The following is a 64,959-nucleotide window of genomic DNA, read 5'->3' on the forward strand; positions in this document are numbered from 1 at the left end:
GCATGGGCCACCACCAGGTTCTTAGGTACGAACGGCAGGTTTGGTTTAAGCAGAAATCCTCCTGCCGTCGCCGGAGAACCTCATGCATTCCGAGCTCACCGAGAGCATGTGCATATCACTGACCCCTTTAGCCGTCGACAGGGCCACCAGGAGGATCGTTTTGAGACTGATGACCTTCAGATCCGCAGACTCAAAAGGCTTAAACGGAGGGCGGTAGAGTGCGTCCAGCAGCACTGCCAGGTCCCAGGCCCAACTGCACCCAAACTGCAAAATGTACTGTCAGTAAATTATAATTAATGGTGTGTGTGTGTGTGTGTGTGTGTGTGTGTGTGTGTGTGTGTGTGTGTGTGTGTGTGTGTGTGTGTGTGTGTGTGTGTGTGTGTGTGTGTGCATGCAGTTTTATGTCTGCTACACAGAAATGTCACACACCAACTACTCAGAAAGGCAGTGCCAGTTTGAGCCTGCCAAATGTAAAAAAATAAACAATTTTGTATCAAACATGCCATTTCTTTAGTGTAATTTAGCCTTTCCCTAGTTCTAACTAAATGATCAGACATGTAATGTTGTAATGGATAAATGAACAGCTTTATGCTGGTTTAATTCTTGACTTTAAGATACAGTTTCTCTCTTCAAGATATAAACCTGAGTGCTTTGTGGGTGGGCTGGGGAACAATAGTAGTGAGGGACTTGACACAACCTTGTGACTCGACTTGACAACCTTGTGACTCGACTTGTGACTCGCCTTGATTTGCCCACAACAGAATGACTTGGGACTCGACTTGGACTCGGACCGGAGGGTTGGATTGACTTGGGACTCGACTTGGCCTTGGGACCAAATGACTTGGGACTCGACTTGGGACTCGGACATGAGGGTTGGATTGACTTGGGACTCGACTTGGACTTGGGACCAAATGACTTGAGACTCGACTTGGACTTGGGACCAAACGACTTGGGACTCGACTTGGACTTGGGACCAAATGACTTGGGACTCGACTTGGACTCGGACCGGAGCGACTTGAACAATTGTCTGCCATGAAGTCTCACTCATTTAGAGTCGTTCGGTTTGGTATCGCAAACAAATCAGAGCTAAAAGCAGCAAGGACTCTCGGTACTGTCATAGTTGTGTTTCTATTATTCTTCTGTCCGTATTACTTTCCCCTTTTTGCAGGCGGGGATAATGACACTGCATTTGCTATGCCTGTTTTCCTTTGTGTGATGTATCTTAACTGCCTTTTTCTACCCCTGGTTTAGAAAAGCTATTAAACTCATTGTTACACTTCAGATACTGAAGCCAGGTTCCTGTGAGATCAACATACTGTCGAGTTAAACGATGGAGAGATTGAAATGATACAATATCTGGATCCATTTAAAACCTATATCTTGCTGTATTTTAAATAGTTGAAATAACCCATTTTAGACAAATGTTATATAGACCTTTTATGCCTATTTTGACCTGCCTAGAATACGGACACTGGGGTTGTGGTTAAATGGGCTATTGTACATTCACTTGATAATTATGACATTGTTTCAATATGCTAATTCCAATCAATGTAGCAAACCAAAGTTATATATATTGTTTTGTTATGACATTCCATAAACATACTCTGTATGTCCACTCATAGCTGCTAGATACGTCCATATTTACTGGTTACAGATTATACTTTATACGTATATGTATTCATATAATGTACATTATTTTAACTAAATGAGTATGCCAACCATCTGTAAACATCTCATGCATTTTTTAAATGGTATCTTACAAACAAATGACTTTAAAGATTTGCGCTATGGGTATTCATTTCTGCATTGTTTTATATTTGAGAAAAAGGTGCATGAAGTGCATTCTGTCATGTAATATACTGCAACATATTGTAGGTTTTCAACTTGCTTCACCATCAAATTGTACTGCATTTTACCATAAATAATCAAGTGGGAAAGGCCTGGATTATAACCTACCTTAACAACATTTCATCCCATCCAATCTTTGACTATAATTATGATCAGCTTTATGATTCTAAATGTTATAGTCTGTATATCCTCTATCCCAGGAAAGGTGCGACTTCTACCTAATAAGTTATTGTATATCCTAGTCTGTGGTCATTCACCACATTTAAACTTTAATACTTACCACTGGCATGACTCATAGTATTAACTAACCTGAATTATAACTTTTAAAATGTCCTCTTTTATTACTGTATATTTTATTTTGCATTATGTTGGACATTACTATTATCATTAGAATAAGGAGTCTTGAATACTACTAAGAGACTGGAGGTTTATTTAAGAATATATTGTATATTAGGATTGTACAATGCTGAGGTAACTGAAACTTGAAGTTGCTCTGATTTCCCTTTGCTAGAGTTTTGTCAAGTCAAAAAACATCTATGGATAATTAGTATTGTCTTTATTTGCCTGTGTCTGTGATCTTTGGGAATTTCTTTACTAGGTCTGATGCTTTGTTAAATGTGTGATGTGATTTCTGTTTCATGTGTTTGTATGTGAATGTGCATTTAACACGATTACATAATGGATGAATATGGAAATAAATGTCAAGTGCCCCAAAAAAAAAGAAGAGAATTATGCGTTGTATTTTTAATGTTGTTTATATGCACATAAGTGATGCATACTTTTCATTGGTTCAGTATGTATACAACCCACAGACAATTTTCACTTATTTTTTATTTTCTTTTAATAGCAAAAAATGCTACGTAGCCTGTAGATTTTCAATATTTGCTGCTTTTGCGTGACACTGTAGTATGGCGAAGTAGGGCATTAATTCACGAAAATACATACAAAGTTGAAATAATGGAGAAACAAGGTTTCTGCCCGAAAGCAATGAGGTTCTACAGTTCTGAGGCTCTACAGGGGTAAAGGAGCCAAGGGCTGGAGATTGTGAAAGTGAAAGAATAGGAGATTGTGAATGAGGGAACACCACCCTGACTAAGAATCAACCTCATAAAAAATGCAGGGGGGAAAAAGGAACTCAAGTTACAGCCGTTTCCCCACAGACACTAACCAAGGCTATGATAGAAGAAGGTACAGTCAGCCTATGGGCCGGGCAGACGCCATTGGGAGTGCATGGGAGTCAAAACTGGAACCGGAAGTTTATGGCAGCCGGCTGGACCAGTCTGTGAACAAACACTATTTCCAAACAACTGTGTCCTTTGTCAGATAATCGGTTCAGGAATTTAAAAGAAGACATACAGGTTTTTTTCTAAGCAATTTTTTCACTGTATAATTGTATTGAGGCATCTAAACAGTCGCATGTATCGTTTCTGGCAGTGTTGCCAGATTTTGTGAGAGAAATAAGCAACCAGGTCTAGGAAAGCAAGCCCAAAAGAAGCACTAGGCTACAGTATCCCCATTCCCTTCTTTTCTTCGATGGAAATAACAAAAACTAATTCGCCCCGTCCATTGAGTTCAATAGACAGGTGGCGCCATCTTTACTTTCAATGGTGTGACGTCAAGTTCTCTTTCTTTATAGGCACATGTATGCATGTTGTATACGGAATTACAGGGTCCCCCAGGGCTCTATACTTGGTCCACTCTTTTTTGCCCCTTTACACCAAATCTACACCAAAAATAGCCTGTTCACATAGCCTGTTCACAGAATATTCGCCCCAGAATAGGATGCTAGGGTTCATATGGTTAAATAATGGCTATTTTGCTATACACATCACTAGGTACCCTAGCACATACACTGAGCACAAAGCCACAATGTCCTGGGTTTGAATCATGTAACATGTGGATAGACCAACTCTCTAAACGTCCTGTCTCTCTCTACACTGTTCTACTGCTACATCATCACTGTTCATTTCTATTTTTACATTAAGCCTCAGGGTTTATGCTGTGACACTTACAGGCATACCTTAAAATAAGAGAAAATATAGCTGCAACCAGCGATAACACAGGGGCAGGGATTGCAGAGAGAAGAAACTATAAGTAATATACACAATAAGCCATAGAAACATAGAAGACTGAGCTTAACAAGGTCATGTTTTTTGCAATGCCACCTCTCACCCAACCTCACTAACCCTAACCTCAGTAAAACTATGCCTACCCCTCACCTCAAGAAACACAATGCATAAACCTAAGAATGCCAAATCACAACCACCTCAACACATCATCGGGGACAGGGATCGAATCAGCGACCTCCAGACTCACAGGCTAACTACTGAGCTAGAGATATGGTAGCCCTAGTGGTGTCTATTGATATATATACTGTAAGTCTTTCCGTCCTGATGAACCAAGCCTCTGTTTTGCTAACTACTCTAGATCACTGGTTCCCTAACCATCTACGGATAGAGAAATTGTACGTCTCCTTCGGAACAGAAACTAGTGAAAGTAGTCGATCTACAAGCTCACAAAACGTTGCTATCTGAAAAGTTGTGAGATTGTAGATCGGCTATTTTCACAATGAAGTACAGTATGTCATACATTGAAAAAACATGCTCTCAAATAAGCATTTCATGTTATCTTTAACAATTGCACATGCATTCATTGATACAGTCATGTTGTTTGGAATGCACTTTAAATGAAGTCTGCATGAAGTGAAGCTTGAACTGGCAACCTTGCGGTTGTAAAGCAGATGCTTTAGAGAGAAGCCATTGGACCAACAGACCTGATCTAGTGAAAAAGGAGGTCAGACAGATGATATTGTTTCACGGAAATAGCTAAAAAATCCTGGGTTTAAGTGTTCTTCAAACTGCTCCAAATTGTGGAAAATCTAAGGGCGGAGCTTACTGGTCAAAGTGATACATGTGTTCCTCATGTGTCAATGCACAAGTGTAAGCAAGTTTCATGGCTGTCGGCCAAACGAGGCATCACTTTTGCCTGTTTAAGGTTTGCATGTTCAAAATACTATAGCGCCCCCCTTTGGCCAATTGGAGTAAGATCGGTTTCAGTGATATTTGGAATGACCCTCTACATGACTGCAAAGTTTCAAAGAAATGTGAGCCTGCATTTGTGTGTTAGGGGCAGATGAATAATTTTCATAAAGCTGCAATAGTTAAAACGTATCTCCTCCTGGGATTTTTGAGTAATCTGCACGTTACTTTTTACACATGAACTTAGGACCTTTGCCGACAAAACGTTTGTGGCGGATTTTCCATAAGTGAAAAAATGAAGATTTTATGAGCCAATGAATGTTTTTCATATAATTCAAAATGGTGGGAGATCTAAAGGTCAGAGGTTAAAAGTCAGAGTGCGAAAGTTGTCAGGCATGAGGAGACGCATGTGTGTATTAAAGGTTCATGGCTGTAGGTCAAACAGGGCATGAGTTGTACCTGTTCAAAGTTGGCACTTTCAATTGAGTGCTATAGCGCCACCCTTTGACGAAAGATTGTGAGATTAATTTCTTGATAGTCCATCTACCATCAGCCAGAACTGCGAAAAACGGCAGAAGACTCGGAAGAATACTGCCAATATCAAAACGGAGCCCAGCTCAGTGCCTGAGCCTGGCCCCGTAATAAATCTCTGTGCCCGGACAAATCCTAGTATATCTGTAGATCCACAGTCAAACCCATATAGCGTTGCTCCCATGCCCCACTTCGCCATACAAGTGTCGCACACAAGTAGTGAAAACAGCAGATCTACAAGCTCACAACACATTGTGAGCTATGCACAAAAATTAATTTCACCCATAATCTTTTTACAACTGTATGCCTGTGATGTGACAATAAAGCTGATTCTGATATCAGAGGCAAATATTGTACTTTTTACTCCACTACAATTATTTGAAAACTAGAGGTTACGTATGTAACCCCGGTTCTTTTACTTCTGGAGTGAGATAGTCACTCTGGGATACAGCGCCCCCTGGCGATGCACAGAGCTATAAACGTACGAGCTACACACGTACACTCCCGTGACCATAATTGGTCGAGAGGGTATGTCGCACGCACTGGATGTCCCTCCCGCATCTGGAAGGGCATAAAGGTTCTCACGCGACGTGGCTACTTCCTCCAACACAGTTTCTCTGCCAAAGTTTCTCAAGGCCCTCACAGGACAGAGACAATGCAATCGTTCATCCTCTGCCAAGTCGAAAGGAGGTAGATGGAAAGCCACCAGTTTGACCAGGGCATGGGCCACCACCAGGTTCTTAGGTACGAACGGCAGGTTTGGTTTAAGCAGAAATCCTCCTGCCGTCGCCGGAGAACCTCATGCATTCCGAGCTCACCGAGAGCATGTGCATATCACTGACCCCTTTAGCCGTCGACAGGGCCACCAGGAGGATCGTTTTGAGACTGATGACCTTCAGATCCGCAGACTCAAAAGGCTTAAACGGAGGGCGGTAGAGTGCGTCCAGCAGCACTGCCAGGTCCCAGGCCGGGAACAAAGGTCTGGTACCCGGCCTAGCCCGCTTCGCGCCACCCATGAAACTACGCACCAGAGGATGCTTGCCAACCGTTTTGCCATCGAAACCCTTGTGACAAGTGGAAATGGCACCCAGCTACACTTTAACTGTCGAAAAGGTCAAAAGCCCCATTTAGCCTGTCCTGCAGGAAAATGAGGATAATGCGCACAGAGCCTGGAAAGCCACCACCGACGGCGACTGCTCCAAGCACCAAGACTCGAAAATGTTCCATTTCGAGTCGTACGCCGCTCTCGTGGAGCTGGCCCTGGCACCCTGGATGGTGGCCACCACATCGGGGGGCAGACCACACAAACTCAGAGTCGACCTCTCACGGGCCAAACCCACAGATCTAGGTCCTGAGGGCGGGGGTGGAAGATCTCGTTCCCTGCCTGCCGCAGCAGGTCCCTGATTGGGGGGAGGGGCCAGGGCTCGTCGTAGAGGAGAGGAGATATCCCCGACCTCCATGCGCCCCACGCCGGTGCCACCAGTAACATTTACAGTCCATAGAGTCTGACCCTCTCCAACGTTGGGAGGATTGGCTCCAGTGGCGGGAACGCGTAAAGCAATTTGTTCGGCCAGCAGTGCGCTCGGGCGTCCAAGCCCAGTGGGGAAGTCCCCTTCACCGAAAAGAACCGAGAACAAATCGACCTTCAGTCGGGCAAACCTGGTCCGGATCTGGCTCGCCACCGCCGGATGGAGAGACCAATCCGGGTACCAGAACCTGCCCCTGGACAACAGATCCGCTCAGTTGTTCAGTACACCCGGTACATGTAAGGCTCCAATCGACGCAAGGCGCGAGTCGCACCAACGCGTCAGATCGCACGCCAGCTTGTCCAACACCGGAGAGGCCAGGCCTCCCTGCTTGTTGACATAGTACATGGTCGTTGTGTTGAGTCGGTCCTGATCATGACATGACAGCCCCGAATATAAGCCTCGAAATGTCTGACCGCCAGAAAAACCACCCTCAGCTCCAGGTAGTTGATGTGGGCCGTCTGTAGACTGGGACCCCACAACCCCCTAGCCGAGCGGTCCTCGTGGACTGCTCCCCACCCCGTGAGGCTGGCGTCTGTGGTAATGACCCTCCGTGAGACCACAGCGCCCATTCTGACCCCTTTGGACAGAAAGGCTGCGTCTGACCACGGTCTGAGTGTGTCCACGCACTGTGGGGACACCAAGACCTTCCGAGAGCCACGGGTGGGTGGGACTCTGAGAGACCGCATCCACCTCTGAAAATGTGGTACAGTGGCCAGACGCTTGAAACAACGATGGGCCTTCAGTCCTGCCATTTTGGCACCGGCTGGGGCCTGTCGGCTCACCTTTTGAGCCTGTCACGGACGCGTGGCCTGTTTGCGGCTGCACCCTTCATCCTGGAGCCTCTCCCTGGAGGCTGCCGGGGCTGAAGAGGTGCGGGGGCGGTCAGCCCTGGTCTGGCCAGAGGAGGAGCACCCTCTGACGGTAGACCTGTCGGTGCGGGGCCTGAAGCTGGGAGGAAGCGTGGGCTCGAAAACGCCCGAGGCTGCCTCCCGCTTCCGTGGAGTCGCCCGGCCTTCCTGGACTCCGTGGAGTGGCGTAGGAACTCTGCGGCGCCCTGGGAGAGGTTCCCATGCACCAGCTTGAGGCCCAACAGGTGCTTCTTGGCCTCTTGGCAGGCATCGTGTGAGAGTTTTGCGAGGTCGAGCCACCTCGCTCTCTCCAGCCCGGCACAAACATCCATCGCCCTTCCCGTCCATTGTTTGGCGTGGCAGTTCAGTTGGATGATGTGCTGCACCAACCTCTCCACCTCATCTGCCTGCTCCCCCAGTCTGGGCGAGAACTCCCCCAGTCTGGGTGAGAACTCCCCCAGCCTGGGCGAGATCTCCCCCACTAGGACGCTGAGGGAGCCCTGGAGCAGCGTGGCCCCCTTCTATCATGGAGGTGGCCTTGTCCTTCGGGTTGGTGAACGCCGGCTTGGGGGTCAGGGCGATGGGGTTGCGGCCCTTAGAGGGCCACCGAACGGGGTCACTTGCTACTCATGGTGAGAAGGCTAACAAGCCGCTGTTGTTTTAGCGAGGCTAGCTAGACGCTAAGCTAAACAGCACTGCTAACAAGCCGGTGTTGCTTTAGCGAGGCTAGCTAGAAGCTAAGCTAACAACAACCGCCTGGACTGGGGCTATGTTAGCCTAGCAGCGGTGGGGCCTCATCGAGTCGCTGCGAGCGGTGGGTACTGCCACTCGTAGCTGCTGAGGCCGAAGATGGGGTGCTGCAGCGGTACACAGCGAGAACCGCTAGCACCGCTAGCACCGCTAGCATCGTAGGTCCCCACGTCTCCACGGTGTGTCTCGGGAGAAAGGCCGGGTTGGCCGGCGACGACATGAAAATCGCCGATACTCCCTGAGAAGGCTCTAACCACTTCTTAGCGGGATCTGAGAAACCTCTCAGAATAGCGAGAGCATGCGACGCAGTGGTTTGGGCCGTCGGGGTAATCCAGCGTGTTGAAAATGCGCTACCCCGCGGTAGGAGATGCAGACGGGGCGTGGGTCGTCGCCGGAGATCAGGGCCTTGTAGTCCGGGACGCTACACCGTCGTGGTGGTAGAGGGCCACCAAGCGTGGAGACGGGTCGCTTGCTGCTCATGGTCAGAAGGCTAAAAGCCGGTGTTGCTTTAGCGAGGCTAGCTAGGCGCTAAGCTAAACAACACTGCTAACCCAGTGTTGTTGTTAGCGAGGCTAGCTAGCCGTTAAGCTAAACAACAATAGCCTGTACTGGAGGCTACGCTAGCCTAGCAACTAACGTAGCTAGTCAAGGCTAACTCACCCATGAGCGAAGGAAAACATTGATTTTAGGAACAAAAGGGAGCTTGCTTAGAAGCAGTCTAAGAGGAGAAGCCCGTGGGCGATTCTTCAAAACGCCGCTTTGGGCTAGAGTTGAATTCTTTCTCAAAGATTTGCTTGAATTGTTTAATATAGCTGTGTAAGCACTGTTCATCTGCGAGGCGGAGAAACTGAAGAGGAAGTAGCCACGTCGTGCAAGAACCTTTATGCCCTTCCAGATGCGGGAGGGACATCCGGTGATACCCTCTACTTGTGTAGCTCTGTGCATCGCCAGGGGGCGCTGTATCCCATAGTCAGTGTCTCACGGGAGAAGGAAGAAAAACCTCAGTTACACGTTACTTTGTAGATTTAGATTGCATTAAGTGATAAATGATAGCATAACATGACTTTTATGTTTGGTAATGTATGTTTTGATGACAATACTTGTTACTCAAGTGAAATGTCACATTAACTAACTAGAAATGTGTGCCCAGTCGAGCGCACATCTCCACCATGCCGGGTAGAACTCCATAACTGATAAAAAATATATATATAATAAATATAATTAAATCAAATAAATAAGAAGAACTCATTTGTACTTATCTTTACTTAATACAAAATGAAAAATAGTGACTGTGTGTGTGTGTGTGTGTGTGTGTGTGTGTGTGTGTGTGTGTGTGTGTGTGTGTGTGTGTGTGTGTGCGTGCTGTTCATGTGGGTTGTTTGCAAGTTTATGCAGGGACTGCATCTATTCCCTATTTATTTTAAAGGTCTCTATGGGAACATCTAGACATGTCTAATATACCATTACCCAGGGAGCTAATGAGGTTTCTCATTAATTCAATGATCATAATATGTAATTAATAGAGGCTCCCCACTGTCATGGCTGTATGTGTTAGTCAATTACGGAGCAGGAGAATAATGAAGGCATCAAGATTAGAAAACTGATCAATCAATTCATGTTTTCTGTTAGTATATTTTCCCTGCGATACAGAGGTTGTCCAAGCTTGAAATCAATGTGTGTACGGTGCACAATGCACAACAGGTTTATAGGTAGTTAAGGTGGGCAGTCTGGCCAAATCCTCAGGTCTGAACAAGTAATATTTTGTATGTATAGCTCTGTACCCATGCGAAGCGATGCAAACACCTAAATAACCACCGATAAAGTGGTCCCGATAAAGTGGTCACCGATAAAGGGGGGGTCTGCACATTATGCAGACTTTGGGAAAACAACAGCGACTAGAACTGCACACTTTTGGAGAGGAGCACTGCTCATTTAATCCTCCAGGCAGCAACGATTGATTGGGCTAAACGTTGTGGGTGTCAATAAACGCTCTGTGCGGGCATGGCGCCAGGATGAAATGACTGAGGGGGCAGTTGAAAATGGCGAGGGGGCATATTTAATATAGTGAAACAATATCTCTCTCTCTCTCTCGTTGACCAAATCTTGTTTTCTTTCAGTGAGCCAACACTCAACACTCCACATGAGTCAAACAAACTATTATACACCGGAAAACTGACTCTGACACTGCCCTCAGCCCTGCAAGACAACATGGGAAACAGGCATGTCTGACGCCTCAGCATGCAAGGTGCAAGATGCAAGTGTTGGCTCGACACGTCTGAAGCGTGTGTGTGACCGGGCCCTCAAGCTCCTCCCAGGCTTGGATGCAGGCTGTCTGATTGCAAATGAGGCCTATGCAAGCCCCCAGAACCCAGTGGTTTCATTGAAGCCAAATGGACATGCTGGCCATTCATGGTACTGCAGCTTAGTACCGCAACATGAACGAGCGAAAACGGTTTCGACCAATGGGCTGAGCTCGACTCACGAGCATGCGCACGAGCTTGCGCACGGGGCTGCGCGCTTCTGTGACGCAAAACGCGTCACAGAAGTGACGCGTTTGGGGCCATAATAGGCCGCGCCCACCAAATTTCCAACCCGGAAGAAGGGGTGAATTAGGCCCATGCGCTGGGTGAGCAACTCAATGCAAGTGGATGGGAGGAGATTTCTGGTGCCCTCTCTATTATTTTTAACTCTATGGGCCTATGTCTCCCAAACTCTGCTGTCGCTCCACCCTCCAATCACCATTGAGAACTGAAAACAGAATGATACAAATAAAAAACTGCGGCCCTAACACCTATAGCGTCCCTATTCTGGGGATAACATAGTAGGCATACATTTGCCAAAAATAGCAGATCTACAATCTCACAGCTTGTAGCTTGTAGCTTGTAGATCTGCTATTTTGGTGAAGATATTTGTTGTAGAGGGAAACAATTAGTTAAGGATAGACCGCTGGGGTCAATAGGGTTTAAGTGGTTATGGTCCCTGTCCACATGTCCCATGGTATTGGTATTAGAAAAAAAGGAAAAGAAAAAAGAGAATCTCAGTTCATGTCAATTATTTTCCTCCCCCCAGTAGCTCTGGAAAATCACACAGACTCACAGACAGATTCACAGACAGACCCATTTCTATACGTCTCGCTGTCTAGAAATGAGAGGAAGTAAACTTAGAAGAGAGGAACCAAACAAGAAGAGAAGTAAGCAAGAGAGGAGTGAGGACAGGAGGAGGAGGGGTTGGTGAGTGATGAAACAGAGATAGGGACGCTGGGGAAGAAGAGAGACTCCAGAGAATGAGGGCGAAGGAGAAAGACAACAGTATGGGAAATAAAAAGCTGTGACAGAGACCTTTAGCCAGAGAGCTGTCAAGACCTTGGCAGCTTCTCTCCTCCTCGTCTCTCTGATGATGGAGATTCTGGAAGGAGACGCACTCTGCTTTCCGCAACTCCCCAACACCTCCTGCAGGAGGCTGGAACGACCCTACTATGAGGAAGTCTCCCTGTTCGTTCTGATGCAAACCCTCTCTCTGCTCACCGTGAATCTCAACCTACTGGTCATCATCTCCATCTCACACTTCAGGTGGGGTAATCATTCTCAGCACAGCCCATGTTATGCTTTTGACTTTGGTGACACAAATGCTTTAATGTACCTCTGCTTTATTGTATGTTAACCACACAGACCGTATTTATTTATTTACTTATTCTGGGGTGACTATTCTGCAAAAATAACCAATATTCAAGCTTATAGATCAGCTATATTTGGCAAAGAGATTTGGTGTGAAGGGGAAAATAGGATCAAGCCCTGTGGGACTCCAGTCAACTATTAAGTGGTTAATTAACAATATGAAACATACTTAAAAATATATTCTTATCCTTTTCCAGGCAGCTCCACACCCCGACCAACTTTCTCCTCCTCTCCCTGGCTGTCTCAGATTTTCTTATAGGCCTCGTGGTGATGCCAGTTGAAGAAATCCGTGTCATAACTGCCTGCTGGTTTCTTGGTGACTTCATGTGTGATCAGTTTGCCTTACTTGTCCTTATAATTATCTCCTCCTCAGTAGGAACCATGGTGCTCATAGCGGTCGACCGTTACGTGGCTATTTGTGAACCTTTGCAGTACACTAACAAAATCACTAAAAAAAGAGTTCAAATCACTGTGTGTCTCTGCTGGGTCTGCTCTATTTCCTACAACGTTGTGATAATGACAAAGGGGTTGAGTCATTCAAGCAGAGGCTGTTATGGAGAGTGTAATGTGGTCGTTATCTACGTTGCAGGAGTTATCGATGTTGTTATAACTTTCATTTGTCCAGTGACTGTCATCATAGTTCTGTATGGTAGAGTGTTTGTGGTGGCTGTGTCTCAGGCACGGGCCATGAAGTCTCACTCATTTAGAGTCGTTCGGTTTGGTATCGCAAACAAATCAGAGCTAAAAGCAGCAAGGACTCTCGGTACTGTCATAGTTGTGTTTCTATTATTCTTCTGTCCGTATTACTTTCCCCTTTTTGCAGGCGGGGATAATGACACTGCATTTGCTATGCCTGTTTTCCTTTGGGTGATGTATCTTAACTCCTGTGTGAATCCTCTCATCTATGCCTTTTTCTACCCCTGGTTTAGAAAAGCTATTAAACTCATTGTTACACTTCAGATACTGGAGCCTGGTTCCTGTGAGATCAACATACTGTCGAGTTAAACGATGGAGAGATTGAAATGATACAATATCTGTATCCATTTAAAACCTATATCTTGCTGTATTTCAAATAGTTGAAATAACCCATTTTAGACAAATGTTATATAGCCCTTTTACGCCTATTTTGACCTGCCTAGAATACGGACACTGGGGTTGTGGTTAAATGGGCTATTGTACATTCACTTGATAATTATGACATTGTTTCAATATGCTAATTCCAATCAATGTAGCAAACCAAAGTTATATATATTGTTTTGTTATGACATTCCATAAACATACTCTGTATGTCCACTCATAGCTGATAGATACGTCCATATTTACTGGTTACAGATTATACTTTATACATATATGTTCATATAATGTACATTATTTTAACTAAATGTGTATGCCAACCATCTGTAAACATCTCATGCATTTTTTAAATGGTATCTTACAAACAAATGACTTTAAAGATGTGCGCTATGGGTATTCATTTCTGCATTGTTTTATATTTGAGAAAAAGATGCATGAAGTGCATTCCGTCATGTAATATACTGCAACATATTGTAGGTTTTCAACTTGCTTCACCATCAAATTGTACTGCATTTTACCATAAATAATCAAGTGGGAAAGGCCTGGATTATAACCTACCTTAACAACATTTCATCCCAGCCAATCTGTGACTATAATTATGATCAGCTTTATGATTCTAAATGTTATAGTCTGTATATCCTCTATCCCAGGAAAGGTGCGACATTCTACCTAATATTGTATATCCTAGTCTGTGGTCATTCACCACATTTAAACTGTAATACTTACCACTGGCATTACTCATAGTATTACCTAACCTGAATTATAACTTTTAAAATGTCCTCTTTTATTACTGTATATTTTATTTTGCATTATGTTGGACATTACTATTATCATTAGAATAAGGAGTCTTGAATACTACTAAGAGACTGGAGGTTTATTTAAGAATATATTGTATATTAGGATTGTACAATGCTGAGGTAACTGAAACTTGAAGTTGCTCTGATTTCCCTTTGCTAGAGTTTCGTCAAGTCAAAAAACATCTATGGATAATTAGAATTGTCTTTATTTGCCTGTGTCTGTGATCTTTGGGCATTTCTTTACTAGGTCTGATGCTTTGTTAAATGTGTGATGTAATTTCTGTTTCATGTGTTTGTATGTGAATGTGCATTTAACACGATTACATAATGGATGAATATGGAAATAAAAGTCAAGTGCCCCAAAAAAAAAAAAGAGAATCATGCGTTGTATTTTTAATGTTGTTTATATGCACATAAGTGATGCATACTTTTCATTGGTTCAGTATTTATACAACCCACAGACAATTTTCACTTATTTTGTATTTTCTTTTAATAGCAAAAAATGCTACGTAGCCTGTCGATTTTCAATTTTTGCTGCTTTTGTGTGACACTGTAGTATGGCGAAGTAGGGCATTAATTCACGAAAATACATACAAAGTTGAAATAATGGAGAAACAAGGTTTCTGCCCGAAAGCAATGAGGTTCTACAGTTCTGAGGCTCTACAGGGGTAAAGGAGCCAAGGGCTCAGGCTAAGAGGCTGGAGATTGTGAAAGTGAAAGAATAGGAGATTGTGAATGAGGGACCACCCTGTAAGAATCAACCTCATAAAAAATGCAGGGGGGGAAAAGGAACTCAAGTTACAGCCGTTTCCCCACAGACACTGACCAAGGCTATGATAGAAGAAGGTACAGTCAGCCTATGGGCCGGGCAGACGCCATTGCAGTGCATGGGAGTCAAAACTGGAACCGGAAGTTTATGGCAGCCGGCTGGACCAGCCTTGTTCAGCAGCCTGACAACAGGCGGTACTGTCCAGCTGGTCGCAGACTTTTCTGGCTCTTCCTGAACACACCTGTGGATTATACCAGGGACAAATGACTTGGACTTAGCTCCCCCTCGGACATACCTGTGGACTACACCAGGTACAAATGACTTTTTGTTGCACTCCCTCATGGAGCTACTTGCGGATTATACTAGGGTCAGTCCACCCTAGGTGGACACGCACTGACCTTTTGCACCTTAATCCCATGTATAACGCATTGACTTTTTTTGTCTTTTTTTATTGTGCTCTTTTTTTCTCTAAGCACCTTAACGTCCATAAGTTATCATGCACAGTATAAGTATATCATGCACAGTATACATACATTGCTGCTATGCTCAGGCACCTTAGTTTTTTATTATCTCAGGTACTTTGTAAATATGTAGATAACTTGTCTGGCCTTCTGTTGTTCTCTTGTTTTGATCTCCTTCCCACTTGCCCCCCACCCCTCCTCTTCTTCCCCCCCCCCCTCTTCTTTCTATGAAAATTAAAGTTGCGATGGGAACGATGTACAAAAACGAATTTCACCCACTTTTTTACCTTGTAAACCTGTGATGTGACAATAAACCTGATTCTGATTCTGATTCTGATTCTGTGAACAAACACTATTTCCAAACAACTGTGTCCTTTGTCAGATAATCGGTTCAGGAATTTAAAAGAAGACATACAGGTTTTTTTCTAAGCAATTTTTTCACTGTATAATTGTATTGAGGCATCTAAACAGTGGCATGTATCGTTTCTGGCAGTGTTGCCAGATTTTGTGAGAGAAATAAGCAACCAGGTCTAGGAAAGCAAGCCCAAAAGAAGCACTAGGCTACAGTAACCCCATTCCCTTCTTTTCTTCGATGGAAATAACAAAAACTAATTTGCCCCGTCCATTGAGTTCAATAGACAGGTGGCGCCATCTTTACTTTCAATGGTGTGACGTCAAGTTCTCTTTCTTTATAGGCACATGTATGCATGTTGTATACGGAATTACAGGGTCCCCCAGGGCTCTATACTTGGTCCACTCTTTTTTGCCCCTTTACACCAAATCTACACCAAAAATAGCCTGTTCACATAGCCTGTTCACAGAATATTCGCCCCAGAATAGGATGCTAGGGTTCATATGGTTAAATAATGTCTATTTTGCTATACACATCACTAGGTACCCTAGCACATACACTGAGCACAAAGCCACAATGTCCTGGGTTTGAATCATGTAACATGTGGTTACACCAACTCTCTAAACTTCCTGTCTCTCTCTACACTGTTCTACTGCTACATCATCACTGTTCATTTCTATTTTTACATTAAGCCTCAGGGTTTATGCTGTGACACTTACAGGCATACCTTAAAATAAGAGAAAATATAGCTGCAACCAGCGATAACACAGGGCCAGGGATTGCAGAGAGAAGAAACTATAAGTATTATACACAATAAGCCATAGAAACATAGAAGACTGAGCTTAACAAGGTCATGTTTATTGCAATGCCACCTCTCACCCAACCTCACTAACCCTAACCTCAGTAAAACTATGCCTACCCCTAACCTCAAGAAACACAATGCATAAACCTAAGAATGCCAAATCACAACCACCTCAACACATCATCGGGGACAGGGATCGAATCAGCGACCTCCAGACTCACAGGCTAACTATTGAGCTAGAGATATGGTAGCCCTAGTGGTGTCTGTTGATATATATACTGTAAGTCTTTCCGTCCTGATGAACCAAGCCTCTGTTTTGCTAACTACTCTAGATCACTGGTTCCCTAACCATCTACGGATAGAGAAATTGTACGTCTCCTTCGGAACAGAAACTAGTGAAAGTAGTCAATCTACAAGCTCACAAAACGTTGCTATCTGAAAAGTTGTGAGATTGTAGATCGGCTATTTTCACAATGAAGTACAGTATGTCATACATTGAAAAAACATGCTCTCAAATAAGCATTTCATGTTATCTTTAACAATTGCACATGAATTCATTGATACAGTCATTTGTTTGGAATGCACTTTAAATAAAGTCTGCATGAAGTGAAGCTTGAACTGGCAACCTTGCGGTTGTAAAGCAGATGCTTTAGAGAGAAGCCATTGGACCAACAGACCTGATTTAGTGAAAAAGGAGGTCAGACAGATGATATTGTTTCACGGAAATAGCTAAAAAAATCTGGGTTTAAGTGTTCTTCAAACTGCTCAAAATTGTGGAAAATCTAAGGGCGGAGCTTACTGGTCAAAGTGATACATGTGTTCCTCATGTGTCAATGCACAAGTGTAAGCAAGTTTCATGGCTGTCGGCCAAACGAGGCATGACTTTTGCCTGTTTGCATGTTCAAAATGCTATAGCGCCCCCCTTTGGCCAATTGGAGTAAGATTGGTTTCAGTGATATTTGGAATGACCCTCTACATGACTGCAAAGTTTAAAACAAATGTGAGTCTGCATTTGTGTGTTAGGGGCAGATGAATAATTTTCATAAAGCTGCAATAGTTAAAACGTATCTCCTCCTGGGATTTTTGAGTAATCTGCACGTTACTTTTTACACATGAATTTAGAACCTTTGCCGACAAAACGTTTGTGGCGGATTTTCCATAAGTGAAAAAATGAAGATTTTATGAGCCAATGAATGTTTTTCATATAATTCAAAATGGTGGGAGATCTAAAGGTCAGAGGTTAAAAGTCAGAGTGCGAAAGTTGTCAGGCATGAGGAGACGCATGTGTGTATTAAAGGTTCATAGCTGTAGGTCAAACAGGGCATGAGTTGTACCTGTTCAAAGTTGGCACTTTCAATTGAGTGCTATAGCGCCACCCTTTGACGAAAGATTGTGAGATTAATTTCTTGATAGTTTTTCATGACCATCTACCATATGGCCAAGTTTTGTAAAAAGCGTATGCACGGTTCAGCCAGAACTGCGAAAAACGGCAGAAGACTCGGAAGAATACTGCCAATATCAAAACGGAGCCCAGCTCAGTGCCTGAGCTGGGCCCCGTAATAAATCTCTGTGCCCGGACAAATCCTAGTATATCTGTAGATCCACAGTCAAACCCATATAGCGTTGCTCCCATGCCCCACTTCGCCATACAAGTGTCGCACACAAGTAGTGAAAACAGCAGATCTACAAGCTCACAACACATTGTGAGCTATGCACAAAAATTAATTTCACCCATAATCTTTTTACAACTGTATGCCTGTGATGTGACAATAAAGCTGATTCTGATATCAGAGGCAAATATTGTACTTTTTACTCCACTACAATTATTTGAAAACTAGAGGTTACGTATGTAACCCCGGTTCTTTTACTTCTGGAGTGAGATACTCACTCTGGGATACAGCGCCCCCTGGTGATTCACAGAGCTATAAACGTACGAGCTACACACGTACACTCCCGCGACCATAATTGGTCGAGAGGGTATGTCGCACGCACAGGATGTCCCTCCCGCATCTGGAAGGGCATAAAGGTTCTCGCGCGACGTGGATACTTCCTCCAACACAGTTTCTCTGCCAAAGTTTCTCAAGGCCCTCACAGGACAGAGACAATGCAATCGTTCATCCTCTGCCGAGTCGAAAGGAGGTAGATGGAAAGCCACCAGTTTGACCAGGGCATGGGCCACCACCAGGTTCTTAGGTACGAACGGCAGGTTTGGTTTAAGCAGAAATCCTCCTGCTGTCGCCGGAGAACCTCATGCATTCCGAGCTCACCGAGAGCATGTGCATATCACTGACCCCTTTAGCCGTCGACAGGGCCACCAGGAGGATCGTTTTGAGACTGATGACCTTCAGATCCGCAGACTCAAAAGGCTTAAACGGAGGGAGGTAGAGTGCGTCCAGCAGCACTGCCAGGTCCCAGGCCGGGAACAAAGGTCTGGTACCCGGCCTAGCCCGCTTTGCGCCGCCCATGAAACTACGCACCAGAGGATGCTTGCCAACCGTTTTGCCATCAAAACCGTCGTGACAAGCGGAAATGGCACCCAGGTACACTTTAACTGTCGAAAAAGTCAAAAGCCTGATACCGCCATCAGCTCCAGGTAGTTGATGTGGGCCGTGTGTAGACTGGGACCCAACACCCCCCTTAGCCGAGCGGTACTCGAGGACGGCTCCCCACCCTGTGAGGCTGGCATCTGTGGTAATGACCCTCTGTGAGACCACAGCACCCATTCTGACCCTTTTTGACAGAAAGGCTGCGTCTGACCACGGTCTGAGTGTGTCCACGCACCGTGGGGACACCAAGACCTTCCGAGAGCCCCGGGTGGGTGGGACTCCGAGAGACCGCATCCACCTCTGAAAATGTGGTCCAGTGGCCAGACGCTTGAAACAACGATGGGCCTTCAGTTCTGCCATTTTGGCACCGGCTGGGGCCTGTTGGCTCTCCTCGTGAGCCTGTCACGGACGCGTGGCCTGTTTGCGGCTGCCCCTTCATCCTGGAGCCGGGGCTGAGGAGGTGCGGGGACGGTCAGCCCTGGTCTGGCCAGAGGAGGAGCGCCCTCTCACGGTAGACCTGTCGGTGCGGGGCCTGAAGCTGGAGGAGGCGTGGGCTCAAAAACGCCCGAGGCTGCCTCCCGCTGGGCCTTCCTGGACTCCATGGATTGGCGTAGGAACTCTGCGGCGCCCTGGGAGAGGTTCCCAGGCACCAGCTTGAGGCCCAACAGGTGCTTCTTGGCCTCTTGGCTGGCATTGTGTGAGAGTTTCACGAGGTCGAGCCACCTCGCTCTCTCCAGCTCGGCACAGACGTCCATCGCCCTTCCCGTCCATTGTGTGGCGTGGCAGTTCAGTTGGATGATGAGCTGCACCAACCTCTCCACCTCATCTGCCTGCTCGGACAGTCTGGGCGAGAGCTTCCCCAGTAGGACGCTGAGGGAGCCCTGGAGCAGTGTGGCCGCGTTAAGGGCGCGGGCAGTCATGGTGGAAGCCTTGTAGGCTCTCCCTGCTGCCATGGAGGTGGCCTTGTCCTTCGGGTCGGTGAACGCCGGCTTGGGTGTCAGGGCGATGGGGTTGTGGCCCTTAGAGGGCCACCGAACAAGGTCGCTTGCTACTCATGGTGAGAAGGCTAACAAGCCGGTGTTGTTTTAGCGAGGCTAGCTAGGCGCTAAGCTAAACAGCACTGCTAACAAGCCGGTGTTGCTTTAAGGAGACTAGCTAAAAGCTAAGCTAACAACAACCGCCTGGACTGGGGATACGTTAACCTAGCAGCTAACGTAGCTAGTCAGGGCTAACTCACCCACGAGCCAAGAAAAGCGCTGGATTAGCTGGGGCGTCAGCGTTAGCATCTCCATACTCCTGGAGAGAGAGCAGGCCTGATAACCCCGACAGGAGGGGGGAGCCAGGCGAGGCCGTCACCCCAGGCTGGACCCCTGCAGTTGCTCTAGGGGGCGGTGTCATTGTCAGAGCTCATTACGACCTCCCTGGAGTCCTGGAAAGATGGTAGGTCTCCTTCCTCCTCCTTCTCACCCATGTCGTCGATGTCCTCGTCGGAGTAGGCACTGCTCTCTGGGGAATCGACCCATCTGCCGCTCGGGAGCGGCAGCTGTGCAGGGAGGGGAGGTGACAGCCTGGACATCGGGGAGGAGGGGGGAAGAGGGCCGCTACGCTGCTGTGCATGACGAGTACCGTCAAAAACAGCAGCGATGGCCGGTGGTGGGCGGTGGCGGGCGGTGGCGGCGCTGTGGGTGGCTAGTTCCGTCACCCACAGTGGCAGTGGCCGAAAGGGGGACCGCGGTAGTACTGTGAGTGGCTAGGCCCGCCACCCCCAGAGGCTGCGGTCAGCGGTGGGGCCATATCGAGTCGCTGCGAGCGGTGGGTACTGCCACTCGTAGCTGCTGAGGCCGAAGATGGGGGCCGGGAGTGCTGCAGCGGTACACAGCAAGAACCGCTACCACTGATAGCACCGCTAGCATCGTAGGTCCCGACGTCTCCACGGTGTGTCTCGGGAGAAAGGCTGTGTTGGCCGGCGACGACATGAAACTCACCGCTGGTCTGATCACCGATACTCCCTGCGAAGAGTCTAGCCGCTTCGTAGCGGGATCTGAGAAACCTCTCAGAATAGCGAGAGCATGCGACGCAGTGGTTTTGGCCGCCGGGGTAATCCAGCGCGTTGAAAATGCGCTACCCACAGCAGGAGATAGCTAGCCGCTAAGCTAAACAACAATAGCCTGTACTGGAGGCTACGCTAGCCTAGCAACTAAAGTAGCAAGTCAAGGCTAACTCACCCATGAGCGAAGGAAAACGTTGATTTTAGCCGCGGGAGCTTGCTTAGAAGCAGTCTAAGAGGAGTAACCCGTGGGCGATTCTTCTAAACGCCGCTTTGGGCTAGAGTTGAATTATTTCTCAAAGATTTGCTTGAATTGTTTAATATAGCTGTGTGAGCACTGTTCATCTGCGATGCAGAGAAACTGAAGAGGAAGTAGCCACGTCGTGCAAGAACCTTTATGCCCTTCCAGATGCGGGAGGGACATCCGGTGCGCGCGTCATACCCTCTCGACCAATTGTGGTCGCGGGAGCGTACGTGTGTAGCTCTGTGCATCGCCAGGGGGCGCTGTATCCCATAGTGAGTGTCTCACGGAAGAAGGAAGAATTAGATTTAGATTGCATTAAGTGATAAATGATAGCATAACATGACTTTTATGTTTGGTAATGTATGTTTTGATGACAATACTTGTGTACTTTTACTCAAGTTGAAATGTCACATTAACTAACTACTACTATCTCCACCAGGCCGGGTGGAACTCCATAATTGGACAAGACTGATAAAAATAAATATATATATAATCAAATATATAAGAAATTGCTGCTACTCTAAGCATTCTAATGCTTATTGTTATAGTGTTCTCTTTACTAGATATCGCACACGCAAACACACAGATGCGCACGCTCGCACATGCGCACGCACGCACACACACACACACACACACACACACACACAAACACGCACACACGCACACACGCAAACACACACACACACACACACACACACACACACACACACACACACACACACACACACACACACACACACGCACACACACACACACACACACACACACACACACACACAGTCACTATTTTTCATTTTGTATTAAGTAAAGATAAGTACAAATGAGATGAAAAATAGTGGCTGTGTGTGTGTGTGTAGTGACTGTGTGTGTGTGTGTATGTGTGCGTGTGCGTGTGCGTGTGCGTGTGCGTGTGCATGTGCGTGTGCGTGTGCGTGTGTGTGTGTGTGTGTGTGCGTGTGTACATGGGGGTTGTTTGCAAGTTTATGGAGGGATTTGCATACAGGGACTGCAGGGAGAAATTCTATCAATTCCCTATTTATTTTTAAAGGTCTCTGTGGGAACAGCTTACCCAGGGAGCTGATGAGGTTTTTCATTGATTCAATGATCATAATATGTAATTAATAGAGAATCCCCACAGTCATGGCTGTATGTGTTAGTCAATTACGGAACAGGAGAATAATGAAGGCCTCAAGATTAGAAGACTGATCAATCAATTCATGTTTTCTGTTAGCATATTTTCCCTGTGATACAGAGGTTGTCCAAGCTTGAAATCAATGTGTGTACGGTGCACAATGCACAACAGGTTTATAGGTAGTTAAAGTTGTACAATGCAGATTCACAAATAACGATTTATAGCAACCTCTGCTGGTCACTACCGTCACTGCATACAATTTCCGTAGTCCTCGATTACCCAGAATTCCATTTGTTTTCACCGGAAGCCGGAAGCGTTTCAAAAAGCGTTCTTTTAATTGTTTTATACTATCTGCGGATCGTTTCTCTTAGCCAGTGGAGCATTAGTTACCATGAGCTGTGCTTTCTTTTTCTGTTCTTTTTCGATCTTCCAATCCTACATTCTCTTAAAATCAGCGTGAGGTTCCTTTTTGTTATTAGCGCGGTAGTTCCTGGCCAAACAGGAAACCGTTGCGGTAGTTCCTGGCCAAACAGGAAACCAGTGCATTTCCGCCTCCGTTTTCCGGCCAGATGACATCATTTTCCCGGGAAAGTCCCCCCCGTCACCGTTCAATAGAAAATATATAAATAAAAGGCTTCCGGGGGTGAAATTCATGGAGTGGGTGTTGTGAAACTTTTGCCACTCACAAAAGATATACAATTTAACTTTAGTTTTGTTGAAAACGTTACCTAGTATTACTTTAAGGTGGGCAGTCTGGCCAAATCCTCGGGTATGGACCAAGGGGCAAGTCCTAGATATTTATGATGAGGCCAACCCGGATGCTTATGACTGGCCAGAGTGAGGCGCTGTTTTACCCTGCGCCGACCTGCTGGTGTCAGAAAGATTTTTTTTTAACGCAAGCGGATGGGTTTTTGACCAACTTTCAGACTCGATTTTCTTACCTTTTTAAAAATTGTCATAAATACTATATGCTTCCAGTCGCTAGTTTAAAGTCTCCTTTCAATCATCATGATATGCGTTTTGGTAAATTATGGTCCCATTTATTCTAAAATTGATGATAAAGTAGTGTACTGTTGGAGAGGCGTGGCTTCATCGTGATGATTTTGATTGACATCCTACACAGAAGGTGGGCGTGTCATTCAGTCAGTCAACTGTTGATGTAGCAGGTGCGTGTTGTTCAGCTGAAAGAAACTCCGATTTGTTTTAGAATTTCATCTTATGTTTGCATATTTTGACTTATGAATAACTTTAACCCTTTCACAGCTTGTGTATTCTATGTATCACGTTCATTTTACGGTGATTTTGGACGGCGAAAATGACGTGTTCGGCTGTTGGATGCACTCATCGATCCAACTGTGGTTTTTCATTTTTCCGGTAAGTAGATTTATATTTTTTTTGTTTTGGTGATAGCTTGTTTGTTGATTGCCATTTTTTTGGAATATGATCGAAATATGCATGCACAAACGTATGCACTATGCATCGTGTTGTAGCAGCCACTATGAAATCTCGTTTCGCCGGGAGTAGCCCTGAAACATGACAATGTCAATAACATCATCATCATCATCAAGAACCTTTAATGTATGGCTGATATATACTTTACAAATCAGTGTCGCTTGCCTTGAAAAGTTTGTAAGACAAATTGAACATCGTGTCGCTAGCTTGTCAATCAGTTTGTCCACGGATATTATCAACACGGCCGGGGGTCATTCATCGGTCAGATCTACAAGCAGATCTACAAGCAGATCTACAAGCAATAGATCTGCTATTTTTTGTTGTAGATTGAAAAAGAACGCACGAAGTACAGTGCCAGCAATACATATAGAGGGTCTAACTGGTTGAGAAACCCTGGTCTATTGTGTTTTATGTAAACATGAACGTCGAGTGCATTTATTTCGTGCAATCAATTCTCAAAATGCTGTTTGTAGAAGTAGCCTACATCCACACAGAATCCATGCACAGAATGCACATGTAACGGAGCTATAAAGAAGAAACATATTTAATATTCTATGCTATTACGATTTTCACCGTGAATATACAGTCTATGGAATAAAGTCATCCACCCAGTATGAATGATCACTTTTGCGTCCCTTTTAAAATAAATTACATGGTGTTGTAGGAGGTTATGTGTCCATAATACATACATACATACTGTACGTACAGTACAAGCTTAGGACACATTGCACCCGTGGCGAGTGTGTCTAATTGTGGCTTAATGTGACACATTTTAATAATGGCCCAAAGTGCTCATATTATTTAATGTACATTGTCCCTTTTTATAAATTAACAATTTTAATTGCAGATACAAAATGTGTGATGCTTTGTCGGTATTAACTTTTAATATTCACATCATTCCATTTGCACAACAGTTAATGTGTGTGTGTGTGTGTGTGTGTGTGTGTGTGTGTGTGTGTGTGTGTGTGTGTGTGTGTCTGTCTGTCTGTCTGTCTGTCTGTCTGTCTGTCTGTCTGTCTAACAGATTTCCTAGAGAAGTTGGTGATGCAGAGAGGCGGAGGGTATGGTTGGTGAAGATGAGGAGAGCCAATTGGAAGCCTAAAGAGTCCTCACGCCTGTGCAGTGCTCACTTTAAGGATGATCAGTTCCTCCCAGATGTGAAGGTAAAACAATGTCCTTGAATTCATCAGAGTGATCATCAAAAGTGCAGTCTGTTTTAACTACTGATAATCAGTTTGATTTTAAGACAGTTATTGAGGATATGCTCACAGCATGGCAAAGAACATGACATTACATAAAATTCCCCAGAAAGTATCATCATGATTGTCAGATGTACAGAGGACAGGAAATCCACTTTTCCAGTGTTCTGTCTCTCAGTCAGATGCTGCTCTGGGTGTGTCTATGGAATTAAAATGTCTTGCACATATCCTCTCAGAGTATCTCAGGGATGGCAGTGACATCCAACGACAGTGTCGCAAAATATATGCTCAGGCCAAAATGCTTTTAAGGACATTTTCTACGTGTTCTGCAAATGTAAAATGTGCACTGTTTAGAGCATATGTCAATGCAAAGGCTCAGAGTGGCATACAACGATGCCATGAAGTTACTTCTTTGTGTTCCTAGGTGGCATAGTGCCAGTCTGTTGTTTACTTCTGTTGGTGTACCCACTTGTGAGGCACTGTTAATGCAAATGATTCAAGTTCAAGTTTATTATGTCCCAAATTGGGCAATTTATGTTACAGCAGATAGTAAGAAAATCGAAACTCCAACACACAGTAAACATACATACACAAGACACACATAGACATAGACATAATCACAAGATCCAGATCATAATAGCTACTCATAGCTACCTCCTCCTGCTGCTGTTATTGATGGCACGGATGGAAGTAGGTACGTTTTTAGCTACAGGGGTCTTTAACCTTTGGCCGGAAGGCAAGAATTCATATTCAGGATTTAGAGGGTGAGAGCTGTCTGCCATAATAGAAGATGCTTTCTTAAGCACCTGCTGGTCATATATATGACTCAGACAGCTAAATTGTACCCCCACAATCTTGCTGGCCCCCCTCACAACCCTGTTAAGGGCATTTTTCTGTTTAATGCCAAGGTTTCCATACCAACAAATGGCAGCAAATGAAATAACAGACTCTATGAAAGCTCTGTAGAATAAAATCATCAATGACTTGTCCACCTGAAATTTGGCTAGCTTCCTTAAACAGAAGAGGCGCTGTTGACCTTTCTTACACACCATTTCAGTATTGAAGTCAAATTTCAGACGATAGTCAATAATGGAGCCGAGATATTTATAAGTGGTTACCAAATCCACTGTCTGGCCATTTATGACACTACTCTGAGGAGCTGGTGGAGATCGTCTAAAATCAATACACATGTCTTTAGTCTTTGTGACATTCAGTTGTAGGAATGCATCTTCACACCAAGAAATAAAGTCATCTACAACTGGGCCATGACTGGCTTCACTATCACTCAAAAGACTAACAATCACAGAATCATCTGCAAATTTAACAATGTGTCTGTTGTCATGTTGACTCCTACAATCATTAGTATACAGGATATACAAGAGTGGGGAAAGAACACAACCTTGGGGTGAGCCGGTGGATGATGTTAGTTCTCCAGACAATTTACCATTCACCCGTACCCTCTGGGTTCTATTTGTGAGAAAATCAAGAACCCAACCAATAATACCTGAATCTAAGCCAAAGTTGTTAACTAATTTTTCAACTAGTATGTGTGGCTGAATAGTGTTAAAGGCTGATGAGAAGTCAACAAAAAGCAGCCTAGCATGTGTTTTGCTAACTTCCAGGTGTGAAAATAGAAGGTTCAGTAAGGTGATAGTAGCATCGGACACTCAGGACACTCAGTTAGCAGATCTCCTGGGCTAGTCCACACGTGGTAAACATGGTGAAAATATATTACTAAGGTGTAATATTACTAAGTGAAAATATATTACTAAGGTGTAATATTGACAATTGTGTGAAGATATATTACTAAGGTACACATGTAATATTGGCAATTGTGTGAAGTGTGGATATTTCTTTAGCTGTGTTGTAGAGGACAGTGGCCACTACATTTAAGTTATATTCATTTGTGTTGTAGTTGTGCATAGATAAGTCTATGCACACTGCATTTTATTCTGAGAACGAGCCTTTGCTTTTATTTTATTTTATTTTATTTTTGTTTGCTTTATTGTTAAATTGGTTCTAACTGTAATTGTATTCTTGCCCTGTAAAGCACTTTGAGCTGCATTTCATGTCATGAAAGGTGCTATACAAATAAAGTTTATTATTATTATTATTATTACTCCTCTCTTAGCCCTGTATGCAAATTGCAAGGGGTCCAGGCAACACTCAGTTATTGCCAAGAGCTCATCCTTAACAAGCCTCTCAAATGACTTCATAACCAAAGAGGTTAAGGCCACAGGCCTGAAGTCATTGAGAGCTTTGGGACGAGGACCCTTGGCAATCGGCACCACAATGGATCGCTTCCATAAAGATGGCACCTTCTGCTGAGTAAGAGACAGCTGAAAAATAAAATAGAAAATAGGGCCTAGCTGTTCTGCACAGACAGTAAGCAGACGGCCACCTATATTGTCTGGGCCTGGACTTTTCTTAGGTTTACACCTTCTAAAACACGTGGTCACACTATGTTCATCAAAGGAGAGGTCATGAACCCTAGATTTCACCAACCCCTTCCTAAGCTCAGAATGTTGCCCTTTGAAATCATGCACATCAAATCTGGTATAGAACTCATTAAATTCCTCTGCTAGCTGCAGATCTGAATTATAGCCACTAAGCTGTATGTTAGTCCTACCCTCTTCTTTAAGTCCTACAATAGTTTTCATACTACTCCAGGCAGAACCCAGATTATTCATTCTGAGCTGATTTTCTATTTTGTCTTTATACCTCATTTTCCCAGCCCTGATTTCTCGTTTTATCTCTTTCTCTATATTGTGCATTTCTATAAGGTTCCCTTCTTTAAATGCCTTTTCCTTTTTTTGCAATAGCCCTTTAAGTGACTTAGATACCCATGGCTTGCTGTTAGGATAAATCTTGACAGTTTTGACAGGGATCACTGTGTTCTCACAATAAGATATCCAGCTACAAATAACATCAGTGAGTTCATCAATGTCATAACACGACTGTTTAAACATGTCCCAATCAGTGCAGTCCAGACAACCCTGTAGAGACAGACAGGCATCATCATTCCTCCAGTCCTTTACCCGGATAGTCTGTACCTTCTCCCTTTTCAGCACGGTGCGATAAACAGGGATGAGATGCACACAATTGTGATCAGACGATCCCAGGGGGTGGAGCGAGATGGACTTATAAGCGTTCTTAATGTTGCCATAACACAAGTCCAGTATGTTTTCATACCTGGTCGGGCACGTAACATACTGATAAAAGTCTCGCAGAGTATCTGACAATGTACAGTGATTCATGTCTCCAAGAACAATATTAGTATTAATAACAATATTATGATGTACACTTTTATGCAGCGCCCGGAAGTGTCTAACAACAGCATCATAGTGGCACTTAGAAACCCTATCAAGAGCTGTTACTATTAGGGCAGGTACACACTGTAGGACTTATAAGTGGTCGTGGAGTCATCTGATCGTCAGGCATTTCTTTTAAAAAAAAATTTTTTTCTTTTCCCCATCCTGTATGTCTCTTATGTCATGGTATGTTACCTTCTGTCTGAAATAAGGATTATTATATACAGATAATTGTACATCTGCTAAATACACAGCACATTTTGTATCTATAGCTTCTGATGAAAGTTGCTGTATGCCATTTTTTTTTGTTTTAAAGTAAAACAATTGAGTATAGGATACACACTCTTAACAAGTCTGTATTTAAATAACTACAAACACCATATATTGTAAAGGTAAATGAAATCACATGATATGCATCACAATCTACCGCCTCTTTTTCTGTATTTTCTATTTAGGGCACTAAGGGCAGGAAACTGAAGCACGATGCTGTGCCTACCATCTTCAATTTCCCAGAACATTTGAAGTGGAAGGAGATTGTTGCCAGAACCAGGCGGCCCAAGGCAGTAAGTATGGCTGTTGAGGTAAGAGGCAATCCGTCTACCAGTACCCTGCCTCAGTTTCATGAGGCATCAGGACCTGTTGCACCTCTGTGCGTTGATAGTGAAGCTGTTACCGACAATGGAGATAGTGGTGTTGATCCTAACAATGCCATTGTGATGCAACACACTGATGAGACCATGGTTGTTGACAGTGTGTATCATGAGGACATTGATATGATTGATGTTGAGGAGGTTGTAATTGCTAATCAAACTGAGTGTAGAGCTGATCAACAAACAATTGAGCATGATCATGGGTATTTCAAAGATATTTCAAAGTTACCACAATCGCACATCCCTATTTCGGAGTCTCCTAGAAAACTAAGACGTAATCAGGGTAAACTAAGGGGTACGCTTGTTATGCTTCGCAAAAAGCTTAGGTTGAAGAATCAGCAGACAAGGAGATTGAAATCTAAAGTAAAGTCCTTGAAAACAATGACAAAGACTCTTCAGAAAAAGTTGCTGATCTCAAATGAATGTGCGGCTCTGCTGGATTCTCTAAGTGATGTTCCTAAAAAAATTGTAGTTAGAATGCAACAGAAGAAGTCAGCAGCATTTTGTGAGGAACTAAAACAGTTTGCGACTACATTACACTTTTACTCTGCGAAGGCATATGATTTCGTGAGAAAGGAGTTCCTAAAATCTTTGCCACACCCTCAAACAATTCGCGATTGGTACAGCAGTGTCAAGGCAGATCCAGGATTTACCTATGCATCCTTCACAGCTCTGAAAAGTCATGTAGCTAAGAAAAGGGAAGAGGGTAAGGATACCATCTGCTCACTGATGATGGATGAAATGTACATTCACAAGCAAATTGAGTTTGGTGGAGATCAAATTCATGGCTATGTCGACCTTGGTACCGGGGGAAATACACAACACAGTAGCCACGCAAGCACTGGTCCTCATGGTTGTATCAGTCAACGAGTCATGGAAAATCCCCATTGCATACTTCCTCATCAGCAGCATGACTGGACAAGATCGGGCCAACATTGTCAGAGAGAGCCTTATTCGCCTTCACAAAATCGGTGTTCAGGTTGTGTCACTGACATGTGATGGACCGTCGTCAAACTTTTCCATGATCCAACATCTTGGTGCCAAAATTAACATCACAAACATGACACCTCACTTTGATTTTCCAGTGGAAATAAATACAGATGATGCAGCTGAAGGCCCCCCTGCTCTCCCACATGAAGATGAAGGTCCCCCTGCTACCCCCAAAAAGGTGCATGTCATGTTGGATCCATGTCACATGTTAAAATTACTGCGAAATGCATTTTCTACAGCTGAAGTGATGGAAACAGAAGATGGCCAGCAGATCAAATGGGAGTACATTAAACAGTTAAACACACTTCAAGAAAAGGAAGGTCTGCGGCTTGGAAACAATCTGAGATTGGCACACATCCAGTGGCGACAACAAAAGATGAAGGTCAACCTAGCAGCCCAGCTGTTCAGCAACAGTGTGGCACATGCCCTAGACTACTGTGACAAAAACCTCAAATATCCCCAGTTCAGTGGATGCACGGCTACAGTAGAGTTTATAAAAACAATTGATGCAGCTTTTGACGTCCTTAATAGCCGCAATCCAATTGGTAAAGGAACTAAAGCACCTATGAAGCCGTCAACAATTCATCGTGCCAGGGATATTCTACAGAAAGCAGAGTCATGTCTCCGTGGGCTCAAGATTAAAGACAAGAAAAACAATTGGGTCTACATGCATACCACTCCGAGGAAAACTCCCATTTTGGGCTTCATCGCATGTTGTAAAAGTGTCCTCAACATTTATGAAGACCTTGTGGAGAGACCAAGTGCACCAAGCAGATACCTTCTGACATACAAGTTGAGTCAGGATCATCTGGAGCTGTTCTTCTCTGCTATCAGAGCACGTGGGGGTTTTAACAACAACCCCAATGCAAGACAGTTCCGTGCGGCCTACAAGCGACTCCTTGTAAGGCACCAGGTGAAGACGGGCACAGGCAACTGTCTTCTTCTTGACAACACGGACATCCTGGATTCAACACCAGCAAATGTCAACATTGCACGCCGAATAGATGTGGAGCCTGTGGAAGTGGTTTTCCCCGAAGAAGACGACATTCCTAACATCCCCGATGAGATGAACCTCTCACCATTCAAGCAGGACGCCATCAAGTACATCTCAGGCTTCATTGTGAAAAAGATTAAGGAGAAGATCACCTGTATGCCTTGTTCACAGGCGCTGACAAAGGAATTGGACCCCACACCTTCTTTTCTTAAATTAAAGAGCAGAGGTGGCCTACAAAATCCATCAGGCGGTATTTTAGCAGTTAGCCAGGCCACCGAGAAGTACTTTCAGAGAATTCTGAATCTTAATGGGGGGAAGGTTCCACAAGGACGGGGAACAACTGCATCAATTGTGAGAGAAGTCCTTGAAGATAGTTTGGGGAAAAACCTTTTCCCGGAATTAAACGGCCACATGTTTGATATGTGTGTAGAAGCAAACCATGTACACGTTCTGGTCAAGATGGCATCTGCCTTGTTCTGCAAAATCAGGTTGAATCATTTGGCAAGAAGGAAGACCGAACAACTTAAAGAAGGCAAGCTTGTACGCAAGCGACTCACCAAATTAGTTCATTTTTATGGTGATTAATGAGAGTGCAATGTGCTGTACAATTTCATGTACTGTGTCAACATTATTTTTGTCACGTTAATTTATATTTGTATATACATTTTGCATTTTCTGTTGTTTGTCTTTTGTGACCATGTCAAATGCCAAATTTTTGTCACGTATGGTAATTTATATTTGTATATGTCGCATGTTCTGTTGTGTGTCTTTTGTGACCATGTCAAGTGCCACATTTTTGTCACGTATGTTAATTTATATTTGTATATATATGTTGCATGTCCTGTTGTGTGTCCTTTGTACATTTGCACTTTCATTTTTCAGTGGCCAGAAATCACAATATTCATGGACACACAAATCAAACCCTGGTTTCCTATGTAGAAATATTTCTTAGAGCCAGCAAAAAAGTGGCCTGAGTATTAATTATTTCAACATGAAAGCCAAACGTTGCCCACCCATCTGAATTTCCCATTAATTGTACACTCAGCTGTTGAATTTGTTTTTTGACTAAAATCAAACCCTGGTTTCATGGTTTCCTATGTTGAAAGATTTCTTAGAGCTAGCAAAAAAGTGGCCTGAGTATACATTTTCAACATGAAAGCCAAACATTGCCCGCCCATCTCAAGTTCCCATTCATTCCACTATCAGCTGTTGAATTTGTTTGAGGCCAATCTTGTAAAATGTTGACCCTTCACTGCATGCCTCAGTATTTGATTATTTACTTTCCCTCAACAAAATAGTTCAATATTTCTTGGAGTCTGCAACAAAGAGACACAAGTAGGTATTGAACAATATGTAGCATTTGAAGTAATGCCTTTGAAGTAATGCCACCTCCATATGTGAAACGTTGAATGAATGAATTGTACATAGTTCCCATGTAGCTCATATTTGTATATAGACCAAATGAAATACAGTTACACCTCCATATGTGAAACGTTATGAATGTATTGTACATAGTTCCCATGTAGCTCATATTTGTATATGGACCAAATAAAATACAGTTACACCTCCATATGTGAAACGTTATGAATGTATTGTACATAGTTCCCATGTAGCTCATATTTGTATATAGACCAAATGAAATACAGTTACACCTCCATATGTGAAACGTTATGAATGTATTGTACATAGTTCCCATGTAGCTCATATTTGTATATAGACCAAATGAAATACAGTTACACCTCCATATGTGAAACGTTATGAATGTATTGTACATAGTTCCCATGTAGCTCATATTTGTATATGGACCAAATGAAATACAGTTACACCTCCATATGTGAAACGTTATGAATGTATTATACATAGTTCCCATGTAGCTCATATTTGTATATGGACCAAATGAAATACAGTTAGAAAAATGCAATAAAAGTATTTTTTTCCTCAAACTGCACTTTTAATATTGCCAAGTGGTTCTTTTATGCATTTGTGTAGTGGTGTGTTTGTGTTGTTGTGTTTTATTTGTTTAATTCCATGATGCACTTAATATTCCATTTTATTTATTACTCGACTTGTGTTTGTTTTTTTCTTCATATTTTCTAGTTTATTAAATTTATTTGTGTGTATGTGTGTTGTTTTGGGTTCTTTTTAAGTGAAGCTGCTTGAAATCTACCCCTATGTCTGCCAGAGACTCGCAATTACCAATACATAATACACCTATAGTAGAGATTCACGTTTTTTCTAGACTCACCTGTCTGTCTAGTCTCTCTCCTTTCGCTCTTCTCTTCCTCCACATCTCTCTATCTAGGAATCGACACGAGGCACTTGAGATGACACACACATTTGACATCCCACAACCCTGACTCTCATCTATTAGTACATTTTGATGGTGATTCATGAAAGTGCAATGTGCTGCAAGTGTACAAAGTCATGTACTGTGTCAACATTATTTTTGTCACGTTCATTTATATTTGTATATACATGTCGCATGTTCTGTTGTGTCTTTTGGCGATGTGCCACATTTTCGTCACGTATGTTAATTTATATTTGTATATAAATGTCGCATGTCCTGTTGTGTTGTCTTTTGCACATTTGCACCCTCATAAATTGATATGCGTGTATGTGTGCTCTTAGGGGTAGATTCAAGCAGCTTCATTACAGCCTCCCAGACAATCAGTTTGCAATTGTCACTATACCTGTTGTAGAGACTTCTTTTAACCAGTCTGTCTAGTCTTTCTCTCTTTTCGCTCTCCATCCCCTTCCTCTACATCTCCAGTCTGTCTAGTCTTTCTCTCTTTTCGCTCTCCATCCCCTTCCTCTACATCTCTCTCTAGTAATTCACAGGAGTGCAGTAAGGACTTGGCGATGACATCAACCACACGCCAGGAAGTTCTGAGACTACATCCGACCACCCAGTCTCGTCGTTGCAGGGTTAGTCATCTCTACTATTTGCTCATTCCATTCCTGTGTGAAATCTTCACAAAAAGCTATTGTTAAATTAAACATAGCTGTTAATGCTGTTACTCTGTTGTATGTTAGTGCTTCTTGCACTTGAGAATCATCGTGAGAACCTTCCATCAGCGCAGAATAGGTTTTTAAGATAAGTCATACACACATACAGTAATCTCTATTTGTAAATGTTAATTGAGAAATTATTTTTAAATTCTGAACAATACACAATGCATTTTGGTCTTGTAGGAGTATGTTTACTAAACCTTGTCTTTTTCTATTCCTTCTATTCCTTCTATTCTCTCTTTCTCGCTTTCTCTCTCTTTCGCCTTTTCTATCTTTCTCACAGATGTTCCAATGATTGTCGGGTGCCATTATTGAAGGGAGAAGCAAGCGGAGACTGGACGTCAATCATCTCTTCATCTTGGGACAAAGGCTGTTTCTTACATCACTCATCATTACTCATTACATGTAGAAGACTGTCATCCAGAACTCAACACCCACATTTCCAATGATTCATTGGTGGCTGTTAATGACGTCACTGCTGTTGTGTACCGCTTAAATAGAGTGCACTACACGGCCATTAAGTAAACACCCAAATTTGTTCAATGTCGTGTTTTTTTTTTTTTACCTTACTGCACACCACAATTTGACTTTATTGTAGCCTTCCTTTTAGCCTTTAAGAGACTCAACGTGGTCCTTCTCATAACATGAAGGTGACTGTAGGTTAGTTTAGGCCTATATATTGTCAGACTTACACATTGTACATAAGTGATTCTCAAACATTTTACTTTCATGAACCCCCAAATTTGACATGCATTAGGCCACAGACCGCCTGCTGAAATCCATATTGTAAATTTAGCTTTGATAGTGTACAAATGGATAAAGAATTGATCTGTAGGGGTACAGTTTCAGATTATGTCACTTGATTATTCAGGTGTTGGTTGAACTGTAACTGAACCTCTTGGCCCGTTCTGCATACAATTATGTATATCGTTGCTGTCGGGTAGAAACCCTGTCCAACTGATCCATTGTAGTTGTTATTTACATACACAAATGCTGACAAAAAATATCTAATTACAGTATATTAACAAAAACACATCATCACATACGGCATGCCACTGTGAACTATGTTCAGTGCTACAAATAAATCCATTAAAACTCACCTTCAACAGCAGAAAACTATCAGACTTGAACTGTTTACTGTTGCTGAAGTTGGGCTTTAATGGACTCAGCAAAACTGTTCAAAAATATATCATTTCCCCTATTGGTGAAATGAACTCCATCACGCAGAAATAGCCCAGGAGTGTCAAACTTTATGTGAGGGTGATCTACAAAGCTGCCACTTAAACAATGAACATATGTAGCCATAACACTGTTCACAAACCGGCGACCCTTGTTGATCTTCCCCGGATTGGCACCAGCCTTCCATTTGCATCTCTGGGTGATGGCAGAGAAGAGGATCTTCATCTGTGGGTGTTGAAGATGGAGCTGGTGCAGGTCCTCCTTCATCACTGCGACTAGCTTGGCACTTGAGATGTCTCCAAGGTCATTACCGCCGCAGTGGATCAGGAGGACATCCGGTGCTGCTCTCCCTTGTAGGGCCTGGTTAAGGAAAGGGAGGAGATTTTTCCACTGCAGACCACCCCAGCCAAACCAATGGATGTAGCTGATGGCATCCACGCCAAGGTTGTTCCCCATGGTCTCTGTAGCTCTCTGCTCGCCACGCCGGACATAGCTGTCCCCAATCACCCAAAGTGACACCATGGCTGTTGAGAAACATAAAAAGAGTTGGTTACACACATTTTAATAAAGTCAAGGCGATAGCACATTTCATATGACAGGGGTAGACTAAATGTACTTAAAATTAAATAAAAACCAGACTGGGCCAACGTGAAATATGACAATAATGATAACAAAAATAATACATTAATAAATCAGAACCAATACAAGACATTATTAAATAGTTTATAAGAACAGTAAAAAGAGGAATAAATAGAAACGTTAGGCTGTAATAATAAATTAATCTAGAAGCATAGTTTAAACCTTAGCTGTAATGTTATGGTATTAGCATGGTTTTAAAAGAAAACACTGTAGTAGCAGACCGTAGTTCATGTGGTAGATAATTTCATAGTAGGACCTTAATGTGTATGTATTGTATCATTATAGGTTTAATGCAGCCACAAGCAACCTAACTATTAATGTTTGGAAAATAGCAGATCTACTAGCTCACAATGGTGTTCTATTTTCAAATAGCCAAAGTTTAAATAGGGCTGAAGTGGTTAATGTATGTTTTGTAATAATAATTCAAATCTAGAAAGTAACTAGTAGGCTAACTAAAGTTTTCAAATTATTGTAGTGGAGTAAAAAATACAATATTTGCATGAGAGTGGAATCGAAGTAAAAGTATTGGGGGGAAAAAATGGAAATAAGTATAGTAAAATAGACCTCCAAATTATAATACAGTACTTGAGTAAATGTACTAGTTACTTTCCACCACTGAAAAATAGATGCAGATAGCATTTATTATAGCATCTAGGCTGCTAGTTTTAAATAGGAGACATTATCTGATGATAAAGGGGAAGCAGCTAAGATATTCATTGACAATAATACGTTCAATAAAATTACTTTAAAATAGTGAAGAGATGCCTGATAGGAGTGATGTGTTTCAAAGTTATTGTTACTCTTTCTTATATGTAATATTTGTTCATTGTGGTGCATGCATGCAATTAGCAACTAGGATTAACACAGGCCAAGTATAAATACACATTTTACCTCGAGTTGAAAGATGACGTTTAGCGTTGATAAAAAAGTTGTTTTTTCTCTGACGCAGATCAGTGTGTGAGTGGGCGTCTACAAGGCTCTGTTGGGCGTGAAGTGTTCCACATGGGACCCACCCATTGACCCGCCCCCGCTTTGTGACGCTTTGGTCACATGTCTGGTCTGAACCAATAGCGTATGACATCCGACAGTGTTTACTGTATAAATTAAAGCCACACAGCCGAAGAATTGGCTTCATTTTCGGTCTGTAGAAAGCATGGGAGTGGCTTTGTCCATTCATTTTATACAGTCTATGGTATGGACTAGTAATATTTTGTATGTATAGCTCTGTACCCATGCGAAGCAATGCAAACACCTAAATAACCACCAATAAAGTGGTCCCGATAAATGTTCACCGATAAAGGGGGGTCTGCACATTATGCAGACTTTGGGAGCACAACAGCGACTAAAACCGCACACTTTTGGAGAGGAGCACTGCTAAACGTTGTGGGTGTCAATAAACGCTCTGTGCGGGCATGGCGCCAGGATGAATTGACTGAGGGGGCAGTTGAAAATGGCGAGGGGGCATATTTAATATAGTGAAACAATATCTCTCTCTCTCTCTCTCTCTCTCTCTCTCTCGTTGACCAAATCTTGTTTTTAGTTTTCTTTCAGTGAGCCAAAACTCAACACTCCACATGAGTCAAACGAACTATTATACACCGGAAAACAGACACTGCCCTCAGCCCTCTAAGACAACATGGGAAACAGGCATGTCTGACGCCTCAGCATGCAAGATGCAAGTGTTGGCTCGACATGTCTGAAGCGTGTGTGACCGGGCCCTCAAGCTTCTCCCAGGCTTGGATGCAGGCTGTGTGATTGCAAATGAGGCCTATGTCTCCCAAACTCTGCTGCCGCTCCACCCTCCAATCACCATTGAGCACTGAAAACAGAATGATACAAATAAAAAACTGCGGCCCTAACACCTATAGCGTCCCTATTCTGGGCATGCCATAATAGGCAGACATTTCACGAATATAGCAGATCTACAATCTCACAGCTTGTAGCTTTTAGCTCTGCTATTTTGGTCAAGAGAATTTTGTTGTAGAGGGAAAAGATTTGTTAAGGATAGACCGCTGGGGGACCCTGGTCAATAGGGTTTAAGTGGTTATGGTCCCTGTCCACATGTCCCATGGTATTGGTATTAGAAAAAAAGAAATAGAAAAAAGAAAATCTCAGTTCACGTCAATTATTTTCCTCCCCCCAGAGTTTAGCTCTGGACAATCACACAGACCTCACAGACAGATTCACAGACAGACCCATTTCTATACGGCTCGCTGTCTAGAAATGAGAGGAGGTAAACTTAGAAGAGAGGAACCAAACAAGACGAGAAGGAAGCAAGAGAGGAGTGAGGACAGAAGGAGGAGGGGGGTGATGAGTGATGAAACAGAGATAGGGACGCTGGGGAAGAAGAGAGACTCCAGAGAATGAGGGCGAAGGAGAAAGACAACAGTATGGGCGATAAAAAGCTGTGTCAGAGACCTTTAGCCAGAGAGCTGTCCAGACCTCGGCAGCTTCTCTCCTCCTCGTCTCTCTGATGATGGAGATTCTGGAAGGAGACACGATCTGCTTTCCACAACTCCCCAACACCTCCTGCAGGAGGCTGGAACGTCCCTACTATGAGGAAGTCTCCCTGTTCATTCTGATGCAAAGTCAAACCCTCTCTCTGCTCACCGTGAATCTCAACCTACTGGTCATCATCTCCATCTCACACTTCAGGTGGGGTTATCATTCTCAGTACAGCCCATATTATTCTGTTGACTTTTGTACACAAATGCTATGCTTTATTTTATGTTAACCACACAGACCCTATTTATCTATTTACTTATTCTGGGGTGACTGTTCTGCAAAAATAACCGATATTCAAGCTTGTAGATCGGCTATATTTGGCAAAGAGATTTGGTGTGAAGGGGGAAATAGGATCAAGCCCTGTGGGACTCCAGTCAACTATATGGTTTAAGTGGTTAATTAACAATATGAAACATACTTAAAATATATATTCTTATCCTTTTCCAGTCAGCTCCACACCCCAACCAACTTTCTCCTCCTGTCCCTGCTGTTTCAGATTTTCTTATAGGCCTTGTGGTGATGCCAGTTGAAGCAATCCGCCTCATAACCACCTGCTGGTTTCTTGGTGACTTCATGTGTGATCAGTTTACCTTATTTGTCCTTATAATTATCTCCTCCTCAGTAGGAACCATGGTGCTCATAGCGGTCGACCGTTACGTGGCTATTTGTGAACCTTTGCAGTACACTAACAAAATCACACAAAAAAGAGTTAAAATCACTTTGTGTCTCTGCCGGGTCTGCTCTGTTTCCTACAGCGTTGTGATAATGACAAAGGGGTTGAGTCATTCAGGTAACTGTTATGGAGAGTGTATTATGGTTGTTTCCCAAGTTGTAGGAGTTATCGATGTTGTTATAACTTTCATTTGTCCAGTGACTGTCATCATAGTTCTGTATGGTAGAGTGTTTGTGGTGGCTGTGTCTCAGGTACGGGCCACGAAGTCTCAGTCATTTAGAGCCGTTCGGTTCGGTACCGCAAACAAATCAGAGCCAAAACGTTTGTCTGTTCACACCTATTTTGACCTGCCTAGAATACGGACAATGGGGTTGTGGTTAAATAGGAAATTCTACACTCACTTGATAATTATGATATTTTTTCAATATGCAAATTCCAATCCATATAGCAAACCCAAGTCATATATATTGTTTTGTTATGACATTCCACACACATATTCTGTGTCCATTCATAGTTGATAGATGTACGTTTATATTTACTGGTAACAGATTATACTTTTTACGTATTTATTCATATATTATACATTATTTTAACTAAATATGTCAACGATCTGTACACATCTGTAGTAGGCATGAGTGTGTAAATTTCAATATTGGTGGTATTATTAATAATCAAATTAATAACCATAAATTTGGAATTATGTGTATTTAAAATTAAGAGTCAAACATTTAACGAGGCACCATGAAAATCAACTTATGACTAAACACAAGCTTAATTTGTATTTAACCTTAACTTTAAACCACCAATAAAATAATGAAAGATTATAAAATAATCACTTATTATTTTATTTCAATAAATCTACAAGATCTGAAGGGGAAAACGCTTCCTCTAGATGAGGGGGTTAGGTCTCCCGAAGTTTGGGAGCCTTTGAGTTGTCAAAGTAGTCTAAGTGAAAGTGGAGAGGGGAGGTCACACACAGCGCTTATATACGTTGCGTGTTAACAGTAACATGAAGCTGTTGCAACACATGTGTTGTTGTTTTGAAGCAAAGTGGTCCAGAGAGATGTCCATCTTGGGAAGATGAAGTCATGCACTCGTGCATTGCTCATGGCTTAAATTACACATATTCTGCAAATGTCGTGTTTATTTTATTTACACCGTTATTATAAACCATTGAATCCAGTGCAGTAAACTACGATGAATATGATGCAAATAGTATATGTCATAATTACAATCAAAATCATGATTAATGAATTGGAATGATTACATGAATGAAACATTCAAACATTATGACATGAGTGGTGACATGAATGGTTACTTGTCAATAAGTCAGAGTGTTATCTGTGGGATGATGACATAATCCAATAAAGGGGAACAGTATTATAATCCAAGAATCCTGATCCATTCTGGATTGAGTCTGTAGGGTTCCAGTGAGTCTGGTTTGGAGACAAACATCTGAAAATAGAATGTACCAAGTTTCTCAAACCTTGCAAAGCGAGTTCTCAATCACACTTAAAGTCAAACCTTGCGTTAGTGAAATGAGATGCAACTGTCATCTGTATCCATGGTCCAGGTTCTGTGGAACATTCCTGAGGGTCAATAGGTCAGTTTTGTGCAGCCAAGGCTCCAATGACATTAGATTGAGCCATCAGTATGTGACAGAGAGAAGGGCACAAATGTGTCCATTTGTTCATCCAATATTGTAGGTGTGGAAACTGTATAAACAGTAATTGTGCTTCTATATCGAACGATAGTTATTACGCATCTCATGCATTTTCTTAAATGTTATATTACAAACAAATGACTTTAAAGTTGTGTGCTATGGGTATCCAGTATAACAGTTTATTTTTAAAACTTATGTTGCTATATCAGTGATCATATTTTGTTCCAGGGACTCCAGAAGCAAAGATTTGAGTTAAAACTGTATATATAAAGATTTTCTCCAAAATAGCAGATCTACAAGCTCATAGCGTGCGCTATGAACTTGTAGATATGCTATTTTTTAATAGCCAAAGAAATCTTAAAATGACACAGATGCGTTCCCAATCTTAAAGGGTTAAGAAAGACTTGTGTCTCTCTGCACTCACAAGGTTAGGGGTCCAGAGGATATTGAGATGATGGGGCCAGTGAGAAGAGGACGGCGTGTGAGAATAGAGCCCTGTAACTCACACGAATAATAGCTATTAATATTACTAGATGTTTTGTTATTGTGCATGCACACGCATGCACACACACACACACACACACACACACACACACACACACACACACACACACACACACACACACACACACACACACACACACACACACACACGTTAATTAATAGAGGCTCCCCACAGTCATGGCTGTATGTGTTAGTCAATTAAGGAGCAGGAGAATAATGAAGATTAGAAAACTGATCAATCAATTAATGTTATATTGTAATAATTCGCTTCAGGTCTCGCTATGGGAGAGCGCCCTCTAGCGCGCGAACACAGAAGCATGATCTTGATACATGTCCAGACAAGTGACCCCCTGGCTGGTTCTGATTCGTTCCCCTGGATATCTAACATATACAAACTCATAGCACAGCACTGAGTGCCACGCTACAAGCTTGTATATCTGCTATTTTTTTTTAAATCATGAAAATATGTGCAATTTGGCCGATTCTACAAATGTCTAACAGTTTATTTTTAAAACTTATGTTGCTATATCAGTGATCATATTTTGTTCCAGGGACTCCAGAAGCAAAGATTTGAGTTAAAACTGTATATATAAAGATTTTCTCCAAAATAGCAGATCTACAAACTCATAGCGTGCGCTATGAACTTGTAGATATGCTATTTTTTAATAGCCAAAGAAATCTGAAAATGACACAGATGCGAACACACGGACGGACACACCGTCCGTGTGTCCGTCCGTCCGTCCGTCCTGTCCGTCCGTTAGCAGCTAATCTCTGGCACCGTTGGCCCGGCCGCTGCGAAACTGTGCACACCCACTCCCTGGATGCCAACTCAAATTTTTGAGATTGGCCTGTTATGGCGCCACCAGGAGGCCGATATGTGCATAACACATTTATTGATACTACTCCTACAGATTTTGTCCAAACATCACACAAATTGGTACACAGTATCTCTATAGTCATGTGATCAACACAGATTTATCCGATTTCCCATATCCATTCTGATTGCCTAAGATTGGCTTCCAAAGTTTGCAGGATTGGTCCGTTTTGAACAAAATGCCTCAAATCATGAACGTAGCTTGCGATTTCCGTGAAATTTCACACGCACATTTCTATTAGGTCAAGGAAAAAATGCCACCCTTTTCACATTGGCCTGTTATAGCGCCACCAGCAGGTCTAATTTTGCAAAACACATTTTTGGAACAAAATGCCTCAAATCATGAATGCAGTGTCCGATTGCAGTGAAAAGCCCTTGAACAAATGACACCCTTTTCACATTGGCCTATTATAGCACCACCAGGAGGCCACAATAACGTACCTGACCTGGCGCAGACCTGTGCTCCGAGGAGCACTTTTTCTAGTTTATATATTGTTTTACTTATGCTGCTATAGTCAGTGTTTCTCAAACTTTTTCATGTCAAGGACCCTCCAAAATGATATGTATTTGGCCGCGGACCGCCCCTCTCAAAATATGTTGTTCAGGGACCCCAACAGAAGCAAAGATTTTAGTTAAAACTGTATTTGCACACATTTTCACGATTGTTTTGAGAAAAAGAAATAGCAGATATACAAGCTCGTAGCGCGGCACTCGGCGCCGCGCTATGAGCTTGTATATCTGCTATTTTTTAATAGCCAAAGAAATCTGTAGTGACACAGACGCGTTCCCGGATTGAATGCGTTAAGAGGTTTGTATTGTATCCTAATGTCATTTTATAATGCGTTTTGTTTGCTTGATTTTTTGTGTAAAGCATGTATTGTGTAAAGGCGTTATAAGCTTGTAGATCTGCTATTTTCACAACTGTTGTGCGACACTCTTGTATGATGAAGTAGTGCATTAATTCAACAAAACATCAAAAGTTGAAATATGGAGATACGTTGTTGCAATGTACTATACAAATTAACTTGCCTTCATTTTGATGCTGAGCAACAATCAGATTGCGAATGATTGGAGAGAGATCTTACCTGCTTTTACTCATCATGAGATGTTTCTTGTGAGACAGCTTGGTAAAAAAAAATAGTAAATAACAAATGATACCCCAACTCACTGGCACGCTGGTGCCGGGAGAACAACCTCTCTCTTAACGTCGACAAGACCAAAGAACTGATCGTGGACTTCAGGAGGCCGCGGAGAGACCATGCGCCCATCCTCACCGACGGTGCTGCAGTGGAAAGGGTCAGCGAGTTCAAGTTCCTCGGAGTACACATCGAGGAGGACCTCAAATGGGAGACGCACACCACACACGTGAGGAAAAAGGCTCAGCAGCGACTGTACTGGCTCCGCCGCCTGAAGAAGCTCGGAGTAGGACATCGCATCCTCAGGCTGTATTACAACAGTTCTGTTGAAGGCATCCTAACAGGCTGTGTCACGGCCTGGTACGGGAACTGCACTGCCCGAGAAAAGATCAGCCTACAGCGAGTAGTGCGATCGGCAGAGCGGATAATGGGAATCGAGCTCCCAGCGCTCCAGGAACTGTACAAAAAGCGGTGCGTGGTCAAAGCCAAGCGCATCATCAAGGACAAGCACCACCCAAGTCACAGACTGTTCAAACCCCTACAACGACCGCGACCGGGCAAGGGGCTCTACCGCAGTATCAAGAGTTCCACCACCAGGTCCTGGTGTAGTTTTAATCCGGCTGCTGTCAGGATGCTGAAGGAGGCATAAGCCTCAGCAGCCTGACAGCAGGCGGTGCAAAACCTTTCTGGCTCTTCCTGAACACACCTGTGGATTATACCAGGGACAATGACTTGGACTTAATAGCTCCCCCTCGGACACACCTGTGGACTACACCAGGTACAAATGACTATTTTGCTGCACTCCCTCATGGAGCTACTTGCGGATTATACTAGGGTCAGTCCACCCTAGGTGGACACGCACTGACCTTTTGCACCTTAATCCCATGTATAACGCACTGACTTTTTTTGTCTTTTTGTTGTGCTCTTTTTTCTCTAAGCACCTTAACGTCCATATGTATATCATGCACAGTATAAGTATAACATGCACAGTATACATACATTGCTGCTATGCTCAGGCACCTTAGTTTTTTATTATCTCAGGTACTTTGTAAATATGTAGATAACTTGTCTGGCCTTCTGTTGCTCTCTTGTTTTGATCTCCTTCCCACTTGCCCCCCCCCCCTCTTCTTCTCCCCCCCCCCCCCCCCCTCTTCTTTCTATGGAAATTAACGTTGCGATGGGAACGATGTACAAAAACGAATTTCACCCACTTCTTTACCTTGTAAACCTGTGATGTGACAATAAAACTGATTCTGATTCTGATTCTGAACCCCATACATTTTCACTAACCCAGCTGATGTAGAACTTGGAAATGGATACAGGTCCACTGGGCACCTCAAATTTGGCAGTGCTTTTTTCCCCAAAATGTCAAAATAAATGAATAAATAAATACAAATTATGCTTTGGAAAATGGTTGGAAGTAATACACGATTTGAACATGCACTCAACTCTGTCGCTGTCTCATCAGCAGCTGAATCAGCCCGGCAAACCTCCAAGAACACCAATGGGTCCATGTTTGAGATTTCAAAATGTTTACTGTGTTTTACCGAAGACAAACTGAAACTACATCTCTGCTTACAAGGTTCGGTGTGAAAACAGCAATGCATAGATATTTGGTATATATAAAAAATAATAAAAGCATATACTTTTAAGTATTTTTAAAAGTATGTACTTTTGAATACTTAAGTGTATTTAAAAGCAATGACTTTTGTACTTTCACCAGGAGTATCTACTTTTACTCAAATACTGGGGTCGAGTTTCTTCAGGACGTACGAAGCATGTAGTTACTCGTTCCCATCAGCAGAGGGGGCTGTTACTGTGGATTGTTCCATGACATTTCTTAAATTCAGTTACTTTTTTTTTTTTTTATGTTTTACCTGTATCATCATTCTGATCATACGCTATCTATGCTATAACAATGCATGTACCTTATTTTTTGTATTTCCGTATGGACAATAAAAACAATATACGTTTTACCATTTTGTTTAGATGTTTTTACTTATCCTTATATGTGCTGCACGTATTCTTGAAGGGGCAGTGCACATAATGTGTATTTCCTCTGAACACCGTACAATACTTTATAATCCATAAACAATGGTGTAAAACAAGGTAGAAAATATATTTTTTTCGGCCACTGACTGTCCACCACTGCAAGTTTGAATAATTTGACCAGGCTGATCATGTGAATTTACGCTACCGGGATGGTTTACCAGGCTAGTTGAAAATAGGATCACACTTTTTGATTGCCTGCGAGTTTGGCCTTTCTTCCTACTCCTGCATAAACCAGAGAAGAGTACATCAGATGAAACATGTAAAGTACATTATGAATGATCAACTTTAAGCTCTATTTCAAATATAGCAATCTGGGAACCCATTGGCAAAAAAAGGGGGGGGGGGGGGGGGTTGAGGAGCTGAATCTGTTTTGAGAGGTTACATGTGTGAGAGGTAGGACCTTAGGACCTGGGAGCTTAGAGCAGGCTGCACCAGCAGCCTATATATCAGGGATGGGCAACTTTGAAATTGTCAAAGTAATTTGGAAAATTAAGTAAACATTTGAAAAGAATTATGGTTTAATGTAATTATGTCTGAGTGGAATACACTCCTCTCATTCTTTTAGTATTTGCTATATCTGTTGTAGACTCCTTGGCTCCTGAACATTTGCATTTCTTTTGTTACTATGCTAGTTTGTGGTTGGGTTGCAGGAGAAAAGGTGTTGGCTAGGTATGTCTGTATACAGAAGGGGTTTCCTTTGATGAGTGGGGTATTTAAGCCTGAGTCAGTCAGTGTGTCCTTTGAGTTCAAACTGGCTGGTCATTCCGATTCTGTGCTGTGATGCTTTGATTGTAAGTTTGTAACTCCATTTGATATCAAAATATATCACAAATTCTTCTAAAACTGTGAATTTGTCTGTGCCTTATTTTGTCTATTCTGTTTGACTGAGTTCCCATTCAGATTCTGCTTTGACAAAATCACAAAGAAAAACTAAGTAATCTAAACATATCCGAAATGGTGAACTATTGCCTTCAGCTGTTCCAAACATGCAACTTTCCATGAACCATTTTAATTACAACAGTCCACCAGTAGAGCGCGCTCTCGTTTATTTTAATGGAAGCCTTATTAATTATAATATATAACATTTTTGTATATTTTTAAGCCAAGGTTACAGCAATACTCTGAAAGGCATACTCAGGAATGTGAATTTCTGATTAGCAGTACAGCTGTAGTTGATATAAGCATTACTAAATGCTAAATAAAAACAAAGTTACAACGTATAATAATTGTTAATATCCCTTAATAACACATATGTGACTATTATGGGCTTTTTGAGTAATGGGGTACTACTGGCGAGAGTGCCGATAAACAATGCGGCCCCCCAGAGTGAGTGTGGAAATTTAGTGGCCCTCACCATCTACAAAGTTGCCCACCCCTATATGGTAAGAGGAGCTCTCGTGAGAGCAGAGAGAGTCGCGTTTGTTCTCGCCCGTCGTGTGTGGTGTTCCTTGTGTAGCGTCGCTCGCCGGTGGCCAGCACCGTGCCTGCAAACTGACTACAGAGGTATGTTATAGGTATGTTGCATTTCAGGTTATGCTTCATTTGTATGTTTTATTAATTGTTTTAGTACTTTTTGAAGCCATTACTTACTGAATGATTACTACACTTCTAGAATCTCTGGTGGCGCTGTGTAGCAGACTTGTGTGGGAGCCAGAAACCACACATATGTGTATTAACAGAGTCTGAGGTAGGAGTTAACTTATATATTCATGGTGTTTTGAAAGCATAGAGACTGAATGTACAGAACAAAATGGGGAAACACTGCCACTCAGTGGACCTTTTTGTAAACCACACATACAAAAGCAGTCTAAAAATTTAGCATTAAAACAGAACCCATGGCATCACAAAGGTAGATAAACAACCATCAATCAACTAAGATGAACACCTACAACTGTAAGTAAATATCAAAAACCCTTTGGTTGGTGGTCATTTACAAGCACCTCTTGTGTCATTAAGGAAAATATGATAGGATTGAGCAGAGATGGTATGATGTGTGTTAAAGAGGAGTGTAGGATATATTGGATAAAATAATTGGAAAAAAGTAAACATTAATTGATTGATCAGTTTTCTAATCTTGAGGCCTTCATTATTCTCCTGCTCCTTAATTGACTAACAACAGGTGAGGTTTTTATAGCATTGAAACACTCCTCTCCTGTTGCAATCTTGGTTAGTGCTATGACAATACAAATATATGTCATCACTATCAGTATAATAGGAATACATATAATTATGATGAAACATACATGCCATTATGTTATTAAAGACAAGTCATTACAGGCAAGTGTATATGTGGGTTTGTGATCACAGAAGAAGCTCTTAATCACCAGAGAGCCACAAAAAGACAGGCGATCTAAGGTGACTCTCCATCAAACAGACTCGTTCAGACTATTTCAGACTACTTCAGACTGCAACAGACTGGTATTTGGTTGGCAAAAGTTGGCATTTAGTCTGTCAGCCGACGTGCCCATTGAAATGCTAATGCGTTATAACTTCCAGCCCAATGTGGGAACCCATCGACAAATAAAAAGGAAAAACAGCGCCCTCTGCTGTTCTTGAGAGATTACTTTCAGCCTAACCTGCCAGCGTTGCCAGGTCTGCTTATTATAAGCGACTTTGGGCTTGTTTCCCTGCAAAGTCACTTGTAAATATAGGGATGTTCCCAGCGTTTTTTCTTCACTGACGTGCAGTGGTGTAAAGTAACTAGTACATTTACTCAAGTACTGTACTTAAGTACAATTTTGAGGTACTTTTACTTTACTGGAGTATTTCCAATTGTCTATACTTTTACTCCACAACAATTATTTGAAATGTTTAGTTACTAGTTACTTTGCAGATATAAATCATTATAAAACATACATTAACCACTTTAGCCCTATATTATACCTATAAGCTATTTGATAATAGCAGATCTACAAGCTCACAACGTGTTGCTATGCATGCGTTCTGAGCTTGTAGATCTGCTATTTTCAAACATTTTAGTACTTTTACTTTTGGTACTTTAGGTACATTTTTATACCAATACTTTAGTACTTTTACGTAAATGTTGAATTCCGGACTTTTACTTGTAACAGACTCAGAGTACATCTATTGCATTGATACTTTTACTCAAGTAAAACATTTGAGTACTTTTTCCATCACTGCTGACGTGTAAACAAAATTTTTGAAAACGAAAACGGTTATTCGAATAATAAAAAATAAATACATTAATTAATTTATTGAAATTAACACCCAGAAAATAGCCAAAACTGAGCACATTTCGATCTATAAGGCCAAATCTAATTTGAAAAAAACATATTAAGAGTATATGAAAGCCAATTAAAATGTTTATACTATTGGAATCTTACACACCTGCTCCCAATAAATTACATCACCACAGCGCAAAAGTAGGTCAAATCAATCAATCTCTCTCTCTGGGAGCGACAACGAGAAACAGTGAATGTAGGTTTTCATAGACATGGTCGCTTGTTTCTCTCACATAATCTGGCAACACCGACAGCCCTCGCGGTGTTGTTGTCACTTCTTCTCTGCAACATGGCTACTCCCAGTCGGGCCCCAGTCGGCCAAATAACTGAACATGTTCGGTCGGCTCTGGGTCGGCCGAAAAGGTCCCGACGGACTACCCGACGGACCCCTAACCGACTGGACGACTATATCGAACGCTTCCCGACGGCAAGTTGGCCCAAAGTCGGTCTGGTGGAGAGTGGGCTTAAAGCTAATAGTGGATGCTACTATGCTGACCAAGAAACCCCACACAAATATCAGTATGGCAGCAATGGTCTGTTGGTCACAATCGCATGGTACCTTAGAGGGAAGGAAATTGCAACAAATCTGTCACCTCATCATCAGAATCAGCTGCAAAGTAGTGTATATTTGTCTGTTTTCTTAAATGTCATCATGATTTGAGTGCGTGGGGATCTCATTTTAAATAAGCCATTGTTAATGAGCGATCCAGTTTAGAGGACCTTGTATTGTGAATTGTACTCTTTTCTAAATAAGGTATTCAATCAATCAGCTTTATTGTCACATCACAGGTTTACAGAAGTAAATAAGTGGGTGAAATTCGTTTTCGTGCATAGTTCCCATCGTATCGTTATTTCAATAGAAAAAATAAGGGGAAGAAGAAAAGGGGGGAGGGGCAAGTGGGAAAGGAGATCAAACAAGAGAACAAAAAACCCAAACAAGTTATCTACATATTTACACAATATTACCTGATATAAGATATAAAGGTGCGTGAGCATAGCAGTCGATGTATACTGTGCATGATATACTTATGGACGTTAGTTAAGGTGCTAGAAAAAACACAATAAAAAGACAAAAGTCAGTGCGTTGTACATGGGATTAAGGTGCAAAATGTCAGTGCGTGTCGACCGCATAATCCACATAAGGTAGACTGACACTGGTATATCCACAAGTAGGTACAAGGAAGAGCAAAGGTCCGAGACCAGCCTGACAGCACCACCTGTCATCAGTCTGATGGCAGCCAGGTGAAAACTGTTCCAGAACCTGGCAGTGCTGCTCTTGATACTGCAGGCCCGTAGGAGTTTGGACAGTTTGTGACTTGGGTGATGCTTGTCCTGCCATCACTACGAGTGTCCAAGACTGCAAACTTGTAAAAAACAAAACAAAGAACATATAACTTAAGCTGGCATCATAAACAATGTATCTCCTGTCAAACAGGAACGTGTCTAGGAGCTTTTGTGTAAGAGCTGTGCTCTCATACAAATCTGTCAAAGCCAGATTGAAGACGATCACGTATTTAGCCGCTTGGAGGGTCTTGACCTGGAAGATGACCAAGAGGAGGAGGGCATTTCCAAAAAGAGTTGCAGCATAAACAAAACACGCAGCAACACAAGTAATTAACATGAGGAATGTTGGAGAATCCACTGAGGTAGAACTTGGCAGGGCGAACAAATGTGGCATTGATGGTAAGTGATTGCTGCTCGTGGCCCATCACAACCTGCTGTTTACTTATAATAAATAATACATAGGACACAGAAGGAAGATACAATAAACATGAACATTGTTGTACATTGACACAAGAACATCATTGTACATTGTCCTATTTTATTGTCAAAGTCGTTTTTCTAACTCCCCTCAGCCCTATAAGTGTTTAAATGTATCATTATGTTAAAATGATGTGTTTGCACTGGTACAGAGGCTTCACTTTTTTTTTTTTTGCCTCAGCGGCGGTGTGACTATCCTGGCATTTGGTTTTGTTCGGGAGGGCCCAGACCTCCCCCACCCTTGATTTCTTAACAACTTAAACCTTAAACTTATACTAAATTAATACTTTAGTGACCGGTGTCCCCCTGGGGCATTATAATTGGTCCTCTATACCGAATCTCTTTGCCGAGAATAGACTATGTACAAGTTCACAATGCATCCCTTTTTTAGATTAGGAGAAGGCAGAATGTGCAAGGCTGTGAAGGCTTTGTCAACTGAACCCCCCATGGGGAACAATTAGGGAGGTTGGTAAATACAGGATCAAGTAAGATGGCTGTCCTAAGAGACACAGAGGTTGTGTATCTGTTGAAGTGTGGCCATGGAAACTCCTCTGGGGGTCGGCTCACAGGAGGGTAGACAGACCTGTTTTTTACATCGGAAACTGTCGGTCAAAAAGTTTAGACTACACTGTAACATCAGGAGTGTCAAAAAGTGTGAAAATATATATATATAAAATGAATATAATTAAATTAAATAAATAAGAAATTGCTGCTACTCTACGCATTCTAATGCTTATTGTTATTGTTCAAATTGCACATGCACACGCAAACACAGACGCACGCACACACGCGCACACAAACTAATTTGTACTTATCTTTGCTTATTACAAAATGTAACAAAAATGGTGACTGTGTGCGTGCGTGCGTAGGTGCGTGCGTGCGTGCGTGCGTGCGTGCGGGTTGTTTGCAAGTGTATGCAGGGATTTGCATACAGGGACTGAAGCAGGGAGGAATTCAATCTATTCCCTATTTATTTTAAAGGTCTCTGTGGGAACATCTAAACATGTCTAATATACCATTACCCAGGGAGCTAATGAGGCTCCTCATTAATTCAATGATCATAATATGTAATTAATAGAGGCTCCCCACAGTCATGGCTGTATGTGTTAGTCAATTGAGGAGCAGGAGAATAATGAAGGCCTCAAGATTAGAAAACTGATCAATCAATTCATGTTTTCTGTTAGCATTTTTTCCCTGTGATACAGAGGTTGTCCAAGCTTGAAATCAATGTGTACGGTGCACAATGCACAACCGGTTTATCGGTAGTTAAGGTGGGCAGTCTGGCCACATCCCCGGGTATGGACTAGAAATATGTTGTCTTTATAGCTCTGTACCCATGCAAAGCAATGCAAACACCTAAATAACCACCGATAAAGTGGTCCCGATAAAGTGGTCACCAATAAAGGGAGGATATGCACACTATGCAGACTTTGGGAGCAGAACAGCGACTAAAACCACACACTTTGTTAGAGGAGCACTGCTCATTTAATCCTCCATGCAGCAACGGTTGATTGGGCTAAAGGTTGTGGGTTTCTGTGCGGGCATGGCGCCAGGATGATATGACTGAGGGGGCAGTTGAAAATGGTGAGGGGGCATATTTAATATAGTAAAACAATATGGTGTCATTCTGCTATTCATTGATTTAAGAACCTTAAAGGCTTAATAACAGACACAAGTTATTTCACAGTGAAGAAGCCATAAGCCTGCGTTTCCTCGTTGATTTAAATAATCTTACACAGAACCGTACAGGACACCACCACAGGCCACGCAATTCTCTCTCTCTCTCTCTCTCTCTCTCTCTCTCTCTCTCTCTCTCTCTCACTCTCACTTTCACTCTCTCTCTCTCTCTCTCTCTCTCTCTCTCTCTCTCTCTCTCTCTCTCTCTCTCTCTCTCTCTCTCTCACTTTCACTCTCACTCTCTCTCTCTCTTGTTGACCAAAGATTGTTTTTAGTTTTCTTTCAGTGAGCCAACACTCTAACACTCCACATGAGTCAAACGCACTATACAAACTGCATGTCTGACGCCTCAGCATGCAAGATGCAAGTGTTGGCTTGACACGTCTGATGCGTGTGTGACCGGGCCCTCAAGCTTCTCCCAGGTTTGGATGCAGGCTGTCTGATTGCCAATGAGGCCCATGTCTCCCAAACTCTGCTGCCGCTCCACCCTCCAATCACCACTGAGCACTGAAAACATAGAGGTACAAACACAAAAACTACGGCCCTAACACCTATAGCGTCCCTATTCTGGGCATGCTATAATAGGCATACATTTGCCGAAAATAGCAGATCTACAATCTCACAACTTGTAGCTTGTAGATCTGCTATTTTGGTGAAGAGATTTGTTGTAGAGGGATAAAATGAGTTAAGGATAGACCGCTGGGGTCAAAAGGGTTTAAGTGGTTATGGTCCCTGTCCACATGTCCCATGGTATACGTCCTTAGAAAAAAAAGGGGGGAAAAAAAGAAAATCTCAGTTCATATCAATTATTAGCAAGTGAGGAGTGAGGACAGGAGGAGGAGGGGTTGATGAGTGATGAAACAGAGAGAGGGACGTTGGGGAAGAGGGACTCCAGAGAATGAGGGCGAAGGACAACATTATGGATGATAAAAAGCTGTGACAGAGACCTTTAGCCAGAGAGCTGTCCAGACCTCGGCAGCTTCTCTCCTCCTCGTCTCTCTGATGATGGAGATTCTGGAAGGAGACGCACTCTGCTTTCCACAATTCCCCAACACCTCCTGCAGGAGGCTGGAACGTCCCTACTATGAGGAAGTCTCCCTGTTCATTCTGATGCAAACCCTCTCTCTGCTCACCGTGAAACTCAACCTACTGGTCATCATCTCCATCTCACACTTCAGGTGGGGTAATCATTCTCAGCAGAGCCCATGTTATGCTTTTGACTTTGGTGTAATGTACCTCTGCTTAATTGTATGTTAACCACACAGACTTATTTATTATTTTACTTATTCTGGGGTGACTATTCTGCAAAAATAACCGATATACAAGCTTGTAGATCGGCTATTTTTTAAAGAGATTTGGTGTTAAGGGAAAAATAGGATCAAGCCCTGGGGGACTCCAGTCAACTGGTTGAAGTGGTTAATTAACAATATGAAACATACTTAAAAAATATTCCTATCCGTTTCCAGGCAGCTCCACACCCCGACCAACTTTCTCCTCCTCTCCCTGGCTGTCTCAGACCTCCTCGTAGGTCTGCTGGTGATGCCAGTTGAAGCAATCCGCGTCATAACCGCCTGCTGGTTTCTTGGTGACTTCATGTGTGATCAGTTTGTCTTAATTTTCCTTATACTTATTTCCTCCTCAGTAGGAACCATGGTGCTCATAGCAGTCGACCGTTACGTGGCTATTTGCGAACCTTTGCAGTACACCAACAAAATCACTAAAAGAAGAGTGATTATCACTGTGTGTCTCTGCTGGGTCTGCTCTATTTCCTACAACGTTGTGATAATGAATAAGGGGTTGAGTCATTCAGGCAGAGACAACTGTTATGGACAGTGTAATGTGGTGGTCGTTATCTACGTTGTATTAGTTATCGATGTTGTTATAACTTTCATCTGTCCAGTGACTGTCATCATAGTTCTGTATGGTATGGTGTTTGTGGTGGCTGTGTCTCAGGCACGGGCCATAAAGTCTCACTCATTTAGAGTAGTTCGGTTCGGTGTCGCAAACAAATCAGAGCTAAAAGCAGCAAGGACTCTCGGTACGGTCATAGCTGTGTTCCTATTATGCATCTGTCTGACTTACATTCCCCTTGTTTTAGGCAAGGGTAATGACACAGTGTTTGTTATGCCTGTTTTCCTTTGGGTGATATATCTTAACTCCTGTGTGAATCCTCTCATCTATGCCTTTGTCTACCCCTGGTTTAGAAAAGCCATTAAACTCATTGTTACACTTCAGATACTGAAGCCTGGTTCCTGTGAGATCAACATACTGTCGAGTTAAACGATGGAGAGGTCAAAATGATACAATATCTGTACACATTTAAAACCTATATTTTGCTGTATTTCAAATAGTGAAATAACCAATTTTAGAAAAATGTTTGTCTGTTCACACCTATTTTGACCTTCCCAGAATACGAACACTGGGGCTGTGGTTAAATAGGAAATTGTAAACTCATTTGATAAGTATGATATTGTTTCAATATAATAATCCCAATCAATGTAGCAAACCAAAGTTATATTGTTTTGTTGATAACGACTTAATAACGACACAAGTTATTTCACAGTGAAGAAGCTATGATGATTTAAATAACCTTACACAGAACCATACAGGACACACCACATGCCACGCAATCTTCTCTCTCTCCCTCTCTCTCTCTCTCTCTCTCTCTCTCTCTCTCTCTCTCTCTCTCTCTCTCTCTCTCTCTCTCTCTCTCTCTCTCTCTCTCGTTGACCAAATCTTGTTTTTAGTTTTCTTTCAGTGAGCCAACACTCAACACTCCACATGAGTCAAACGAACTATACACACCGGAAAACCGGCACTACCCTCAGCCCTGCAAGACAACATGGGAAACGGGCATGTCTGATGCCTCAGCATGCAAGATGCAAGTGTTGGCTCGACACGTCTGAAGCGTATGTGACCGGGCCCTCGAGCTTGGATGCAGACTGTCTAATTGCCAATGAGGCCCATGTCTCCCAAACTCTGCTGCTGCTCAGAATACGGACACTGGGGTTGTGGTTAAATAGGAAATATAGCAAACCAAAGTTATATATATCGTTTTTTGCTATGACATTCCAGGACACATACTCTGTGTCTATGTGCACTCATAGTTGATAGATTTACGTTCATATTTACTGGTAACAGATTATACTTTATACGTATATTTATTCATATAATATAATTATTTTAACCTAAATATGTATGCCAACGATCTGTACACATCTCATGCATATTTTTAAATGGTATATTACAAACAAATGACTTTAAAGTTTTGAGCTATGGGTATCCATTTCTGCATTGTTTTATATTTGTGGAAAAAAGTGCATAAAGTACAGTCCGTCATGGGATTGTCAAAAATGATCTACAGTAAGATATTGTAACATATTTTAGGTTTTAAACTTGCTTCGCCATCAAAGTGTACTGCATTTTACCCTAAATAATCAAGTGGGAAAGGCCTGGGATTATAACCTACCTTAACAACTTTTCATTCCAGCCAATACGTGACTATAATTATGATCAGCTTTATGATTCTAAATTGTATATTCCATATCCTCTGTCCCAGGAGAGGTACAATATTGTACAGGTAATGTAATACTATGAGTAATGCAGTAGCATTACTCATAGTATTACCTTACCTGTATTATAACTTTTAAAATGTCCTCTTTTATTACTGTATATTTTATTTTGCATTATGTTGGACATTACTATTATCATTAGAATAAGGAGTCTTGAATACTCCTAAGAGACTGGACTGGAGGTTTCTTTAAGAAGATATTGTATATCAGTGATTGTACAATGCTGAGGTAACTGAAACTTGCTCTGATATTCCCTTCGCTGTATAAGCTAGAGTTTCGTCAAGTCAAAAAACATCTATGGATGATTAGTATTGTCTTTAGTTACCTGTGCCTGTGATGCCTCTCTGGGCATTTCTTTTCTAGGTCTGATGCTTTGTTAAATGTGTGATGTGATTTCTGTTTCATATGTGTGTATGTGCATGTGTGTATGTGCATGTAACACACATTACATGCACATGATTACATAATGGATGAATATGGAAATAAAAGTCAAGTGCCCAAAAAAATAAGAAGAGAATTATGTGTTTTATTTATTTTCTATGTTGTTTATATGCTCATAAGTGATGCATACTTTTCATTGGTTCAGTATTTATACAACCCACTGACACATTTAACCACTTTAACTTTCACTTATTTCCTCCTTTTCTTTAATAGCAAAAAACGCTACTTAGCTTGTAGATCTGCAATTTTTGCTGCTTTTGTGTGACACTGTAGTACGACGAAGTAGGGCATTAATTCACGAAAATACATACAAAGTTGAAATATGGAGATACAAGGTTTCTGCCCGAAAGCAATGAGGCTCTACAGAGGTAAAGGAGCCAAGGGCTCAGGCTATAAGCCTGGAGATTGTGACAGAATAGGAGATTGGGAGATTGTGAATGAGGGATCAATATTTTAGAAATAGTTCATCTTTTAGGCTACTAAAGGGGGACAACGCCCGTCGCAAGTTGATAATGTAATTTGTCCATGTGTGGTCCAGCCCTATGGAATGTATGGAATGCATGTGCTATAACTAAAAACTTTTTTTTGGTTAACACATGCATTCGACATGGAGATATGTTAGGTGTTTTTAATTTTTGTTATAGAGGGCAATTATAATGTATAAAGGCATATAAGGCTTATTAGCCAGGGATCCTTTCAATTCCACTGTCCTCATATCACACAAATACCAATACCAAGTTGGGGTCTAAGTGGTCCATAATAAAACTAAATAAAATAATGGGAAAAAAGAGAAGAATAAATAAATACAATCTTCTCGTTCCTACACTACTGAATGCATGGTCAGGGACCACGTGCAATACCTTCACAAAGCACCAGTGGTCCACAGACCACCAGTTGAAAACTAGATCTCTCTAGATACAGGAGAGTAGTGTGTGCAGGAAGAAGCAGCTGTCATTTAAGAAGCATTTGGTTTGTTCAGGCTGGAGGCTGAGGCCTCTAGAACAGTGTTTCTTAACCTGTGGGGGGGGCTCCCCACATGATTTTTTTTTTTTTGGGGGGTTTGTAACCCATTTTTTCACCCAGTGCCAATTGCCTAATCCTGGGTGCTACTCTCCCTCTGCCAGCCTAGGGAGAGCCCAAAACTGAGCTCATGCCTCCTTCAATGCATGAGGAGTGAGCAGGTCGCTTCTTATCACCTGACAGGGGGGAGTTTCCCCGGTAGGACGTAGCATGTGGAAGGAGCATGTTGTTCCAACCAGTTCCAATACCCCCACACCTCTGCCCCTATCCAATACACCCCAAACACCTACACAGTACATCAAATAGTACCCCCCACACCCCTATATCCAATACACCCCAAACACCTACAGTACATCCAATAGTACCCCCCCACACCCCTATATCCAATACACCCCAAACACCTACATCCAATAGTACCCCCCACACCCCTACATCCAATACCAGGGGAAGCAGTATAGAGGCAGTATAGAGACCAGGATTACTGCACTTTTTTTGTGTGGGTACCCACTACCCACCCTAGGGGACACAGGGAGAACATGCAAACTCCACACAGAAAGGCCCTTTCACCAACCCCACCTAGGGTATGGGCACTGATGACACGGAGGAGAGAACACGTCGCCAGCGTAAAATGACAATTTGATGACTTTAATGAATTTAAGAACTTTTTAATAGCTAAAAAAGAAGAAGAAAATATAAAGACCATTACTGCATGAAAAGTCATCAACAAACTATTTAGTTGAACGAGATCCATCGCATACATCCACACCCCTATATCCAGTACCCACACAGGTTCCCAGTTCGATCCCGGGCTCCCCCAGAGTTAGTGTCGAGGGGAGAGAAGAGAGTGGAGGAGAGGAGAGGAGAGGAGAGGAGAGGAGAGGAGAGGAGAGGAGAGGAGAGGAGAGGAGAGGAGAGGAGAGGAGAGGAGAGGAGAGGAGAGGAGAGGAGAGGAGAACGGGAGGAGAGGAGGGGAGAGGAGAGGAGAGGAGAGGAGAGGAGAGGAGAAATTATTAGATGAAATTATATTATATTATAAGGTTTAAATTCAAAGTAAAGTTCTTCTCATGGACCATTATTGTGACTGGCCTACTGCAACTGAACAAACATTTAATAAACTAAATAAATTATTATAAAGTAAACTAAGTCAAAGAATGTTTTTCCCTTGCTAGCATTTACTTTCTTAACGGTTACATCAGTATGTTTAAACTGTAATGCAAAGGTGACAATTCATCATCTCTCATCAGAGGCCTAATTATCCAGATAGCACAGCTCAAGGGAATGTTAACTTGTTTTGGCTCAAGTGAAAATAAGCAAGTTTTTATCACATGATTAATGCTTCTAACTACCTATTACCATTATTATATTTTCAAAAATATCAAAAATGGCAAATTTACATGGTGTAGCCAACATGAAATTTCATCTAAATCACTTGCTGCTTCCAGACACCTGACATCTTTGCTTTAACCAACTTGCCAATGTCAGGGACCAGTTATTTCCATAACACTGCACTACGTTCGTGTGTGTGTGTGTGTGTGTGTGTGTGTGTGTGTGTGTGTGTGTGTGTGTGTGTGTGTGTGTGTGTGTGTGTGTGTGTGTGTGTGTGTGTGTGTGTGTGTGTGTGTGTGTGTGTGTGTGTGTGTGTGTGCGTGCGTGCGTGAGACAGACAGACAGACAGACAGACAGACAGACAGACAGACAGACAGACAGACAGACAGACAGACAGACAGACAGACAGACAGACAGACAGACAGACAGACAGACAGACAGACAGACAGACAGACAGACAGACAGTCAGACAGACAGTCAGACAGAGAGAGAGAGAGAGAGAGAGATAAGTCCGTGCTAGGCTGACTCCTGTGTGAGGATCAAAGAGTATAGCCATTACTACTCGACTAGTAGTTGAGTAGACTGTTAACGAGCCAATCAGCCAGAACATTCCACAGCTGGGGAGAGACAATGCTTCTCTACAGCGGGCCATCAGAGGTAGGCTACTCGCTGCAGCCTAGTAGCAGCGAGTGGGGGAGGGGCGGAGCGTCCTCACAGCTGCTTGGACGCACAGCAAGGCAATGCAAACTGCGACTCTATGTCTGTTAGATGTAGTATCAATTTACTATTTTTAAAAGTATTTCGCGGGCCGCCATAGACCTTTCCGCGGACCGCAAAACGCCCGTGGGCCACCACTTTGACAACGCTGGTTTAGCCTATTAACCCCTACACACTGTACGACATTTGACCCGAATTGTCTGTCGGGGAGCTTTTTTGGTGATCGCCGCCAAAACCACCGATCTCAGTCAAGATCGGGCGTACCTCTGCGAGGTGTTGATCGTGCAGTGTGTAAGGTACTCCGAGAAGAAACAACCCGATAAAGTGTGGTCGGCGAGGGGTTCCCGACAAGTTATAGATTTCAAACATGTTGGATATTTGGGACTGTCGGACCCGATCTAGAGTCACGCTACAGCCAATGAGAGCATATTAAAGTCACGCTCCGTGGCTAGTCCTCCCACATAGAACCGCAATATTACCGTCCAGACCTGTATTACCGTAAGTTAAACATTATAAAACAGATTGAGAGAGTGAGCGAGCCTGCTCGACGATGTTTGAGAGGAATAGGGCTTGAATAAGTTGTATGATTAAGCTCACCAAAAATTAAATTAAATTAATTAAATTAAGTTGTATGATTACTCACCAAAAATAAGAGATTATCAAGCGATGCTGTCATTCTAACATTGACCATTACTGTGTCAAAAGTAATCAACAAACTATACTTTAAAAACTGGTCAAACATTGGCCAAATTGGCCACAACGCCTCGCAACGCGCAGGCGTTATGAGCTTGTAGATCAGCTACAAGTAGTCAAACTAAATGCCTCAATTCCCACAATTCCAAGTGCTTGTCAATGTTGGGGATCCCCAGTTAAAATATGATTATTTTGGGGGTTTGCGGACTGAAAAGTTTGAGAACCACAGCTCTAGAGTCTATATGTTTACACAGAGAGGAGAGGAGAGGAGAGGAGAGGGGGAACAGAAGAGAGGGGACAGAAGAGAGGAGAGGAGAGGAGAGGAGAGGAGAGGAGAGGAGAGGAGAGGAGAGGAGAGGAGAGGAGAGGAGAGGAGAGGAGAGGAGAGGGGAGGGGAGGGGAGGGGAGGGGAGGGTGGGAGAGTGGAGGAGGGGAGGGGAGAGTGGGAGAGTGGAGGTGGGGAGGGGAGGGTGGGAGAGTGGAGGAGAGTGGAGGAGAGGAGAGGAGAGGAGAGGAGAGGAGAGGAGAGGAGGGTCCCTATAGATCCAATACCCCCACCACACCTTTTCATGTTAAGTTCTTTGTGTTATTGCTAATGTTATAAATAATTATGCGGTTTAACTCAAGTTTTACCCTTGTTATTGTCTGTAACATTTTTTATATGTTCATGATTTTATTCACATGCTGTACAACACTGTGCTTAATAAATAAAAATCTCTTTCACTTGACGCTATATTATAAGGTTCAAATTCAAAGTTCAAAGTACAGTTCTTCTCATGGACCATTATTGTGAACTGACCTACTGCAACTGAACAAACATTTAACAATCGTAAATGATTAGAAAGTATAAGTAAAATAATGTTTTCCCTTGCCAGCATTTACTTTCTTAACGGTTACATCAGTATGTTGAAACTGTAATGCAAAGGTGACAATTCATCATGTCTCATCAGAGGCCTAATTATCCAGGTAGCAGCTCAAGGGAATGTTGCATGTGGACTTGTTTTGGCTCAAGAGACTGGTTTAATTGGAACACAGTGATTACACGAGGACGACCGGCTCCGACAACATTCTAAACGTCATGTTACTATTGTTTTCTAAGTTGTATGATTAAGCAAACTTTTTTTGATAAAATCAAGTCTTCATCTTAAGGGTACGTGCACCCCAAAGTTGTACTTATCACAAATGACATCATTTATTAATTCATTGCAATGTACGAGTTGCTACAATCTGTAAAGCCCCTGACTCTGGAACCAACATAGACATAATACTGTACAAGCACAGTGACTCTGTCACTTGACATGGATAGAGCCTTTTTTTGTGTGTGCAGAGCTATGACTAGGAGAGGAGAGGAGAGGAGAGGGGGGGGGGGGGGGGGAGAGGAGAGGAGAGGAAAGGAGGGTGGGAGAGCGGAGGAGGTGAGGAGAGGAGGAGAGGAGAGGAGAGGAGAAGAGAGGAGAGGAGAGGAGAGGAGAGTGGGGGAGAGGAGAGAGGAGTGGAGAGGAGAGGAGAGGAGAGGAGAGGAGAGGAGAGGAGGGGCCCTACATCCCTAGATCCAATACCCCCACCACACCTTTTCATGTTAAGTTCTTTGTGTTATTGCTAATGTTATAAATAATTATGCGGTTTAACTCAAGTTTTACCCTTGTTATTGTCTGTTACATTTTTTATATGTTCATGATTTTATTCACATGCTGTACAACACTGTGCTTAATAAATACAAATCTATTTCACTTGACACATTATATTATAAGGTTAAAATTCAAAGTTCAAAGTACAGTTCTCCTCATGGACCATTATTGTGAACTGACCTACTGCAACTGAACAAACATTTAACAAAATAAATAAATGATTAGAAAGTAAACTAAGTCAAAGAATGTTTTTCCCTTGCCAGCATTTATTTTTTAACGGTTAGATCAGTATGTTGAAACTGTAATACAAAGGTGACAATTCATCATCTCTCATCAGAGGCCTAATTATCCAGGTAGCACAGCTCAAGGGAATGTTGCATTTGAACTTGTTTTGGCTCAAGAGACTCTGTCACTTGACATGGAGAGAGCCTTTTGGAACAAAGTGATGGATGAACAGGCAACAGTATTTTAATGACATCACGCGCACACGCGCAAACCGTACGCATTTCATTTTAGTTAACATGTTTGTTTAGGAAATGTTTTTTAGCTTCGTTTTAGTATTTTTAAACTAATACAAATTCAAGGAATGCCATGAATTATAGAGCTGAAACTAAAAGTTCGCTTTGAATAAGTGTCTTTCTCTTCTTTGACGGTGGCTGAGGCATTGCTGCGTGCAGATAGGATACTGGCAGCAGCGGCTACTGAAGCCAACATGCTGTGTTGCTTACCGTGTAGCGAGGAGTGAGGATACATTTTCAAACTCACTTGTAAACCTGTAATGCAAAGTAGCCATTTGGGTACTTGGCTTGTGAATCTAAGGGGGGGGGGGGTTCTAGCGTGCACGTGCGTGCTCTGTACCGTGCCGTACCTTGCGTGTGAAAAATGTACCGGCCACACGCCGTCCTACTCCGTGCGGCCCCCATGACACAGCATTTACTTTCTTAACGGTTACATCAGTATGTTGACACTGCATGTAATGCAAAGGTGACAATTCATCATGTCTCATCAGAGGCCTAATTATCCAGGTAGCACAGCTCAAGGGAATGTTGCAATTGAACTTGTTTTGGCTCAAGAGACTGTCACTTGACATGGAGAAAGCCTTTTGGAACAAAGTGATGGAAGAACAGGCAAGTGGCTATGTTTGCATCATTAAACAGTTAACATGATGACAGTAACACAAAATAAAGCTCATTATGTAGGCTACAAGTCGATAACCCCCACACCCCTACATCCATTACCCCCACACCCCTACATCCACTACCCCCCAAACCCTTACATCCACTACCCCCACACCCCTATATCCAGTACCCCCCCACACCCCTACATCCACTACCCCCTACACCCCTACATCCAGTACCCCCACACCCCTACATCCAGTACCCCCCCACCCCTACATCCACTACCCCCTACACCCCTACATCCACTACCCCCTACACCCCTACATCCAGTACCCCCACACCCCTACATCCAGTACCCCCAAACCACTTATTCCAATACCCCCACACCCCTACATCCAATACCACACCACACCTTTTCATGTTATTTTCTTTGTGTTATTGCTAATGTTATAAATAATTATGCCGTTTAACTCAAGTTTTACCCTTGTTATTGTCTGTTAATGTTTGTATATGTTCATGATTTTATTCATATGCTGTAGGCTGTGCTTAATAAATACTATGTATTTCACTTGACACATTATATTATATGGTTCAAATTCAAAGTACAGTTCTTCTCATGGACCATTATTGTGACTGACCTACTGCAACTGAACAAATTTAACAAACTAAATAAATGATTAGAAAGTAAACAAAGTCAAATAATGTTTTCCCTTGCCGGCTTTAACTTTCTTAAAGGTTACATCAGTTTGTTGAAACTGTAATGCAAAGGGGAAAATTCATCATCTGTCATCAGAGGCCTAATTATCCAGGTAGCACAGCTCAAGGGAATGTTGCATGTGAACTTGGTTTGGCTCAAGAGACTCAATTTGACATGGAGAGAGCCTTTTGGAACAAAGTGATGGAAGAACAGGCAACAGTATGTTAATGACGACACGCGCGCGCACTGCACGCGCACACCGTGCGCATTTTATTTTACCTAAAAGTAGTTCACATGTTTGCATAGGAAAAGTTTTTTAGCTTAGTTTTAGTCTTTTTAAACTAACACAAATTCAAGGAATGCCATGAATTATAGAGCTGAAACTAACTAACTAAGTTCGCTTTGAACGAGTATCTTTCTCTTCTTCGACGGTGGCTGAGGCATTGCTGCGTGCAGATAGGATAGGCTACTGGCAACAGCAGCTACTGAAGCCAACATGCTGTGTTGCTTATCGTGTAGCCTAAAGACCCTTACACACTGTACGATATTTGACCCGATTTGTGTGTCGGGGAGCTTTTTTGGTGATCGCCGACAAAACCACCGATCTCAGTCAAGATCGGGCGTTCCTCGGCGAGGTGTTGATCGCGCAGTGTGTAAGGTACTCCGAGAAGAAACACCCCGATAAAGTGCGGTCGGCGAGGGGTCCCCGACAAGTTTTAGATTTCAAACATGTTGGATATTTGGGACTGTCGGACCCGATCTAGATCCACTGAGAGTACATTGCAGCCACACTTCGGCTAGTCCTTCCGCATAGAACCGCAATATTACCGTCCAGACAGTCCTGTATTAAGTTAATCCCTATAAAACAGATTGAGAGAGTGAGTGAGCCTGCTCGACGATGAGGCTGTTTGAGAGGGATAGGGCTTTCAGACAGAGAGAGAGAGAGAGCTGTGTGTGTGTGTGTGTGTGTGTGTGTGTGTGTGTGTGTGTGTGTGCGTGTGTGTGTGTGTGTGTGTGTGTGTGTGTGTGTGTGTGTGTGTGTGACGTGTGTATCTCTGAACAGTATTGCCAGATTTTGCGAGAGAAATAAGCAACCAGGTCTATGAAAACAAGCCCAACTAAAGCGACTAGGCCGCATGAGCACTTTAAACCTAGATACAAATAAAATAGCCCATCTACAAGCTCACAACGCGTCGCAGCTATTTTCAAAGGAAAAAAACAACATTAGGAAACAAGGCCAAATAAGCAAGTACACTTTAAAAATAAGCTAAAAAGAATGCAACCACCAATAGTTTTTTACAAGCAACTCGTTCCCTTGCCAGCATTTACTTTCTTAATGATTACATCAGTATGTTGAAACTGTAATGCAAAGGTGACAATTCATCATCTGTCACGAGAGGCCTAATTATCCAGGTAGCACAGCTCAAGGGAAAGTTGCATGTGAACTTTTGGCTCAAGAGACTGGTTTGAAACACAGTGATTACACGAGGACGGCCCGGTCCGACAACATTCTAAACGTCATGTTGCTATTGTTTTCTAAGTTGTATGATTAAGCAAACAATTTTTTAAAATGATATATCTATATATACCAGAGGTGGGACAAAGTCCCTATGTTGCAAGTCCAAGTCGAGTCTCAAGTCTTTGCTCTCAAGTCCCGAGTCAAGTCCAAGTCAACACAGCCAAGTCCCAAGTCAAGTCCAAGTTCTCAGCTTTTTGTTTCGAGTCCCACACAAGTCCTTAGCATTTTGGTTCGAGTCCCACACAAGTCCTAACCTTTTGTTTCGAGTCCCACACAAGTCCTAACCTTTTGTTTCGAGTCCCAAACAAGTCCTAACCTTTTGTTTCGAGTCCCAAA

At 42.7% G+C, this 64,959-nt stretch overlaps 4 protein-coding genes across 4 annotated transcripts; 3 read left to right on the forward strand and 1 right to left on the reverse strand.

Moving 5' to 3' along the window:
* Positions 1 to 8,109: 8,109 nt before the first annotated feature.
* Positions 8,110 to 13,163, forward strand: LOC308085228 (trace amine-associated receptor 1-like; the record flags this gene model as incomplete). Its single annotated transcript, XM_080428308.1, has 4 exons — positions 8,110 to 8,366; positions 8,849 to 8,965; positions 11,940 to 12,053; positions 12,356 to 13,163. The coding sequence occupies 4 exons, from the start codon at positions 8,110 to 8,112 to the stop codon at positions 13,161 to 13,163; spliced, it is 1,296 nt and encodes a 431-aa protein (XP_080284434.1).
* Positions 13,164 to 38,281: 25,118 nt separating this feature from the next.
* On the forward strand, positions 38,282 to 46,707 carry LOC308085229 (trace amine-associated receptor 3-like; the record flags this gene model as incomplete). The annotated part of the gene is given in 4 exon segments (XM_080428309.1): positions 38,282 to 38,460; positions 38,758 to 38,792; positions 38,795 to 39,234; positions 46,669 to 46,707. Coding segments are annotated over 4 exon segments (693 nt in total).
* A 105-nt stretch (positions 46,708 to 46,812) lies between these two features.
* LOC308085230 (olfactory receptor 1L8-like) lies at positions 46,813 to 50,163 on the reverse strand (the record flags this gene model as incomplete). Its single annotated transcript, XM_080428310.1, is given in 6 exon segments — positions 46,813 to 46,850; positions 47,434 to 47,456; positions 47,458 to 47,473; positions 47,476 to 47,573; positions 49,672 to 49,991; positions 50,074 to 50,163. Coding segments are annotated over 6 exon segments (585 nt in total).
* A 2,731-nt stretch (positions 50,164 to 52,894) lies between these two features.
* On the forward strand, positions 52,895 to 54,172 carry LOC308085231 (trace amine-associated receptor 6-like; the record flags this gene model as incomplete). Its single annotated transcript, XM_080428311.1, has 2 exons — positions 52,895 to 53,070; positions 53,359 to 54,172. 2 exons carry the CDS (start codon positions 52,895 to 52,897, stop codon positions 54,170 to 54,172), a joined length of 990 nt encoding a protein of 329 aa, XP_080284437.1.
* Between the last annotated feature and the right edge of the window lie 10,787 nt (positions 54,173 to 64,959).

This window comes from Gymnoscopelus braueri (genome assembly GCF_963280865.1).
Source record: "Gymnoscopelus braueri genome assembly, chromosome: 5".
Taxonomy (NCBI): domain Eukaryota; kingdom Metazoa; phylum Chordata; class Actinopteri; order Myctophiformes; family Myctophidae; genus Gymnoscopelus; species Gymnoscopelus braueri.